This window comes from Aegilops tauschii, chromosome 4 (assembly GCF_002575655.3).
Source record: "Aegilops tauschii subsp. strangulata cultivar AL8/78 chromosome 4, Aet v6.0, whole genome shotgun sequence".
In the NCBI taxonomy this organism is placed as follows: domain Eukaryota; kingdom Viridiplantae; phylum Streptophyta; class Magnoliopsida; order Poales; family Poaceae; genus Aegilops; species Aegilops tauschii.
Window position 1 is genome coordinate 358,034,507 of NC_053038.3, and position 71,603 is coordinate 358,106,109.

General features: G+C 46.6%; 3 protein-coding genes across 3 annotated transcripts; 1 reads left to right on the top strand and 2 right to left on the bottom strand.

Annotated features, from left to right (window-relative positions):
• The first annotated feature begins 11,039 nt into the window (after positions 1 to 11,039).
• On the top strand, positions 11,040 to 20,274 carry LOC109787569 (ABC transporter B family member 6). The gene is made up of 11 exons (XM_020346114.4): positions 11,040 to 11,941; positions 13,849 to 13,903; positions 13,982 to 14,157; positions 14,251 to 14,451; positions 14,663 to 14,922; positions 15,002 to 15,312; positions 15,392 to 15,612; positions 15,689 to 16,029; positions 16,341 to 17,128; positions 17,243 to 17,484; positions 18,651 to 20,274. Exons 1-11 carry the CDS (start codon positions 11,537 to 11,539, stop codon positions 19,878 to 19,880), a joined length of 4,230 nt encoding a protein of 1,409 aa, XP_020201703.1. The 5' UTR covers positions 11,040 to 11,536; the 3' UTR covers positions 19,881 to 20,274.
• A 108-nt stretch (positions 20,275 to 20,382) lies between these two features.
• On the bottom strand, positions 20,383 to 22,149 carry LOC109787577 (photosynthetic NDH subunit of lumenal location 1, chloroplastic). The gene is made up of 8 exons (XM_020346121.3): positions 21,985 to 22,149; positions 21,811 to 21,907; positions 21,635 to 21,718; positions 21,422 to 21,495; positions 21,170 to 21,292; positions 21,012 to 21,083; positions 20,776 to 20,872; positions 20,383 to 20,698 (listed from the first exon to the last, which is right to left on the bottom strand). The coding sequence occupies exons 1-8, from the start codon at positions 22,015 to 22,017 to the stop codon at positions 20,589 to 20,591; spliced, it is 690 nt and encodes a 229-aa protein (XP_020201710.1). The 5' UTR covers positions 22,018 to 22,149; the 3' UTR covers positions 20,383 to 20,588.
• A 526-nt stretch (positions 22,150 to 22,675) lies between these two features.
• On the bottom strand, positions 22,676 to 24,699 carry LOC109787560 (E3 ubiquitin-protein ligase CSU1). The gene is made up of 2 exons (XM_020346106.4): positions 24,244 to 24,699; positions 22,676 to 23,461 (listed from the first exon to the last, which is right to left on the bottom strand). Exons 1-2 carry the CDS (start codon positions 24,480 to 24,482, stop codon positions 22,786 to 22,788), a joined length of 915 nt encoding a protein of 304 aa, XP_020201695.1. The 5' UTR covers positions 24,483 to 24,699; the 3' UTR covers positions 22,676 to 22,785.
• Positions 24,700 to 71,603: the final 46,904 nt, after the last annotated feature.

The window sequence follows — 71,603 nt, forward strand, 5'->3', positions numbered from 1 at the left end:
AAGTTGATCCTCGACTACATTGATCTCTGGCACAAGGACCCAAATACTCCTACGCCTGACTTCAAGCTGACTCCTGGCCAAAGTCATATGCTGACTGCCTTCATCCAAGAAGAAAAATGGAAATATGAGAAGGCCAGGCAGATCAAGAAAGTGCAGTACAGGAAGGAAAAATTCCTGAAGAACAACGTTGTCTCTATGACAACTGATGATCTTGTGAAATTCCAGTCTAAAATCAAAGTCCTCAGTGATGACTTCAATGCTTACTATGCTGATTGGCAAGGAGCCAAGGTCAGGTTTGTAAAACTGACTGAGAAGTTCACCTCCAATGTTGCAGCCCCATCGCAACAAGAAATTCCTCAGGCTGAAGCATCTACTCAGCCGACTGAAGAACATGCCAGCACTGCTGATGACATTCAGGCTGCTGAAGAAAATGTGAGTTCCAGGGCTGATGACTGCATTCCAGCCGCTCATGAAATTGCCAGGGCATCTTAGACTAGTGGTGCGCCTGAAGAAACTGAAGACGTCAGGGCAACTGCATCAGGTGCGCCTGAAGAAACTGAAGAGGTCAGGGCAACTGCATCAGTTGTGCCTGAAGAAAATCAACCACATTCCTTTGCTCCTCCTGCGCCTACTCCAACTCCAATCCTTCCATCTGCATCAGATGTGAACAAGACCAAGGCTGCAGAGCGTGCAGCAGTGAAGAAAAGGAAAGCATCAGCTTCTTTAGATTCTTCAGCTCCGAAGAAAATGAAGTCTATGACCAGCTCATTTGCAAACCCTATTGATGTTGTTCCTATCTCAACCATGCCATCAAAGGAAATTGTCCCTTTTGATGAAGAATATGTGATCCCTAGCGGATCTGACGAAGAAAATCCTTCTGTTGCTACGTCAGAGCAGATGGATGAAGAAATTGAAGTGGATGAAATCCCTTCAACTCCAGCTGTTTCCTCGCATATGCCTCAGTTTACTGCTGAAGAGGCCGGCGTTGAAGAAATGGAAGATGAAGATGTGGACATTGGCTGTACCACACCTATGCTGAATGATGACTTTTGGGAAAGTCAGCACCCCAACTCTTCACACCATTGCAACAAATTTCTCAGTCCCCAGCAACTACAGTTCAAATGGGATCTGATGAACCTCATGCTACACAGTCTGTCCATGAAGAAATTCCAGCCACTAGTGCTAAAGAAAATTTAAATGAAGAACTGAAGACCCAGGCTGTCACTGGAGTAGAAGCTGAAATTCCTCAGTCTGAAGAACCTGAGATTGCGACTCCTGAGGTGATCATGCAATTGACTGACACTCCCCAGCCCAAGTCAAAGGATCCATTCTCAAAGAAGCAAAAATTCAAGGCTGATGATTTCTTTGGCGAGCACGTGTTCTTCACTGACTACAATCCCTATGATTCTGCTCGTCTTAGAAGGAAGCGCTTCTGGACCGCCAGCCAGGCCAACTTCTATTCTTCACTGCTTTTCAATAAGGACAAAGTCTTCGACCACGAGCATATTCCTCATGTGGACATGGAATCACTGCCATGCTTCACACCTGTCCTCAGTGTGCTTCATGACACAGGCCTCCTCAACTTTTGCACAGACATAGTTGATTGGAATGAAGAACTCATTCTTCAATTCTACGCAACTTTGCACATCACAGGAGATGTTGACGATGTGAACTCCTGGGTTTTGGACTGGATGACCGAAAACACTCACCACTGAATTACTTCACGCCCTGCCCATCAGTCCTCCACCTGAAGGAGCTCGTTGCATGCACCAAGAGCCTGAGCTTACAGATCACTATATGCAAGTGCTGATGAAGCCATTGAAGCCTGGTCAAGCCTCAAGGACAAAATTCTTTGTGAAGGAATTGCAGTATGTACCAAGGACAGTCTATCGCATTCTGACGAAGACTATGAGTCCAATCAAAGGCCACGACTCATCTGATGAGGAAATTCTTGGCATCATGAAGAATCTGGTATTCAACATCATTCATGGCATTCCTGTCAATTATCACGATTTCTTCATGAGGACTCTGGCAAATGTTGCACTTTCATCGTTTGAGCTGAAGCCTTATGCACCCTGGATCATGAGATTCCTCAGGACAAGGTCTTCACTAAACTACAAAGCTGATTTTCAGAACCACCTCAGCTACTTGCCCCCGATTGAAGTCCTCAAGCGGACCTATTCCTCAGCTGATGAAAAGGGCAAGGCACCAGCTGTTATTGATGAAGGCATTCGTCCATTGGATGGTCAGTTTCGCAAGGCTGCATCTTATTCCACCAATGATGACTCTGCCACTCATGATTCTGCTGCCCATGCCTCCAAGCCAAATCCTCAAGCTACTACTCCTCGTGTGATGACTGATCGTGAACTTCTGCTAAGTGTTCACCAGAAGGTGGATCAAAACCACAAATGGGTTAAGCGTCAGTTTGGTTCAATTCTTCACAACATGACTGCTACACATAATGCAGTGAAGAAAAACCATTACTACCTCCATGAAGTCTTCGATCGCACCTGGGCTATTCTGTCACATGTATATGGTGAAGAAGAACTGAAGAACATGGGTCTCAAGGAAGATTTTGACTGGTCTGCACCTCTACCAAAGAAATACAAGAAAGTCAAGGTTCCTTCCTTGGTGGCCAGCTCCTATTCTTCATCGCGCGACACCGATGAGCATGAAGACATGGACGACACTGCGGCAGGCCCTACATCAACAAACGACCCCAACAACGCTGGCGCTCCTTCATCAACTTGATATTCTTCAGGGGCGTTAGTCCTCATTTTCGATCCTTTTGGTCATTCAATGACAAAGGGGGAGAAATTTGAGTTAGTCTTCAAGCGGGTCTATCTTATATGTGCGTTTTTTTCTAAGTTGCAACTCTCGTTCTTTTGAAGACTTTGCTGGATCGAGTTGTAAACTTAGACTCTATGGTGGCCTGATACTTTTTCTGTGATTTTGCTGCATGCTTATTCCTCGTTAATGTTATTGCACGCATGCTGAATTACATCAGTCACCATATTTCATCATGCATTTCAAATTCTTCATATTATATGTCAAATGCGTGTATGAATTACAAGATATAGGGGGAGATCTCCATGATTCAACTCTTCAAGTGTGCATTGCTTCAAAAGCAAATTCCTCACTATGCACATCTTCAGGGGGAGTTCTTCTATATCTTGCAATCAAATTCCTCAATATCAGTATTTACACTTCATATGCTTATCCCCGTTGAAAACTTAACCTATATTGTCATCAATCACCAAAAAGGGGGAGATTGTAAGTGCATCTAGTGCCCCTTAGTGATTTTGGTGTATTGAAGACTTATAGGTTAAGGGACTAATGCGTTTGTGAGTGTACACATGACTATAAGTCTATGAGGAGTTTGATATTTACAGAGAAAGTCGACCCCTAAAAATGAAGTTCTTCGACTGAGGACTTTGGATTTCTGCAGACTTTCTGAAGACTTTGAAAGTGAAGAAATTGGTGTGACCTTGAAGACTTGGTATTCATTCGAGGAACATGAAGCGTGAAGACTTTTGTTTTCGTAGTTTCATTTTCTCTTTCTCGAGTCATAGGAAACACCGTACTGTTAAAGGGGGTCAAGGAAATACTAAGGAAAAATTTCCATGTGATGCTCAACTCAAAATCCTACACCTACCAATCCCTTCGAGTGAAACCATTGGAAATCTCATACAGTTCAGTCATATTCTTCAGTGACAGAGACGAAGTTCTTCTGGTCTCTGAGGAATTTGTTCTGACTGAGGAGTTAGGAATTCGCCAGTGCGGATTGCCTACACGGTGAGGAACATGATAGCACTGAGGAATTTGAGCCTCAAATATCCGACCGTTGCTGTGCTATGCGCCAGGTGTCCCAAAATATCTACCCACCTAACGGTCATATCATTGAAGGGCATTTATGTCTTATCATGTCGGGCTGCTCCCTAGGCTATAAATAGCCGCCCCCTACAACCACTAGCTGGTTGGCTGCTCCGAGAGAAACTGACACTTGTCATTTGAGAGCATCCCATCCTCCGAGGACTTTGAGCGAAAATCATCGAGTGAGGAAAACCCAAACCCAAACCCAAACACCTACAAACCCAAAGTGATTGAGCATCACTGAAGAGATTGATCCTGCGTGGATCCGACGCTTGTTACCTTTGAAGACTGTGCTTCTTCCAGACGGTTAGGCGTCATGGTCTAGAGCATCCAAGAGGAATTGTGGATCGCCGAGTGACCGAGTTTGTGAAGGTTCGGAAGTCACCTGAAGACTTACCACGAGTGATTGGACGAGGTCTGTGTGACCTTAGTTCAAGGAGAATACGGTGAGGACTGTGTGTCCGGGACTGTGTGTCCTCAGGTTTAAATACCTAGCCGCTCCAACCAGATGTACAACTGAGACAGCAGTTGGAACTGGTCTACCAAATCATTGTCTTCACCAAGCCTACTGGTTCTATTTCCTCAACTCTTTCATTTCCTCATTACTGTGTTGTGTGCTTGTCATATCTGTGTTTGAAGACTTTGACTGAAGACTTTCTCAATTTCCTTAGTTCAATTTCTTCAGTCTGTTTGTCTTCATCCTGTGTTATCCTGTGATTACGCTTTCTGTACTCTGTGCTTGTCTTTATTTCATCATGATGACTATGCTTGTCTTCTGTTATGTTTACTTCTTAGTACTTATTCCGCTGCAAGTAGTTCTTCGCTAAGGAATTTCCTCACTAGCAAATTCCTCAGTGAAGAATTCATAAAAATCGCCTATTCACCCCTCCTCTAGTCGATATAACGCACTTCCACAAAACCGTAAAAAATAATAATAATTAAAAGGCCCCCCCTCCACTGGGCCAAATGGCCCAGCTGGCCAAAGCCGGCCCAGTCCCCCTGGCCTATATGGCCCTCCCCAACACGAAACCTTAACCCCCCGAACCACGCCCACTTCCCCCACTCCTCCCGCACGATTCCCTCCCCACTCCCTCTCGTTTCTCCAGCGCCGCCACGCTCCCTGCGCCGGACCCCACCCCCGCCGGCGCGCCCGCCCCCGAGGAACCGTCGCCTCTGCCCCGCAACTCCTCCCCCCGTCCTTGCGTCGCCGTCCTTGTCCAAGACTTGGTTGGATTCGCACCTCCACGTCCTTCGGCCCAGACCTCCGCCGCCCCTTCCCGTTCCCGGATGGATCCGGCTGCATCCACATCGTCCCCGACGCCCTGTCCCTCGCCTCAACGGGCACGACGCCATCGCCGCCGTCCTCTCCGTCACCGAACCTCCCTCGACCTAGTCGCCTCATCCCCGTCGTCGCTCACCGTCGTCCCCGTCCTCCTCCCCGCGCCCACTGCCATTTCCCTACAACCGTCGGTGAGGCGCCGCACCTCCCCTTTTCCCCCTATGCCTCCACCGCCGCATCAGCCTTGCGCCGTTCGTGCCCGCGCCGCGTGCCCGTTGGCCGTCCATCGGGCACGCACGCACGCGCACCGCCCCACCGCGCTCGCTGTCGTTGCCCATCGCCTCCCCGTGCGCGCCCCGCTCGCCTGCCGCTGTTGTCGCTCCGTCCCCGCCTCGCCTGGCCGCATGCAGCCCGCACCCAACACCTTGCCAAGCTGAGGCCTCTCTGCCTCGCCCGCCCCTACTCACTCCCCGCGCGGCCTCGCCGCTACCGCTCCGTTGTGTTGCCATGCCTCCAGCACTACGGGCCACTACCGCGTCGGCGGCCACTTCCGGCGCCCGCGCCCACTTGGGCTTCGCTCGGGTCGGGTACCCGTGCGTCCATGTGCCCGTTAGGCCTTCTGGCCAATGACAGTCGGGGCTCACAGCCCAGAACGATTAAAAAAATGTTACCATAAAGAAATTAGTAATTAATTAATTAATCAATGAGTAATTAAGTTAATTAATCATGTTTAACTAATCTAATTAAAATGAATTAACCTAATCACTTAGCTAGTCTAATTAACATGATTAGTTAGTCTTAGACAATGACATGCGGGACCCACGTGTCAGTTTGACTGGTCAACGGTCAACTTTGACCGCCGACGTCATGCTGATGTCATGATGACATCATAATTGCTTTTGATTAAATTAATCTATTAATCCAGAAAATGAATTAAATCTTTACAAATTAATATAAAATAATCCATAACTCAGATGAAAATACTTTGTACATGAAAGTTGCTCAGAACGACGAGACCAATCCGGATACGTAGCCCGTTCGACCGCCACACATCCTAGCATAGCGAACACGCAACTTTCCCCTTCCGGTTCAACTGTCCGAAAACGCGAAACACCGGGGATACTTTCCCGAATGTTTTCCCCCTTCACCTATATCGCCTAGCATTGCGTTAGGTCACCCCTAGCGCTGTGTATTGCCATGTATTGCTTTGTGATGCTTTTGATTGCTCTGTTATTTATTGTGTTCCCCCTCCGTTACTTCTTTCCGGTAGATCCCGAGACTGCCGGCGACCCCCAGTTCAACTACGGTGTTGACGACCCCTCCTTGCCAGAGCAACAAGACAAGCCCCCTCCTTAATCACCAGATATCGCCCATTCCTTCTCTCTACTGCTTACATTATAGTAGTGTAGCATGTTACTGCTTTCGGTTAATCCTATTCTGTTGCATAGCCTGTAATTGTTCCTACAGTTGTTACCCTTACCTGCAATCCTAAATGCTTAGTATAGGATGCTAGTTTATCATCAGTGGCCCTACATTCTTGTCCGTCTGCCATGCTATACTATCGGGCCGTGATCACTCGGGAGCTGATCACGGGTATATACTTACATACACATTATACATGATACATGATGTGACCAAAGTGGGGTCGGCTCGTAGAGTACCCGCAAGTGATTCCGATGTGGGGGCTGAAAGGACAGGTCGTTCCATCTCGGTAGTGGTGGGCCTGGGTTCCCGACGGCCCCCGACTGTTACTTTGTGGCGGAGCGACAGGGCAGGTTGAGACCACCTAGGTGAGAGGTGGGCCTGGCCCTTGGTCGGCGTCCGCGATTGCTTCAAAATAACACGCATAACAAGATCTTGGTATTTGATCTGAGTCTGGCCACTGGCCTATACGCACTAACCAACTACGGGGGATCAGTTATGGGTACTCGACGTCGTGGTATCAGCCGAAGCCTTCTTGACATCAGCGACTGAGCGGCGCGCGCCGGATTGGACTGGAATGCCTGCTCTTGTATTAGGGAGGCTAGGTCTGCTTCCGGCCGCCCTCGCAACATGCAGGTGAGCAATGGGCGATGGGCCCAGACCCCTGCGCGCATAGGATTTAGACCGGCGTGCTGACCTCTCTGTTGTGCCTAGGTAGGGCTGCGACGTGTTGATATTTCGAGGCCGGGCATGACCCAGGAAAGTGTGTCCGGCCAGAGGGATCGAGCGTGTTGGGTAATGTGGTGCACCCCTGCAGGGAAGTTTATCTATTCGAATAGCCGTGATCCTCGGTAACAGGACGACCCAGAGTTGTACCTTGACCTTATGACAACTAGAATCAGATACTTAATAAAACACACCCTTCCAAGTGCCAGATATAACCCGGTGATCGCTCTCACACAGGGCGTCGAGGGGAGGATCGCCGGGTAGGTTTATGCTATGCGATGATACTTGGTGAACTTACCATCTACTCTCTTCTACATGCTGCAAGATGGAGGCTGCCAGAAGCGTAGTCTTCGACAGGACTAGCTATCCCCCGCTTATTCTGGCATTCTGCAGTTCAGTCCATCGATATTGCCCCTTTACACCGATACCCATGCATATGTAATGTAGATCCTTGCTTGCGACTACTTTGGATGAGTACTCACGGTTGCTTTCCTCCCCCTTTTTCTCCCTTTATATACCTGGTTGTCGCAACCAGATGCTGGAGCCCAGGAGCCAGACGCCACCGTCGACGACGACTCCTACTACACCGGAGGTGCCTACTGCTACGTGCAGGCCACTGACGACGATCAGGAGTAGTTTAGGAGGATCCCAGGCAGAAGGCCTGCGCCTCTTTCGATCTGTATCCCAGTTTGTGCTAGCCATCTTATGACAACTTGTTTAACTTATGTCTGTACTCAGATATTGTTGCTTCCACTGACTCGTCTATGATTGAGCACTTGTATTCGAGCCCTCGAGGCCCCTAGCTTGTATTATGATGCTTGTATGACTTATTTTATTTTTAGAGTTGTGTTGTGATATCTTACCGTGAGTCCCTGATCTTGATCGTACATATTTGCGTGTATGATTAGTGTACGATTGAAACCGGGGCGTCACATTTAACTCCCATTCAGTATTCATGAGTATCCTATCGAGCTTCTCGTATGTCGGCACGAAACAACTATTGGCCTAGGTGAATTGTCGGTGTAAAAACATCTTACATTTTAATCCCCCGCCCCAAGATAAGTGTCTGAACTTTGTACTACCTGAAAGATACTTATTTTAGGAGAGAGGGAGGGAGTATTACACAGGGAATAGCTACCAGATATTAAAACCATTAAGCTACGCGTGAAGGGCGGCCATCAGCTATGCCACGTGGCGCAAGCTGGTTGGCCGCGGTGAGAAATCTTTTACAATTTTTTTAGATGAAGGTGTGAATTATTTTTAAAATCTATTTTTTTAGATAGAGATGAGGACCTCTGATATTTTTTAAATGAATGATTATGCAAAGTGGCACTCGCCGGTAGGCTGTTGTGGTATTTTTTTTCTTTTTTTTTTACATTTTTTTAGATGAAGGTGAGGATTTTTTTTGAGATGTTTTTTGGACGGAGGCGGGACTCAAGGACTCTATGTATTTTTTTAAATGAAAATGTGCGCACAGCTTCCTCTCAAGCGGCGCCACAGGATGGCGCCCCAATCACTAGTGTGCTACTACTCTATTGCATGTCCGATGTCGGAGGGCTAATCGCGGCATATTTGGCCTAATAAAAAACCTTGGCATTTAGCTTGCCAAATGTCCGCTCTAGCTTCATCTGGAGTTAAAATATCCGAGCGATAGACTGTGTTCGTGCGACACGCATACCCGAAAGGTGAGATCCAGAAGCATCCGTAGCAGGAGTGCTCGTAGCACACTTCCAGAAGGATGGTCCAAGATGGGTTCCAGAATCTAGAAAGGAAACCACACCAAACAATGGAATCATTAGCTACCAAACCATGCATTGCCTGAGTTGTCAATGACCGTTGCTATTTGGCGCTGCCTGCAGTCAGCAGAGAGCTGGCTACACGACGTGGAGTGCCAATAATACTAGGGCCACTCAACAAATTAACCAGAGTACTATACTATGCCACCCTGTGTTGTGGAGTACGGGTGGTTTTAACTAGATTGTGATGCTGTTTTATGTATTGTGTAGGTACTGATGTTAGTATAGTTGGATAGTTTAATTCTCATGTATCGCCAAGGGCAACAAAAATGAGAGAAAATCACAAAAAGAAAGTGAGCGAAGGACATCACGGCTGTTGCACATTATCTAGAACCAAATAGCTCTCCCACTAAAAAGATGAATCAAATAGCTCTAAATAACTCACTAAGTTATATACTATCTCCGTCCTGATTTATTGGTCCCTTTTGTAATTTGTGTTAAATTTTGACCAAAGATTTAACTGATAAAATGTTAGTGCATGTTAACAAAAATTATATCGTCGAATTCGTATTTGAATATAGATTTCAATGATGTAATTTTTATGACACGCAGGAACATTTGGTTAGTTAAATTTATGATCAAAATTTGGCATTAATTACCATGGAGACCAATAAATCAGGACGGAGGTAGTACAACAAAGTATCAATACCAACAAGCTTTGTGAAACTAATGATTGAAAATATCACATGTATACATGCTACACACCAACTTACATCAATGCAACATTTTTGCAGAATTAAATCTACATATAACACAACTAAAAATTCCTAATAAATGCAATTACGTGACCCGGCTAATAGTTGAAGAAAAAAAATATTTAGATCCTGAAATATTGTAAAAACTATTCACCATAAATTACCAAACACATTCGAATTACCAGCACCATTACATTATGTTGGTGATAATTTGCAATAAGTCACCACCATGTTAATAAACATTTGTGTTGAAAAATGCCAATGATAACAATGGAGTATATAAACGATCATTTCTCTTGAAATAAATAGAAAAGCACTTACTCTCTCTGCTTTTCATAGTACGCACATAACTTTTCTCCTAATAATAGTTCGTGCACTAGCATTTCCCCAGTTCTGATTATCAGATTTTAGTGCAATGATGGATTAACTATTCCATCTATTATGTGTGCATTTTCCTCTCTTTTCAACTTGCCTTCTTGGTATCTTGTCGATCTGCTCGTCCCCAAACCGACCCCCCCCCCCCCCCCCCACACCCCCGTGCGCACTCATCCTCCGCTTGTCCCCGTACCCGTGGAAGATGGCGACCATATGTGTTTGCAAGAAAGAGCCAGTCAGTTGAAGAAGATGAAGTAAGCTAAGAAGACGAAACCCAAAAGTGCAGGCAGAGATGACCACGGCGGCAACCATGGCCATGAGCTTGCGGTCGACATCGCCGGTCACACACGGAGGAAGGGGACGGCTCCGCACGGACCCTCGTGGCGGACATCTACTAGGGGAGTAGTACTATTTGGTGCACATAAGAGCATTCATGGGAACATTGTCCCATCCTAACACATCTCACACGCGGTACAAGACATTTACTAGGAAAAGGGACATGAAGCAATTTCCATGAGCAACAAGCCAGTCCGTAGCGGCGCATGAAGCAGCCACGGCGCGTCCAGCTGTGCACTGGCGTGTCCCTAGCAAAGCCAAAGGAAAGCCGAGGCTGAAACAGCACAGCTCATTCCGCCGGTCCCACGGGCCCCGCCAGCTTCGGTGCCCACGAGACCTTTCCGCACCAATCCCCGCCCGCCTAGTTTTAACACCCCCGAGAAATTCTAGCCACCTCCACCGCTGTCGCTGCAGCGCGTCCCCACCCCCCGCCGTACGCGTGAGACCCGGGGGCCCGGCCCGGCTCCCCACGCCGCCATCTGGGCCCGGCGGTCCTCGCCGCCAGCTTGCTTTGCACCTACCCCCGGTGCCAAGGCCACCGACACGTGGGCCCCCGCCCATCACACCGCAATCAGTCAAGCGCACACGCCTCCCTCCCTCCCTCCTTCCGCTCTCCTGCCCGCACTGACTCCGCGCACCAGAATAATCCCACCACACGACCGCGACCGCGACCGCCTCCTCGCCGGCGACGGGCAGCCGCTGGCCGGAGTGGGAGGGTTTTGCTCGTTGCGTCGTGGGCTCTTGCGTGGGAGGCGCGGCCGAATTCCTCTGACCGGGTCTCCTCGACGCCTTCTCTCGCGTTGCCGTGTGCCACCGAGTAGATTTTAAAAGGAAAGCCCCCTTCCTTTTCTTGTGCGGTAGTATCGGTCTCTGGGAGGTTAATCTAATCGGAGGCGGCTGCTTCCGAGGAGACCTTGTCGCCGCCGCCGACGCCCGCCGTCCCCCCTCGCCGAGCTAAGCTGCTGTTATGAGCTCACCCCAATCCTAGGGCTCTGCACGGCGTCGTCGGCTTCTCCAGGGGTTCCGCGGCGGAGATGGTGCCCAGCGGGCTCTTCGGCTGGGCTTCGCCGCACGTGCAGCCGCTCACGCCGGTGTCCGAGGTCTCGGAGCCGCCGGAGTCCCCGTCGCCGTACGGGGACGGGCCGTCGGGGGATGCTGGCGTCGGGGTCAGGGAGGGGGAAGGCGCCGACGACGAAGATGTGGAGGAGGACGAGGTCGAGCCCCCTCCCGCCGCGGTCTCCTTCTGGAGGCTGTTCGAGTTCGCCGACGGCCTCGACTGGGCGCTCATGGCCGCTGGCGCGCTCGCCGCCGCCGCCCACGGCGCCGCACTCGTCGTCTACCTGCACTACTTTGGGAGGTCCTTGAATTTGCTCGACTCTGAACGGATTCAGTCTGCTCTCCACGGCCGTAGCGACGAGCTGCTCAACCAATTCAAGCAGGTAAGCTGATGCTTCGGATGCTCGTCTCTTAATTGCACGCATGACAGGATCTGCTACCTGATATTTATTGCCGGAGCCAAATTTGTTATTCTTTAATTTTGCTATTATTGGGACTGGGAAGTTTTTTTTTGTAACTTTTTGCGCTTACTATACTTATGGGGGCTGGTATACTCTACATTTCTTATTTATTTGTGTGCTATTCTCAGTACATGTAAACCCTAAACCAGCTCATACTTAGTTTTGTCGTGTGCTGTTAGGTCACTTACACAATATTGATAACTAGGGCTCGGAAGATTTACCAGCTGAAAATTGTTCGTCGCACTGCAAAATTTTGTGCATAGCAGTTATATTTATGACTCAGATTACATATCATCTAGAATCAGTGCATTTGGAACTTTTGGATGTGAATTTTGCCATGAAATTATGCACATTCTAAGTTTGCGGGTTTGCTTGACGATGTGATATGTCTCCTTGGCTTCTAGCTGTGGCCTTGTGGGTGATTGGCTGATTGCGGCTGGAGGGCAGGTTCGGTTTTTGTGCACTTGTGCCTATGGTGTTAGGTATTGATACCAGCCAAGGGAAAAAGAAGCGCTAGGCGTTAATTGTGTGTTTTGCCACCGCCTTGCGCTTTTCTGACCAAAGCGCACATTAAGCGCTAGGAGTTTTGCGATTGCCTGGCACCTGCCTTTTTTTTTGTCATGGCAGGTATATGTTGGTGGTGTATTCTGGAATTCGGGTGTTGCAATTTCTTAGGCAGCGTTGATTTATTGTGCTGTTTGTCTAGCAGACTTAGAGGATTGCAGCATGGCAGGGCCTGAGGTTGTCTATTGGATTGAGTTGTATTGTTTTAGCTTTGCTGACAAGCCGGGATACACAAAACTTAACACATTGTGGCTGGTCCTGTTAGGTCTCATATTGGTGAATTGGTGCCTGTACATAGTGCTAATGGGATGCCATTAGTTTAGTTCTGTATACTTCAAGATGTGCATCTGGTGAAGATTTATCACATTTATACCAATTTTGGCTTTCCTTGATTGGGCAGGATGCCCGCAAAAAAATGGCTCTTATTGTTTACTCTTTTAATTGGTGACTGATGAAAATAGTGGGAACATGTGAAGAAGTGTCGATCACAACCACAGAAGAAGATGACATGAAGTTTTTTCCTGCTGGCCACTGGGGATCCCTATGTGAGAAGCAAGTGAGCAGGGTGAGGTGGTGGCTTGTAGTCTCACCTCAATATCTGTATTGGAGTCAGTTTTGTTGAGTTTCACTGTTGGCCTATGTCCTTTTAGCTAGTTCAACGTGTTTTCATTAGTCCTTTAAACAAGTGAGCCAGTCGTGGTGGGTCTTGTTAGGCTTTAAGCAGTAGTCCTGTTTGAAAGATTAAGCAGTGGTCCTGTTTGAAAGATAGTTATCATTGTGAAATGAGTTTTTCCAGTGAGTCTGGTTTCTTGAAGTCCAGGCAGTCAACCAAGAAAGGAGTTTATGATGTGAAAGTCTTCTTGTCTGTGTTCCCCTTCAAGCTCTCGGGTATGCTAGAGGAGAGGTGCCGAAAGTAAAAGTTTGAAAAAGACGACTAAACAAGTTTGCTCAAGATTTATTCATTATTAAATTTCCACCTCAGCGAATGGCTTGAGTTGAGAAGAGAAGGATGATTCTTTTCCAATAAATGAACTCAACCTCCAAAATTCAATTAATTAATTACTATACTAGATTAGCAATATACTCAGTGCTTCTAAACAATCTATTAACTAAAACAATCAACTATTAACTAAATAATCTATTTTAATCTAAAGGAGTGCAAGTATATGCACATGTTTTAGCACTTCTATTCAATGCATTCTACTGCCCAATCCATATACTTTTTTCTCTTACAATCTTCACATCTTATGCTGTTTCATTTGCAGCATGCTCTGTATATCATCTACATAGCTGCTGGTGTTTTTGTCGCGGGATGGATAGGTAAGTTATAAGAACCTTCGTTTAAATATTTTCTCGCTCAGCATGTGTATATACCTAATGTAATTTGTGATTCTCCAGAGGTATCATGCTGGATTCTCACCGGGGAAAGACAAACTGCTGTCATCAGATCAAGATATGTCCAGGTCTTGCTAAATCAAGACATGAGCTTCTTTGATACATATGGAAACAACGGTGATATAGTTAGTCAAGTTCTTAGTGACGTATTGCTGATTCAGTCAGCAATTAGTGAGAAAGTAAGTTCAGAGTGAATATGCTTTGACTGCTGTATGAGTATGTTCGCAGCATGAACTTCGATGGTCTGTTCTAACAACTCAGTGCTTTTGTAGGTAGGCAACTACATACACAATATGGCCACATTCGTCGGTGGTCTCATTGTTGGCCTGCTCAATTGTTGGCAAATAGCACTTCTAACTCTTGCCACTGGACCCTTGATTGTCGCTGCAGGAGGAATATCTAACATATTTCTCCATAGACTGGCTGAAAACATTCAAGATGCATATGCCGAAGCGGCTAGTATTGCTGAACAGGTTTCGTCCTGTGAACTTCTCCATGCTGTCCATTTCTTGCGCATTTGTTTACAAATATCCACCTTTTAACATTGAGAACACCATTTGCCAGATCAGATATTTCTCCACTCTTTGTATTGTGCATTGCACTATATTCTTGTAGCATGCACAAATAATATGTCCAAATATAATCGGTTCCGATTTTACTTGATAAAAACATGTGGATGTGCAGGCTACCTCATACATCAGGACACTATATGCTTTTACGAATGAAACTCTTGCAAAGTACTCCTATGCTACCTCACTTCAAGCAACTCTAAGATATGGAATTTTGATAAGTCTTGTCCAAGGAATTGGCCTTGGGTTTACCTACGGACTGGCCATCTGTTCCTGTGCTTTGCAACTCTGGGTTGGAAGACACCTAATTTCTCGTGGGAAAGCTGATGGTGGTCAAGTTGTGGTAGCTTTATTTGCAGTAATTTTGAGTGGCCTGTAAGTAACATAATCCTATACATTCCCCTGTTTCCCCCATCAAGAGTGTCTTTACCTAATACATTTTCCTGATTTTTAGTGGTCTGAACCAAGCAGCTACAAACTTCTATTCATTTGAGCAAGGGCGAATTGCTGCTTATAGACTATATGAGATGATAAGTCGTTCAACTTCAAGCACCAACCTGGAAGGGACCACTATATCCCAAGTGCAGGGGAACATCGAATTCAGAAACGTGTACTTCAGTTATCTCTCACGTCCTGAAATTCCAATTTTAAGCGGTTTCTTTCTCAGTGTACCAGCCAGAAAAACTGTTGCACTTGTTGGTAGAAATGGCTCAGGGAAAAGCAGCATAATTCCTTTAATGGAGAGGTTCTACGATCCAACGTTAGGTAACATCATTGAGAAGCATCTTTGATTTTCATCTCCAAGTTTCCCCATTTGCTAAGACAGCTCTTTTTATGTTTTCAGGGGAAGTCCTGCTGGATGGGGAAAATATCAAGAATTTGAAAGTAGAATGGTTAAGAAGCCAAATTGGTCTGGTTACACAAGAACCTGCACTGCTGAGTTTGAGCATCCGCGAAAACATTGCTTATGGAAGATTTGCTACCTTTGATCAGATAGAAGAAGCAGCCAAGACAGCACATGCTCATGGGTTCATCAGTTCACTCGAAAAGGGATATGAAACACAGGTAATGGCAGTGCCAAATAATTAGGCATGGATGCTCCAGTCCATTTTGTTCATTCTGATTTTATTTACCTCCCTAGGTTGGTCGAGCTGGTATGGCGTTGACTGATGAACAGAAGATCAAAATTTCCATCGCTCGTGCTGTGCTTTCGAGTCCATCAATTCTCTTACTTGACGAAGTCACGGGAGGACTTGATTTTGAAGCTGAAAAGGCTGTGCAAGGAGCATTAGATGTTCTCATGCTGGGAAGGTCGACCATTATAATAGCTAGGCGCCTTAGCCTCATTAAACACGCTGATTACATAGCTGTAATGGAGGAGGGACATCTTGTTGAAATGGGGACACATGATGAATTGCTAAACTTGGATGGCCTTTATGCTGAGCTTTTGAGATGCGAGGAAGCAACAAAACTTCCTAAGAGGTAAGCTGTTTTTTCTGGACAATTTCCTGGTAAGAGTGAGTTTGCATTGGTTTAGATTTAGTATTACATTGTTTTTCAGTCTAGACTAGCCAAGTAGCTGGCACAAATATAAGAAATAAAACTCTGTCCAGTCCTGGATAATTAGATACTTGTTTATATGCTAATTTCTAAAATATACCTTAATGCTGTGAGCATCCAGCTACTTGCTGAAGAAATAGCGATTAACCTGGTTGTTCTTACTTTGTTCCAGCTGTGCTAGATTTGCACTATTTAACCAGAGCTACTATATTTACTCTGTCAATCTTTCTCAGGATGCCCACCAAGAATAGCAGGGAACGCAAGTCACTCCAATTTGAGGATCCACCGATCAGCCAAAATTTTCAAGAATCATCCTCTCCTAAGATGGCAAAATCACCTTCTCTTCAAAGAACACATGGCATGCTTCAATTTTGGCGATCAGACACCACCAGAAATTCCCATGATTCACCAAAGGATCGAAGCCCACCTCCAGAACAAACTACAGATAATGGAATACCTTTAGTTGCAACTGAAAGAGCACCATCCATCAAGAGACATGACAGTTTTGAAATGGAATTGCCCAACCTTCCGAAAGTTGACATCCATCCCATACAACGGCAATCTTCAAAGAATGCAGGACCTGACTCGCCTATATCTCCTCTTTTGACTTCTGATCCAAAAAATGAGCGTTCACATTCACAAACTTTTAGTAGACCACAGAGTGAACGGGATGATACAAGTTCTGAACAAAGTGAACCTGATGAATTGCAACATCACAAGCCACCATCATTTTGGAGACTGGCAGCACTTAGCATTGCTGAATGGCCTTATGCTCTCTTAGGCACAATTGGTGCTGCTATATTTGGCTCATTTAATCCACTGCTTGCTTACACAATAGCACTTACAGTGTCGGCATATTATCAAATAGAAGTTAGTGACATGCGCCATGAAGTGAACAGGTGGTGTTTATTCATAGTAGGAATGGGTGTTATTACAGTGCTGGTCAACTGGTTGCAACATTTCTATTTTGGAATTATGGGGGAGAAGATGACTGAACGTATAAGAAGAATGATGTTCTCCGGTATGCTATCTGTGCCTTTATACATATGAGCTGCTTTTTTTTTTTGTAGTCTGCTGCAATCATGAAGTTAGATTGGATCTTCTAGAATTCCACACTAATTTAGTTCTTTCACAGCAATGCTGCGCAATGAGGCTGGATGGTTTGACAAAGAGGAGAACAGTGCTGATACACTATCCATGCGCCTGGCAAACGATGCTACATTTGTCCGTGCTGCATTCAGTAACCGTCTTTCCATATTCATACAAGACACTGCTGCGATTTCTGTAGCTCTTCTCATTGGAATGTTGTTGGGATGGCGTGTGGCGCTTGTTGCACTTGCAACTTTACCTGTTCTTGTTATCTCTGCCATTGCACAGGTAATACAGCCTGAAGGTTTTTTGGTCTGTTCTATTATCAGTTTATCACCTCAAAAGTCTGATACGGAGTAGCATATTTTGGCATGTTAACAGAAGTTGTGGTGTCTGTTGGCGAGACCATTGAGCATTTTTGTGTATACTGAGAGTTCGGATCCGAAAACCCTTAAATATATCACACAGGGCCTTTTCGGAAACAAAATACTGGGGTTGATTCAAGTGTTGCCTAGGTTATTTTTATATTACCTTGTGGATGTTAAAACTTAAAAAGGGACCCATACAAGTCAAGTCTAAGAAAGCATACTCACTGGGCCCTGGATGGTTTGGAAATTGTTACTTGAACATGTGGCTCTAGTATATACCACCTTGCAAATATGATCTTTATTATCTGTTAAGGGTCAGTGACATTTCAAACTTTAGAATTATTTTTGATCCTGTTACAAATGGCCTTTCCTGTCAATAATCTACACGATCTGCACTCTCTTTCTATAGCCACATATTTGGTATTCCCTAATAATACAGTGTCCGTATAATTATTTAATTGCCTGATCTGTTAAACACTGAAATTTGCAACACTAATCTTGAACTGCATGCATATCTTTCACAGTTTGGCATTCAGTAACTTGAGACTACCCACAGTGGGAGTAACATAGGTAGTAACATCACACATATCTAGATAAAATAGATGACGTGGCAAGTAATAAATGAAGAAAGAGAGGGAAGTAGTAACATAGCTAGTTACTAGTAGTATGAGTAGAGGACGGGGCGTCGACCCGTTGGCTGGGTAGCTGAGGTTGCTGCCAGCCCACCCGAGTTCGAGTCCCGGCACGGACGCGCGGTGCACACGGAGTTTCTCCTATAAAGAAAAGCCAACGAGGGTTAGCCCTTGGGTTGGTCTCATTTTTTTTTATTTTTTTTAATTCTTTTTAGTAGTATGAGTAACATCACACATATCAAGGCAAGATGTGTCTATAGCCTAATAAATGAAGTGTTGCATGTTACCATACTTATGTTACTTCCCACTATAGAGGTAGTAACATAGACTAGTAACATACGCATGTTACTAGTCTATGTTACTACCCATTGTGGCTAGTCTGATACTGGGTATTTTATGTTAGAACTGGTGCAAATAGGCATGTTCTAAATTGATATGATAAACCATTTTACAGAAATTATGGCTTGCTGGCTTCTCAAAAGGAATCCAGGAGATGCATAGAAAGGCTTCATTAGTACTTGAAGATGCAGTCCGTAACATTTACACCGTTGTTGCTTTTTGTGCTGGAGACAAGATAATGGAACTCTACAAATTACACCTTTGTAAGATACTGAAGCAAAGTCTTGTGCACGGGTTGGCTATAGGCTTCGGTTTTGGTTTCTCGCAGTTTCTTCTTTTTGCCTGCAACGCCCTCCTTCTGTGGTACATTGCCACCTCAGTGGACAAGCAGCGCCTGACAATAGCCACTGGGCTAAAACAGTACATTCTGTTCTCATTTGCATCATTTGCATTGGTGGAGCCCTTTGGACTTGCTCCATACATACTTAAGCGGCGGAAGTCTCTCACTTCAGTGTTTGAAATTATTGACCGAGAGCCAAAGATTGATCCTGATGACAACACTGGCCTGAAACCACCCAATGTCTATGGGAGCATTGAATTCAAGAATGTTGATTTCTCCTATCCAGTTCGCCCAGAAATCTTTGTGCTGAGCAATTTTAATCTTAAGGTGAGTGGTGGGCAAACAGTTGCAGTGGTAGGTGTTTCAGGATCCGGGAAGAGCACTATCATTTCGTTAATTGAGAGATTTTATGACCCAATGTCTGGCCAAGTTCTGCTGGATGGCCGAGATCTGAAATCGTTCAACCTGAGATGGTTACGAAGCCACATGGGCCTAATTCAGCAAGAGCCCGTCATTTTCTCGACAACAATAAGGGAGAACATTATATATGCAAGGCACAACGCAACGGAGGCTGAGATGAAGGAAGCTGCAAGGATAGCAAATGCTCATCATTTCATTAGTAGCTTGCCACATGGCTATGACACTCATGTGGGAATGCGAGGGGTTGATCTGACACCTGGGCAGAAGCAACGTATTGCCATTGCTAGAGTGGTTTTGAAGAATGCGCCGATATTGCTGTTGGACGAGGCCAGCTCTGCGATCGAGTCTGAATCAAGTAGAGTGGTACAGGAAGCTCTTGACACATTGGTCATGGGGAACAAGACGACGGTCCTGATAGCGCACAGGGCAGCGATGATGAAGCATGTGGATAACATTGTTGTCCTAAATGGTGGTAGGATAGTTGAGCAGGGCACACATGACTCTCTGATGGACCTGAACGGTCTCTATGTTAGATTGATGCAGCCCCATTTTGGCAAGGGCCTTCGCCAGCATCGGCTAGGCTAGGCTAATGTAATTAATGTTGGGTTTGTTAGGTGTAAATTATGTTAGGGCATGACCAAGTTCCCCTGTCGCTCTCTGTCCAGCCACGTAGCTCCATGGTTGGAGTTGCTGGCGATGTTCCGAATGCGCAGAAGGGTAGCTTGGTCTTGACAAAATTTTCGACTGGAGATTGAGATGACTAGTTGTGTTGAATCTGTAGGGAACTTTTATCCTGGAAATAGGTAGCAAGTTTGGTGGGAGGGCATTGTAATTGTTGTAATATATGAGTTGCAAACATTCTTTGGGAGGCTCTGCGCACTCGATTCATTTCACCTTTGTAATGCACCGATTTGATGATTCAGGTGTGTGTAAAGAGAATTGTTCTTATAATAGGTTAAATTCTTGGTGATTTCATGAATATGCCTGTTTGGCGATGATTGTATGAATTGTCGTTTGTTCGTGTGTGGATTACCCCGTGGAAACAAGAACAGCCCTGACGAACTGTCCTAGGATCATACTCCCTCTGGATCCTCAATATGGTTTTAAAGAAGTAAATTTTGACCACTAATTCATGCATACTGGTTCTACTAGATTCGTACAAGCTTGAATAGCTCGATGTATGAGCAATGCAGATTCGTTGAGTTGGGTTCCTCCGGCCTCAGGCCGTGACACCAGGTTTCGCCCGCGTTGCAACGGTCGGATGGTGCCGACGGACATCAAGAGCTTGCGCAATCAGGCGTTCAAGTCGTAGATCTTGAAGGAGTCGGCGACGACTTTGAGCCTGTTGCGCAGCCTGCTCCACCGCCGCTCGTTCGCCGTCACGATCAGCGTGTAGTACCTCCCTGCCAAAACCAACACCAACTCAGCTTCGTGTCCACCGGAGGGGAAACATATGATCAGAATCCCCATGAACGTGTACCGTTTCCGATGGCGACCGTCGCAAACGCCGACACGCCGTAGCCCGGCGCCTCCAGATCGTACTCAAATGTCCAGTAGTTCCTGCCATCCACCGTACGCTGCCAATTTACAGCACAACAAAGTAAGAAACTGCTCGTTTTTCCAATCTTTGCAGCGTAGCAAATCGGGAATTCTATGGCTGTCGATGAGATTCGGCAACTAAAAATTGCAATGCAAGCAGTGGATGAAACGGCAAACCTCTTGCATTTCATAGATCGTTGGTATCTGGTTCGGGGCAGCGTACACTTCGGTTACCAAATTGAAGATCGCCTGAGGGAAGATGAAGCAGTGGTCAGAAGAAAGGGAAGACAAGATCTGGTCCAAAGTCGAGAAAATCCAGGCGAAAGGCTACCTACCTCATCCATTGGGCCTAGGTCACGAATGTCTGTTTTCTGAGTAGGAATGAAGGCCACACGGACAGACTGCAGCTGCACATTACGGTCCTTGAACGCTGAATCATGGCCCAAGAAGTCGAAATCCTGACATGAAGCACCCGGGGGAACAAAAGCTTTATGTGAAATCCAAGAGCCAAGCAAAAAAACTTATTTGGCATCTGACTTGTCCTTCTTGCACACTAATTTACTATACTAGTAAACATGACAAATTACCCTCCAATCAGCTGGGTAGAGGTACGAATATCCGTCGTTTGCATCGACGTAGGAGCGGTAGTTCTTTGGTACTTCTGAAATCTAGGAACAACTCCAGTTAGCATTAGCTCACACAATCCTACATGCTACTCCAATATTTAACAAGTTGATAACTTGCATGGTTGCATATCGGCTGCCATGGAAGTGAAACTGAACAATTAACAATGGGCATACCTTCAGCATATGCAGAGCTGCTGTTTAACAGGACAGTGGATAATGCCCCAGCACCAAGCAGTGCCAATCTCCTTTTTGTGACCTCTACAATAAGGTCGGGAAGAGAGATTCTATCAACAAATTTTCCTGTGCCAACCTTTTAAAACACATTGAGATAAACAGCAGACGAGAATTACTCTTCTCATCCGAGGATGCTTCGCTCGAGCTCGCGTTCACCACCGACGGAGGAGCCCCATTCAGCCTTGCAGTAGCTGTACAGTTCGGCGCAATCAACTGAAGACAACACCGAGTTCTAAGTCCAGGAACGAAATCAAGAGAAGGATGATAACAGGGTTCATTCAAGCACACACCTGTTTGGAAATCAAGCTCTGCAGGCTTGCCATTTCACCTTCAGTGGAGCTCTGATCCTAGCCTGCCCCAGGTTGGTTGGCTATCTGCTGGACTGTGGTCCGTAAGCTTCTCCATGTGTTGCGTGCGTGGGTGGAAGCCAAGGCTGCCAGCTCAGCGTTTCCATTATCCTTTTCAAAACCTTTTGTTTCATTGTTTTGTACTGGCCACCGGCTGACAAAAGGGGACCATTCATTCCCTTCTGATGGATAGTACTACCTCTTTCCTGTGGTGATTTTCTTCGTTTCCTGTGGTTTAACGACATAGATGGAGACATAATCTGTAGAGATGCAAAAGTCATCTCACCACAGAATTTGCAGAAATGCAAAAGCCATCTCACTGCAAAGGGATATGTTACAGACTTGTAGTACTGCTTACCACTAGGGACTCTTTGGATTGCCGTATTTTTTTATCCCTCCAGAAGTTCCAAAGAGGCCCCGAGTTCTGAATTTGATCAAAGCATGGTGGTACGAGGAAAACGAATATCTGCTCTTACAGCGAGGTTTGCTCATGCAGAATCTCCAGTGTGACAACATAGAAAACTGGCAAGACATGTCAAGCGCCAAAGAAATCCGTAGATACTGCATCGGAGCAAAACTGCAAGCACATTATCACTTGGATGAAAACCTGAGTATCGTTTGTTCCAGATCATACTTATCAAAAAGATATCAAAACATTTAAAAAATCCAGGTTACATATATTCGTGCCACAACGATAAGTCGATAACTGACAGCATTATACAACAACAGTTACATAATTGAAGGCTATTCCTTAGGAGCAGGCTTCACCAATCCTAGCCCAGAACCACTCCCTAAATACTTGAAGTTCTTAGCCTCTAGGTGGTCATCGTGCGCGGCAAAACCCGTTCCTCCTTTCTCTAAATTAATCAAATTCCTCTCTTTGCACGGTTTGTTGCACATTAAGCAGACCTTATCTGTTGCTACGAACTTGTCCGAGCACTTCTTGCAGAAAACATGGCCACATGTGCTGATCGCCACGAGGGACATTGTGTTTGTGAGATTGGACTTGCAACTGGGGCAGATGTAGCTTTTCTCCACTGACTTACTGCTCTTCTGACGAGCGTTCTCCTCGGTGAAAGAAATAGGGAAGAGTGATTTCAGCTTGAGCTTCTCCTGCCCCTCGGGACAGATTGTGTCAGTACAAGGAGCATCTACCTTGACAGTAGCTTCGGGTGTAGCTGACGGAAGCCAGAACGCCTTCATGGTGCGTAGGGCTTCCTCTTCAAAGGAGGTAGTCTTCACACTGTTGGCTCCATGAAAACCATTCTTGTCTTGGGAACCACTGCGATCATAGTATTGGGGAACTGCTCCATGATTCTGCTGATCAAAAGCATCCAACTCCTTAGACTTTTGCAGCACCAGCTTCTCCTCCTCCTCTTCCTTCTCTTGCTTTTTCTGGGAATCATGAGCTATAAGCTTGCTGGAAGAAGGAAAAACGCTCAGAAATCCATACAATTTGGTTGAACAAGGAGGTAACTTAAGGGCAACTATAGCAATTTTGCATGTCCACTAAGAACAGGAACATAGATTCAAACTACTTCAGTGATCAATTGCTGAAATGTTGATGACAAATGATATGGGGAAGGTCGTAGTCTTTTGGATACCGAAACTATACTGATTTACTACCTCCTCCGTTCACAAATATATGATGTTCTAACTTTTTTTTTCTGAATCGAAGCTTTAGTGTGTTTGTTCACTCATTTCAGTCCGTATGTAGTCCATATTAATAAGATATCCAAAACAACTTATATTTGTGAACCGAAGGAGTTCATACTACTAGTAGAAATCCAATGATGAAGCAAGACCGTTTAATCTTGAAATTCAGGGATAAGCTCGTACAATACTAAGTAGTACTGGTAACATAACACCACCGATCCAAACACTGTACCCATGACAAACACCCATCCCAGGATCGAATTTGATTGTCACCTCAGATTCTTTCATCGCGCGACCTCCAGTGCCACAAAACTAAAACGCCGTGCTAAAAGGAGTTCTCATCGTACCAAGGAAAATGGCAAGCTACGGTAACCCCAACAAGCCGAGGAACCCTACAATCCTAGGAGCAGGAATGCGCATTTAAGCCCGCACTGCATCTGAGCGAAAACATACCAATTTCACAATCCTTGCTAACAAAATGCAAATTCCCTGGAATTAACCGGTCCTTGGATGACCAAGCAAAGAATAAAAAAGACATGCTGGTACCGCTTGATGTCCTTCTTCTGCGCGAGGAGGCACTCGAGGATGCACTCCTTGCAGAAGGTGTGGCCCTTGGGGCAGGCGAGCGGGTCGATGAGCGGCTTGAGGCAGAGGCAGCAGGCGTCGAAGGGCTTGATGGAGTCCTTGCCGAGCCGCTCCCGCTGGGTGCCGTACCCGAGCTTCCGCTTCTCCTCGTAGGTGAAGAAGGCGAGGTCGTTGTTGTTCTTCGAGTGCCGCTGCGGCATCTTCGCTGCGCTTCGCCTTCGTCCCCCCTTCCGGCCGGCGAGTGGAAGGCGATGCGGTCCTGCTCTGAGGTGGGTCGTCGAAGTGCTAACCCTAGATTTGACGGGGAGGAGAAGTCGGCGAGGTGATGGTTTGATCGGGTGGAGTGGAGACGAAGGACGGATCGGGCTGGGACTTGGGCAGTTGGGCTCAGTTCGGTTCCGTGTCTGGACTCTGGATTGGGCTGGGACTTGTGCGAGCCTCTCAGGCAGGGTTCTCTGACCGGCCCGTGTCATTTGACTTATGGGCAGGTGCGAGTTTCAGAAGGGCCACATAGTTTTTCCCCTCTTGTTAGGGTTTTTTCTTCTCCCGGGACGACTCCACCACGCCGCCGTCGAGATCGTCTTCCCCTACCTCTGTTTTGCCTTCCTTGACCCGTGCGCACGCACTAAAGAGGCTAGGACGGCGGAGGGTTAGGGTTCCATCAGTAGGGTCCGATCGGTTTTCATCGGAATAGGGTTCAGGATGTCATCCAACAAGGCTTCGGGGTCTGCTACGACGGATCAAGCAGATGCAGAGGATGTGGAAAAGCTGATGCAAGAGCTGGGACTGAAAGAGGAGGATCTGGACGATGTTGTTTTTGATGAGAAGGAGGTCCCGCCGGAGGCCGCGCGATGGGTTGCCCTGATTAGGGTTCACTCAAGCAAAACATATAGTCAATTTTGGTTCTTTAAGAACATGCGGGCGGCATGGGATCTTGCGCAGGAAGTAAAATTCAAGCCATTGGAAGACAACCTTTACACCGCCCAATTCTCGTGCTTGGGAGATTGAGAGAGAGTCACCCAGGACGGCCCCTGTCACTTTAGGGGCGATGCGGTGATCATCAAGCTATATAATGGACTTGTGAAACCCTCCACAGTTCAGCTTGACAGTATTGAAATCTGGGCTCAAATCCACGACGTTCCAGATCTGTGTGCACATCTAGTGCCGGCACTTGCGGCAAAGATTGGAGAGGTTCTCTTTGCTGAACCACCATCGCAGGATTTCAGAGGAAACTTTTATCGAGTCTGGGTAAGAATCAACGTGATGAATCCTTTGAAGAATGCAGTATCAATGATACGCGATGGGAAGCGCCAGATCTACCGGGCCAAGTATGAGAAGCTGCCTGATTGGTGTGTGGTGTGTGGTATGTTGGGGCCCCTTTTCAAGGAACACGGTACGGGTATTCATCCACCGTCAGCTTTGATCTTCAAGGACCTGCGTGCATCATGGACAATGAGGGCCGAGCGTGGACCTGGGAACGGGCGCGGCCGAAGAGGAGGACGTGGCGGAGGCCGCGGAAGGGAAGCACCAGAAAGCTCGCGCTATGATGGCTATGAGGATGATCTGAGGCATGGAGAAGATCTTGATGCTGATATGCAGGATGCTGAGAATAACAGAAAGAGAGCGTCCGAACTTGCTGCTAGAACAAGGCTGCCAGCGATAGAATCAGTTAGCACTGAACGGACTAGTCACTTGGCACTACCTCCTCCTGAGGTTCCTCCTAGCCCGAGTGGCAAACAGGATCCGAAGAGGGCGAAGGTGATACTGGAAGCAGAGAAGAACATGTTAAACATAGTTCTGTAGCGTGTCAGGGTTACATTACTTGCGCATATACATTAGGTAGTTAGGAAGGACATTTATCTTAACCATAGTCCTTATCTCTTCCTCTTTCTTCTTTCTCAAGATTGTAATCCGAACTACTGTATGCGCTATCCCAGGGAGGTGCGCCCCTGGTCTTTATAACACGCAGCAGCGCTCCCACGATGGGTAAGACGCTTTCGCCTATTCGCACATGGTAATCAGAGCCTCCTCTTCGAAACCCTAGCTTCTTCATAGTCCCAAGCCATGTCTTCCTCCAGCGCCGTCCAAAGCAATCTCTGCCAGGTCACGGAGAAGCTCTCCTGGACGAACTACGTCATGTGGCGAACTCAAGTTACGCCGCAGTTGAGGGGAGCTGGTCTCTTCGGCTACGTCGATGGAACGATGCCGGAACCCACCCGCCTCCTCGTCACCAAGGACAAGCACGGCAAGGAGTCGTACGAGCTCAATCCTCTCCACCCCATCTGGGTGAGGGAGGATCAGCAGGTGCTCGGCTACCTCCTCAACAACCTCTCCAAAGAAGTGCTGATCGCGGTGACCACGGTCACCACCGCGCATGCCCTCTGGGCGGCGCTTGCAGGCATGTTTTCTTCTCAATCCTTGAGTCGTGTCAACAATATTCGCACTGCCTTGAACAGAAGGGCACCCAATCGGTTGCTGCATACTACGCTCATATGCGTGGCCTTGCCGATGAACTCGCCGCGGCCGGCAAGCCCATCCAGGACGATGAGCTCATCTCCTACCTGCTGCATGGGCTGGATATGGACTACCAGCCCCTCGTCTCCGCCCTCGACGCTCGTGTCACGCCGGTCTCCCTCGACGAGTTGTATTCCATGCTGAGCAACTTCGATCAGCGCGTGGCTCAGTTTCACAGCACCGGCGGTGGCTTAAAGTCCTCGGCCAACGCCGCCATTCGCGAGCGCGGCTGGTACTCATCGCGCCCTCGCGGTCCTCCTCGACACAAGGGCAAGCAAGGCGGTGGCGGCTCCAGAAACTCCTCTCACGGTGGACGCCCCAACTTCACCAACAACAGGGGCCGTCGCGGCGGGGGTGGCAGCGGTGGCGGCTCGGGCAGATCACGTCCTGATGCTGTACATTGCCAGATCTGCGGCAAGCCTGGCCACACAGCCAAGGACTGCTGGTATCGTTTCGATGAAGACGAAGCCTCCTCTGATGAAGATGACAAGGTTGTTGCCGTCGCTGATGGGTCCTATGGCGTCGATACTAACTGGTATCTCGACAGTGGCGCCACCAACCACCTCACGGGGGAGCTTGAGAAGGTGACTCTTCGTGAGATATATCATGGCAAAGATCAAATCCACACGGCAAGTGGTGCAGGTATGAGGATAAGTCATATAGGTCATTCGGTTATACGTACCCCTGATAACCGACAAGTATAGGGGATCGTAACAGTTTTCGATAAGTAAGAGTGTCGAACCCAACGAGGAGCTAAAGGTAGAACAAATATTCCCTCAAGTTCTATCGACCACCGATACAACTCTACGCACGCTTGACGTTCGCTTTACCTAGAACAAGTATGAAACTAGAAGTACTTTATAGGTGTTTTTGGATAGGTTTGCAAGATAATAAAGAGCGTAAATAAAAGCTAGGGGCTGTTGTAAGTAGAGAAGCAATAAAGTAAATATAGCGAGTGTGGAAAAGTGGTGGTAGGAGTTGCGAAATTTTCCCTTAAGCAATTGACTACTTTACTAGACCGATAGCAAGCATTATGTGGGAGAGGCCACTGCTAGCATGTCATCCCTTACTTGAAATTCTATGCACTTATGATTGGAACTATTAGCAAGCATCCGCAACTACTAACGTTCATTAAGGTAAAACCTAACCATAGCATTAAGATATATTGGTCCCCCTTCAATCCCGTATGCATCAATTTCTATGCTAGGCTGAAGCTTCTGTCACCCTTGCCCTCCAATACATAGTCCTATCAACATACAACTAACCCTATGGTGTGATCCACGCGCGCGCTCATATGATGGGCACCAAAGGACAGCAACATAACCACAAGCAAATTAAATCAATCATAGCAATTCATCAACCACCGATAGGACAACGAAAATCTACTCAGACATCATAGGATGGCAACACATCATTGGATAATAATATGAAGCATAAAGCACCATGTTCAAGTAGAGGGTACATCGGGTTCCGGGAGAGTGGACCGCTGTGGATAGAGAGGGGAAGGTGATGGAGATGTTGGTGAAGATGGCGGAGGTGTTGGTGTAGATCGCGGTGATGATGATGGCCCCCGGCGGCGTTCCGGCGCCACCGGAAGCGAGGGGGAGAGAGCCCCCCTCCTTCTTCTTCTTCCTTGACCTTCTCCCTAGATGGGAGAAGGGTTTCCCCTCTGGTCCATGGTCTCCATGGCGTGGGAGGGGCGAGAGCCCCTCTGAGATTGAATCTGTCTCTCTGTCTCTCTTTGTTTCTGCGTTCTGTCCTGCTGCCTTTTCACCGTTTCGTATATATATGGAGATCCGTAACTCTGATTGGATTGAAACCTTCGCCGTGAATTTTTACCAAAAATTAGCTTTCTTGCGGCCGAAGAAGGGCATCAACTGCCTTACGGGTGGCCCACGAGGGTCAGGGGCGCGCCCCCCTGCCTCGTGGCCATCTCGGGCACCGTCTCGCGTGGATTTTTCTTTTGGAATTTTCCAAATATTTCAAAAATAAGCTCCGTCCGTTTTTATCCCGTTTGGATTCCGTTTGATATGGATATTCTGCGAAACATAAAACATGCAACAAACAGGAACTGGCACTGGGCACTGGATCAATATGTTAGTCCCAAAAATAATATAAAAAGTTGCCAAAAGTATATGAAAGTTGTATAATATTGGCATGGAACAATAAAAAATTATAGATACGATGGAGACGTATCAGCATCCCCAAGCTTAATTCCTGCTCGTCCTCGAGTAGGTAAATGATAAAAAAGATAATTTTTGATGTGGAATGCTACCTAGCATAATCTTGATCATGTATCTAATCATGGCATGAATATTAAGACACGAGTGATTCAAAGCAATAGTCTATCATTTGACATAAAAACAATAATACTTCAAGCATACCAACCAAGCAATTATGTCTTATCGAAATAACATAGCCAAAGAAAGCTCATCCCTACAAAATCATATAGTCTGGCTATGCTCCATCTTCACCACACAAAGCATTCAAATCATGCACAACCCCGATGACAAGCCGAGCATTGGTTCATACTTTTTAACGCGCTTCAGCCTTTTCAACCCTCACGCAATACATGAGCGCAAGCCATGGATACAGCACTATAGGTGGAATAGCATATGATGATGGGGGTTATGTGGAGAAGACAAAAAAGGAGAAAGTCTCATATCGACGCGGCTAATCAACGGGCTATGGAGATGCCCATCAATTGATGTCAATGTGAGGAGTAGGGATTGCCATGCAACGAATGCACTAAGAGCTATAAGTATATGAAAGCTCAAACTGAAACTAAGTGGGTGTGCATCCAACTTGCTTGCTCATGAAGACCTAGGGCATTTGAGGAAGCCCATAGTTGGAATATACAAGCCAAGTTCTATAATGAAAATTCCCACTAGTATATGAAAGTGATAACTCAAGAGACTCTCTATATGAACAACATGGTGCTACTTTGAAGCACAAGTGTGGTAAAAGGATAGTAACATTGCCCCTTCTCTCTTTTTCTCTCTCTCTTTTTTATTTTTTTATTTTCCTTTTTTTGGGCCTTCTCTCTTTTTTTTGGCCTTTCTCTTTTTTTTTTTCGTCCGGAGTCTCATCCCGACTTGTGGGGAATCATAGTATCCATCATCCTTTCCTCACCGGGGAAATGCTCTAATAATGATGATCATCACACTTTTATTTACTTACAACTCAATATTACAACTCGATACTAGAACAAAGATATGACTCTATATGAATGCTTCCGGCGGTGTACCAGGATGTGCAATGATCTAGCGTAGCAATGACATCAAAAAACGGACAAGCCATGAAAACATCATGCTAGCTATCTTACGATCATGCAAAGCAATATGAAAATAAATGCTCAAGTCATGTATATGATGATGATGGAAGTTGCATGGCAATACATCTCGGAATGGCTATGGAAATGCCATGATAGGTAGGTATGGTGGCTGTTTTGAGGAAGATATAATGAGGCTTATGTGTGATAGAGCGTATCGTATCACGGGGTTTGGATGCACCGGCGAAGTTTGCACCAACTCTCGAGGTGAGAAAGGGCAATGCACGGTACCGAAGAGGCTAGCAATGATGGAAGGGTGAGAGTGCGTATAATCCATGGACTCACATTAGTCATAAAGAACTCATATACTTATTGCAAAAGTTTATTAGCCCTCGAAGCAAAGTACTACTACGCATGCCCCTAGGGGGATAGATTGGTAGGAAAAGACCATCGCTCGTCCCCGACCGCCACTCATAAGGAAAGCAATCAAAGAACACCTCATGCTCTGACTTCGTTACATAACGGTTCACCATACGTGCATGCTACGGGACTTGCAAACCTCAACACAAGTATTTCTCAATTTCACAATTACTCAACTAGCACGACTCTAATATCACCACCTTTATATCGCAAAACTATTGCAAGGAATCAAACATATCATATTCGGTGATCTACAAGTTTTATGTAGGATTTTATGACTAACCATGTGAATGACCAATTCCTGTCATCTCTCTAAATAGATATAAGTGAAGCAAGAGAGTTTAATTCTTTCTACAAAAGATATGCCCATGATCTAACAAGTATAAGTGAAGCAAAAGAGCATTCTACAAATGGCGGTTGTCTATGTAAAGAGAAACAGGCAATCCAAACTTCAAATGATATAAGTGAGGCACATGAAGCATTCTATAAAGCCATACTCAAAGAATATAAGTGAAGTGCAAAGAGCATTCTATAAATAAACCAAGGACTATCTCATACCAGCATGGTGCATAAAAGAAAAATAAAAACTAAATGCAAAAGACGCTCCAAGATTGCACATATCACATGAATGAAACGGATCCGAAAACATACCGATACTTGTTGAAGAAAGAGGGGATGCCTTCCGGGGCATCCCCAAGCTTAGACGCTTGAGTCTCCTTGAATATTTACTTGGGGGTGCCTTGGGCATCCCCAAGCTTGAGCTCTTGCCTCTCTTCCTTCTTCTCACATCGAGACCTTCTCGATCATCGAACACTTCATCCACACAAAACTTCAACAGAAAACTCGGTAAGATCCGTTAGTATAATAAAGCAAATCACTACTCTAAGTAATGTTGCGAACCAATTCATATTTTGTTTTTGCATTGTGTCTACTGTAGTATAACTTTTTCATGGCTTAATCCACTGATATAAATCGATAGTTTCATCAAAACAAGTAAAGTATGCATCAAAAACAGAATCTGTCCAAAACAGAACAGTCTGTAATAATCTGAACATTCACCATACTTACGATACTTGAAAAATTCTGACAAAATTAGGAAAAATAAACAATTTGTATAGAAAGACAGTGAAAAAAGAATCAGAACCGTTTGACATTCCAGTAAACAATTAAAAATCGCGCACTACAGCCAAAGTTTCTGTCCAGCATCACACAAACCAACAAGCATCGTAAACATCCTAAAGGCAAACCTTGGCACATTATTTTTATTTATAAACTTTATAAAAGCACACAACAGAAACAAATGACTCTCTAAAACTTTCGGGTTGTCTCCCTGGCAGCGCTTTCTTTAAAGCCATTAAGCTAGGCATATAGTGCTCAAGTAATGGATCCACCCGGATCCCAAGGTATATCAAAGCCAATTTTAATTAACAATGATTTGTGATTTAGTAGTGAGCACAAAGTAACATATATCAAGCAATGACGAAGTCTAACTCTCTTCCTATGCATCGGCATGTCATAAAAGAACAATTCATGCACACATAGTAAAGGCCAATGCATAGTATAAACAATTTCTTGCAATTTTATCGTGTTGGAAACATAGAGAGGTGGAGATATAATTACTCTCTCATAATAATTGCAAGTAGGAGCAGCAAGCACATGCATATTATATTCATTAAAATCATCATGTGCAACGGTATAAGGCAACCCATCAATATAGGGCAAACTTCTCCAATATAGTGTAGTTGGGAGAATTCAAAAAGATAATAGGACTATCATGCGTGGGTGCAATAGCAACAATTTCATGTTTAACATAAGGAACTATAGCAAGTTCATCTCCATAAGCGTAATTCATATTGGCATCTTGGCCACAAGCATAGCAAGCATCATCAAAAAGGGATATTTCAAGAGAATCAATGGGATCATAACAATCATCATAGCAATCATCCTTCGGTAAGCATGAAGGGAAATTAAACAATGTATGAGTTGAAGAGTTACTCTCATTAGAAGGTGGGCACGGGTGATCAATCCGCTCTTCCTCCTTTTGTTCTTCGCTCTCCTCCTCATCTTTTTCATCCAATGAGCTCACAGTTTCATCAACTTCTTCTTCCATAGATTCCTGCAAAATATTAGTCTCTTCTTGGACAGCGGGGTAGTCCTCAATATATGGTTCAACATAGGCATTAGAAGCATAATTATCATAGCAATATTTAAGTATGGCAAAATTTTCAGATATGTAAAGAGTAGCATCATACGTTTCAATCAAAGAAGCAATTTCATAAGCACCCTTAAAAGCAACAAATTCTTCAATTTGTTGAACATCATAGTAATTATAAACACCTTTAGCATAAGAAGATAAGATTCCATTGTCAATAAACTCACATTGGTAGGGAAGGTGTTTCTTAGGGTTTTCAGAACAACAAGTAACATCATATATATAACATAAATTCCAAGCATAGCATTGCAAACGATGAATTTGACCCAGTAAAATTTTCCCTTTTTCAGATATTTGGTGTCGCACATAACAAGCATGCTCATCTAAAGATTTGCCCTCAACTAAGGTAGTTGGGGTTTCAGCACGAGCACAAAGGGAATGAAGATGATCCAAGTAATAAGCTTCAGGAGTGTGATAGATTTTGAGTGCTTCTTCAACCATTGGTTCAGTAGGTACAACTATTTTTTTTGGTATTTTGCGTTTCCTACCCATAACTAAAGGTAGAAAACAACTAAGAACCGCAAATAAAAATTACTTAGTGATAAGCAAACAAGCACACACGAGAATATTCACCCCACGCTATTGCTCCCCGGCAACGGTGCCAGAAAAAGGTCTTGATAACCCACAAGTATAGGGGATTGCAACAGTTTTCGATAAGTAAGAGTGTCGAACCCAACGAGGAGCTAAATGTAGAACAAATATTCCCTCAGGTTCTATCGACCACTGATACAACTCTACACACGCTTGACGTTCGCTTTACCTAGAACAAGTATGAAACTAGAAGTACTTTGTAGGTGTTTTTGGATAGGTTTGCAAGATAATAAAGAGCGTAAATAAAAGCTAGGGGCTGTTGTAAGTAGAGAAGCAATAAAGTAAATATAGCGAGTGTGGAAAAGTGGTGGTAGGAGTTGCGAAATTGTCCCTTAAGCAATTGACTACTTTACTAGACCGATAGCAAGCATTATGTGGGAGAGGCCACTGCTAGCATGCCATCCCTTACTTGGAATTCTATGCACTTATGATTGGAACTATTAGCAAGCATCCGCAACTGCTAACGTTCATTAAGGTAAAACCCAACCATAGCATTAAGATATATTGGTCCCCGTTCAATCCTGTATGCATCAATTTCTATGCTAGGCTGAAGCTTCTGTCACCCTTGCCCTCCAATACATAGTCCTATCAACATACAACTAACCCTATGGTGTGATCCACGCGCGCGCTCATATGATGGGCACCAAAGGACAGCAACATAACCACAAGCAAATTAAATCAATCATAGCAATTCATCAACCACCAATAGGACAACGAAAATCTACTCAGACATCATAGGATGGCAACACACCATTGGATAATAATATGAAGCATAAAGCACCATGTTCAAGTAGAGGGTACAGCGGGTTGCGGGAGAGTGGACCGCTGTAGATAGAGAGGGGAAGGTGATGGAGATGTTGGTGAAGATGGCGGAGGTGTTGGTGTAGATCGCGGTGATGATGATGGCCCCCGGCGGCGTTCCGGCGCCACCGGAAGGGAGGGGGAGAGAGACCCCCTCCTTCTTCTTCTTCCTTGACCTTCTCCCTAGATGGGAGAAGGGTTTCCCCTCTGGTCCATGGTCTCCATGGCGTGGGAGGGGCGAGAGCCCCTCTGAGATTGAATCAGTCTCTCTGTTTCTGCATTCTGTCCTGCTGCCCTTTCACCGTTTCGTATATATATGGAGATCCGTAACTCCGATTGGATTGAAACCTTCGCCGTGATTTTTTTTACCAAAAATTAGCTTTCTTGCGGCCGAAGAAGGGCATCAACCGCCTTACGGGTGGCCCACGAGGGTCAGGGGCGCGCCCCCCTGCCTCGTGGCCACCTCGGGCACCGTCTCGCATGGATTTTTCTTCCGGAATTTTCCAAATATTCAAAAAATAAGCTCCGTCCGTTTTTATCCCGTTTGGATTCCGTTTGATATGGATATTCTGCGAAACATAAAACATACAACAAACAGGAACTGGCACTGGGCACCGGATCAATATGTTAGTCCCAACAATAATATAAAAAGTTGCCAAAAGTATATGAAAGTTGTATAATATTGGCATGGAACAATCAAAAATTATAGATACGACGGAGACGTATCAACCCCTTCTCGCAAGATTCACCTTATAATTTTTTTGCATGTTCCTAGTACCAACAAAATTCTTCTCTCTGTTCATCGTATTACTATTGATAATCATGTGTTCATTGAATTCCATCCTTTCTTCTTTTTGATCAAGGATCGGGCCACGAGGAAAGTTCTCTATCGAGGTAGATGTGTTCGAGGGCTTTACCCGTTGATTCCGGAGTTTAGAAGATCAAATAAACAAGCTTGTGGTGCTATCAAGCTTTCGTCCACACGACGGCACGATCGTTTAGGACATGCCTCTTTTTCTTTGGTTGAACGTTTGCTTAGGAAAAATAAGCTCCCGTTTGTTGGTGAGCGAAATATTGAAACTATTTGTGATTCTTGCCAAAGAGCAAAATGTCATCAATTACCTTATCCCATATCTACTAGTGTTTTCACTCAACCTTTGCAATTGATATTTTCTGATGTTTGGGGTCCTGCCCCCACCTCGGTTGGTAGATACACATACTATGTTAGCTTCATTGATGACTATAGCAAATTTTCTTGGATTTACCTTCTCAAGAAAAGATCCGATGTTTTTCAAGTGTTCAAAAATTTTCAAGCACTTGTAGAACACAAGTTTGACAACAAAATTATTGCTGTCCAATCCGACTGGGGGGGGAGTATGAGAAGCTCAACTCCTTCTTTCAAACACTTGGCATATCTCATCATGTGTCATGCCCCCATGCTCACCAACAAAACGGGTCTGCCGAACGCAAACATAGGCACAGAGTTGAGGTTGGTCTAGCCTTTCTTGCCGACGCTTCTATGCCCCTTAAATTTTGGGACGAAGCATTTCTCACGGCCGTTCACATTATCAACATGCTTCCTAGTCGAGTCATCAACAATGAAACACCCACCGAACGGCTCCTTCATGTCAAACCCGATTATACATCACTCCGTGTTTTTGGGTGTGCCTGTTGGCCTAATCTCCGACCATACAACTCTCGCAAACTCATGTTTCGCTCGAAACAATGTGTTTTTCTCGGGTATAGCTCTCAACACAAGGGGGTCAAATGCCTAGATGTCTCTACTGGTCGAGTTTACATATCCCGCGATGTTGTATTCGATGAAACTAAGTTTCCCTTTGCTGATCTACATCCAAATGCCGGTGCTTTACTTCGGAAAGAAATTCTCCTTTTGCCTCCAAATCTAACCGGCTTTGATAATGGGGAGTATAACTCTAATGATTCTACTGTGACTAACCCTCTCACCACCTTGCATGAGTTGTATGATGATACAGGAAGCCACGTTGAAGAAAACAGAATTGAAAACAGTGAAGAAAATCGCCCAACAGGGCCATATTTCATGTGCCAGGATTTGGGGAGCAAATCCCTCTCGGGATCGACGCCCGCAGGCGCAGCAGACCTGATAGCAGGATCCGCTCCGGGATCGCCGCCTGCAGATCGGTCAGGCCGATCCCCCTGGATTCCGCACCCTCCGCTTCTCCCCGTGCACCCGACCGCGTGTCAGCAGGCGGCCCCGCCTGCGCCACGCGGCAGCCAACGGCTGGAGGCGACGGCCCGCACTCGCCAGGGCCCACGGGCGGTCGCTTTTCTCCAGCCTGTCTGCTACAAGCGGCGGGATCTGCGTCGGCCAACTGGCGCGGGCCCCACGCCTGGCCCGGCAGACTCCACACCTGGCGCGCGCGAGGGACCAGCCCAATCATTGCCGCGTGATGAGCCTTGTCCGGCGGGATCTTCTGTGGCGCGTGTGACTCCGCCTCATGTCCCTGCTTCGTCCTCACGCATAGAGGATCCAACCTCTGTTTCTGATGCGGCTGCTGCGGACCCTCCTGAATCCACCCCAGGATCAGCAACTACAGCTCCCATGGGATCTTCTGCGCCAGAGCCAACCACGTCATGACGCACTCGTCTCCAACAAGGGGTAATACAACCAATAAATTACAAACGTATGACAAAATTTGGGATGATCTTCTCCACAGGTGAACCAGGCGAGCCATATTCACTTGAAGAAGCCCTTGGTGATGAAAATTGGAAACAAGCAATGAAAGAAGAGTACATGGCGTTAAAGAGGAACAACACATGGAACTTGGTTCCTCCACGGCAAGGTAACTCATTGACTGCAAGTGGGTCTTTAGGATTAAGAGAAAATCTGATGGAACCATTGATCGTTATAAAGCAAGACTTGTAGCAAAAGGTTTTAAACAACGGTATGGCATAGACTATGAGGATACCTTTAGTCCAGTTGTAAAAGCTGCCGCTATCCATCTTGTTTTGTCCATTGCTGTTTCCAGGGGCTGGAGTCTCAGGCAGCTAGACGTACAGAACGCGTTTTTGCATGGTGTTCTAGAAGAGGAAGTGTACATGAAACAACCTCCTGGGTTTGAAAACAAGAATGCACCTGCTCATGTATGTAAGCTTGACAAAGCTTTATATGGATTGAAACAGGCTCCTAGAGCATGGTACTCACGGTTGAGTCACAAAATGCAAGCACTTGGCTTCATTCCTTCAAAGTCTGACACCTCTTTGTTCATTTACAACAAATGCAACACTCACATATTTGTTCTCATCTATGTTGATGATATTATTGTCACAAGTTCATCTAATGAGGCTATCACAGGACTGTTGAAGGATCTAAGTGCAGAGTTTGCTCTCAAGGACCTTGGAGACTTGCATTATTTCCTAGGGATAGAAGTGAAGAAACATGAGGATGGCCTTCATTTCTCCCTGGAAAAGTATGCAATAGATCTGGTAAAAAAGGCTGGTTTGCAAGGGTGTAAACCCTCACCTACTCCACTATCCAGTTCAGAAAAATTGTCCCTTACAGAAGGGCAGCCCTTGGGTCAAGATGACAGTACAAGATATAGGTGTCTGGTAGGTGCACTTCAATATTTGACACTTACACGGCCTGATATCTCATTTGCTGTTAATAAGGTCTGTCAGTTTCTTCATGCACCCACCACAGTCCACTGGACTGCTGCAAAGCGTATAGTTCGATATGTCAAGAATACTCTCAATATTGGTTTGAATTTCAGTAAGTCATCATCTACACTTTTGAGTGCTTTCTCAGATTCTAACTGGGCAGGCTGCCTGGATGACAGGCGGTCCACTGGTGGCTTTGCAGTATTTTTTGGTCCCAATTTAATTTCATGGTGTGCAAGAAAACAGGCAACTGTCTCTCGATCCAGTACGGAGGCAGAATACAAAGCATTGGCAAATGCCACAGTTGAGATCATATGGGTGCAATCACTGCTGAAGGAACTTGGTGTAAAATGTACTCAAGCTCCATGTTTATGGTGTGATAATCTGGGTGCTACATACTTGTCTGCCAATCCAGTGTTTCATGCTAGGACTAAACACATCGAAATTGATTTTCACTTTGTCGGAGAACGAGTGGCTCAGAAGAAACCTGACATACATTTTGTGCATTCCAAGGATCAGATAGTATATGGATTCACAAAACCTCTTCCCACAAGAAGCTTTGAAGACTTCAAACATAATCTCAACTTGATGAAGTTGTGATTAAGGGAGGGTGTTAAACATAGTTCTGTAGCGTGTCAGGGTTACATTACTTGCGCATATACATTAGGTAGTTAGGAAGGACATTTATCTTAACCATAGTCCTTATCTCTACCTCTTTCTTCTTTCTCAAGATTGTAATCCCAACTACTGTATGCGCTATCCCAGGGAGGTGCGCCCCTGGTCTTTATAACACGCAACAGCGCTCCCATGATGGGTAAGACGCTTTCGCCTATTCGCACAGAACACCCTGGCAAAAAACAGCGTACAAGCAAAAGGAGACCTAAAGTTGGTGGGCCCGAACGACGGGCGCTGTCGAGGCCAATGAGTGCCTTCTGCTGGAATTGTCGCGGTGCGGGCAAAGCAACGACAGTCCGAGAGCTTCGCGATTTCGCAAAGAAATTTGTCCCTACCCCACTATGCATAGTTGAAACACAGATAGAGGGGTCTAGGGTAGAAGCATTGGCAGGTACTTTAGGTTTTGATAATTCATATGCTGTTAGTAGTCAAGGTCGAAGTGGTGGTATCGGTCTTTTTTGGAATAATTCGATAAAAGTTGAGATTCTTGGGTACTCTTGTTATCATCTTGATGTTTCGGTGGAGGAAGGTAACAATGATAAATGGAGGTTAACATGTGTTTATGGTGAGGCACAGACGCATTTGAGGCATCACACTTGGACAATATTGAAGAACATTAGCACTTTGAGTACTCTCCCATGGCTGTGCATGGGCGATTTAAGTGTTACGTCCGGAAGAGCATGAGGGAGTGGGGAAACGTACTAACGCCCAAATACAGGCTTTTCGAGACACCACAGATATTTGCATGTTGCTAGACTTGGGCTTTAAGGGCAATTTTTGGGCGTTTGAGAAGAAAGTTTCAGGGGGGAGTGCTACCTCTTGAGCACTGCGTTGGTTTTCCCTTGAAGAGGAAAGGGTGATGCAGTAAAGTAGCGTAAGTATTTCCCTCAGTTTTTGAGAACCAAGGTATCAATCTAGTAGTAGACCACGCTCGAGTCCCACGCACCTACACAAACAAATAAGAACCTCACAACCAACACGATAAAGGGGTTGTCAATCCCTTCACAGTCACTTACGAGAGTGAGATCTATTAGAGATGATAAGATAATATTTTTGGTATTTTTATGGTAAAGATAAAAAGTAAAGAAGGCAAAATAAACGGTAATAGAAATAGCTTGTTGTTGGAAGATTAATATGATGGAAAATAGACCCGGGGGCCATAGGTTTCACTAGTGGCTTCTCTCAAGATAGCATAAGTATTACGGTGGGTAAACGAATTACTGTCGAGCAATTGATAGAATTGAGCATAGTTATGAGAATATCTAGGTATGATCATGTATATAGGCATCACGTCCGTGACAAGTAGACCGACTCCTACCTGCATCTACTACTATTACTCCACACATCGACCGCTATCCAGCATGCATCTAGAGTATTAAGTTCATAAGAACAGAGTAACGCTTTAAGCAAGATGACATGATGTAGAGGGATAAACTCATGCAATATGATATAAACATCATCTTTTTATCCTCGATGGCAACAATACAATACGTGTCGTTTCCCCTACTGTCACTGGGATCGAGCACCGCAAGATTGAACCCAAAGCTAAGCACTTCTCCCATTGCAAGAAAGATCAATCTAGTAGGCCAAACCAAACTGATAATTCGAAGAGACTTGCAAAGATAACCAATCATACATAAAAGAATTCAGAGGAGATTCAAATATTGTTCATAGATAATCTTGATCATAAACCCACAATTCATCAGATCTCGACAAACACACCGCGAAAAAGAAGAGTTACATCAAATAGATCTCCAAGAGAATCGAGGAGAACTTTGTATTGAGATCCCAAGAGAGAGAAGAAGCCATCTAGCTAATAACTATGGACCCGAAGGTCTGAGGTAAACTACTCACACATCATCGGAGAGGCTATGGTGTTGATGCAGAAGCCCTCCGTGATCAATGCCCCCTCCGGCGGAGCGCCGGAAAAGGCCCCAAGATGGGATCTCACGGGTACAGAAGGTTGCGGTGGTGGAAATAGGGTTTTGGCTCCTCTGCGGATGGTTTGGGGTACGTAGGTATATATAGGAGGAAGAAGTAGGTCGGTGGAGCTACTGTGACGCCCCCGATTCAATCGTACACTAATCATGCACGCAAACGTGTACGATCAAGATCAGGGACTCACGGGAAGATATCACAACACAACTCTAAAACATAAATAAGTCATACAAGCATCATAATACAAGCCAGGGGCCTCGAGGGCTCGAATACAAGTGCTCGATCATAGACGAGTCAGCGGAAGCAACAATATCTGAGTACGGACATAAGTTAAACAAGTTTGCCTTAAGAAGGCTAGCACAAACTGGGATACAGATCGAAAGAGGCGCAGGCCTCCTGCCTGGGATCCTCCTAAACTACTCCTGGTCGTCGTCAGCGGCCTGCACGTAGTAGTAGGCACCTCTGGTGTACTAAGAGTCATCGTCGACGGTGGCATCTAGCTCCTGGGCTCCAGCATCTGGTTGTGACAACCAGGTAGAAGGGAAAGGGGGAAAAGAGGGAGAAAAGCAACCGTGAGTACTCATCCAAAGTACTCGCAAGCAAGGATCTACACTACATATGCATGGGTATATGTGTAAAGGGCCATATCGGTGGACTGAACTGCAGAATGCCAGAATAAGGGGGGGATAGCTAATCCTATCGAAGACTACGCTTCTGGCCACCTCCATCTTGCAGCATGTAGAAGAGAGTAGATGGTAAGTTCACCAAGTAGCATCGCATAGCATAATCCTACCCGGCGATCCCCTCCTGGTCGCCCTGTTAGAGAGCGATCACCAGGTTGTATCTGGCACTTGGAAGGGTGTGTTTTATTAAGTATCCGGTTCTAGTTGTCATAAGGTCAAGGTACAACTCCGGGTCGTACTTTTACCGAGGGACACGGCTATTCGAATAGATAAACTTCCCTGCAGGGGTGCACCACATAACCCAACACGCTCGATCACATTTGGCCGGACACACTTTCCTGGGTCATGCCCGGCCTCGGAAGATCAACACGTCGCAGCCCCACCTAGGCTCAACACAGAGGTCAGCACGCCGGTCTAAATCCTATGCGTGCAGGGGTCTGGGCCCATCGCCCATTGCACACCTGCACGTTGCATTCGCGGCCAGAAGCAGACCTAGCCCCCTTAATACAAGCGCGAGCTTACGGTCCAATGCGGCGCGCCACTCAGTCGCTGACGTCAAAAAGAGCTTCGGCTGATACCACGACGTCGAGTGCCCATAACTGTTCCGGCGTAGTTGGTTAGTGCGTATAGACCAAATGGCCAGACTCAGATCAAATACCAAGATCTCGTTAAGCGTGTTAAGTATCCGCGAACGCCGACCAGGGCCAGGCCCACCTCTCTCCTAGGTGGTCTCAACCTGCCCTGTCGCTCCACCACGAAGTAACAGTCGGGGGCCGTCAGGAACCCAGGCCCACCTCTACCGTGATGGAGCCACCTGTCCTTTTAGCCCCCTCATCAGAATCACTTGCGGGTACTCAACGAGCTGACCCGACTTTAGTCACCACATGTGTCATGTATATAAAGTATATAGTATATACCCGTGATCACCTCCCGAAGTGATCACGACCCAGTAGTATAGCATGGCAGACGGACAAGAGTGTAGGGCCAATGATGGAACACTAGCATCCTATACTAAGCAGTAGGATAGCAGGTAAGGGTAACAACTGTAGCAACAATGACAGGCTATGCAGCAGAATAGGATTAACCGAAAGCAGTAACATGCTACACTACTCTAATGCAAGCTGTATAGAGAAGAATAGGCGATATCTGGTGATCAAGGGGGGGGGGGGCTTGCCTGATTGCTCTGGCAAGAAGGAGGGGTCGTCAACAGCGTAGTCGGTCGGGGCACCAGTAGCGGCGTCGGTCTCGTAGTCTACCAGAGAGAAGAGGGGGAAGAAACAATGAATACAATGCAAACAGATGCATAACGATGCATGACATGACAAAGCGTGATGCTAGGTGTGCCCAAACGCGGTCGGAGGTGAATCCGACGAAGGGGGGAAACATCCGGGAAAGTATTCCCGGTGTTTCGCGTTTTCGGACAGATGATCCGGAGGAGAAAGGTTGCGTGTTTGCTATGCTAGGGATGTGTGGCAGACGAACGGGCTGCGTATCCGGATTCGTCTCGTCGTTCTGAGCAACTTTCATGTACAAAGTATTTTCATTCGAGTTACAGATTATTTTATATGATTTTTCAAAGATTTAAATAAATTCTAGAATTTCTGCATTTAACTTAATTCAAAATAATAAACAGTGGAATATTCTTTTATACCTAGCAGCAGCTAGCTACTAAGTATGACAGGAGGGGTCCAGAGGCTGAGTCAACATGCACAGTCAGCAAGTCAAAGGTCAATGCTGACCAGTCAAACAGAGGGTGGGGCCCAGGTGTCATTGGTTGTTTTAATAACAACAATTTTAATTAGCTAGTTTATCAAAAAGGGCCCACTAGTCAGTGGGGTATTAGGTGGGGGTTAGGTTAGTGCCTAATTAACACGGTCGGGCCCACCAACTGGTTTTAACCAGCGCGCGCCGGCGGAGGCATACAGAGGCAACGGGGGCTCGCCGGACTCGCGGCTCCGGCGGCCATTTGGTCAAGCCGAGCGCGGCTATGGGGAGAGGGCGACATCGCGAGTCGAGTAGAGGGGTCAGTGGGTGCGGGTGGTGCCCGGAGCGGCGGCAGCGAGGTCTACGGGCGTGGCCGGGCGCAGCTGCGGCCGAACAAGGCGCAAGCAAGCAGCACCGGCGTGGGGAGCGAGCAGCGCTCGGCAGAGCAGCAGGAAAGGCAGGGGGAGCGGGGGGAAGTGAAGGGAGGCGCGGGGTGGGCAGCAGCTGCAGGCCGCAGCGCAGTCAGTAGGAGTGGGCGGCTGTAGGTCGGGGCGCGTCCATGGCCTACAAGCAGCGTGAGCAGCGGGCACAACACAGGAGCGCTTCCGGAGAGCGGGGCGAGCGAGGCGCGGGCAGCGCGAGGGAGCAGCAGCAGGTCCACGACGACGCGTGGTCGCGGCCCGTGACGTGCGCGCGCGGACGACGGGAAGGGCGCGGGGAGCGCGGTCGGGGACGGCGCCCTAGCGTGCGCGGGACAGGGGAGAGAGGGGAGTGCGTGGCCCTCACCGTACGATGCAGGGGTACGGGCGGCGAGGCTCGTTGATGCGAGTCGGAGAGGAGGCTGAGGACGACTTTCCGGCGACGGCAGGCGATGGCGATCCGGGGAAGGGAACGGCTCGATCCGCGCGAGGCAGGGGTCCCGAGCTTCGATGCGTCCACGTAGTCGACTAAGACGGCGGAGGCGGGGCTCCCAGCGCAGTCTGAGATGGCGGGGAGGGTAGTGGCCACGAGGATGAGGTCGGCCATGGCGACGTGGTTCGGCTGCGGGCGAGGTGGAAGAAGCGGCGCAAGGGAAGGGGAAATGGCGCTAGGGCTTCGCCTGGGGCTCGGGGCGATGCCCTTATCCCCTCCGCGACGCCCTGTAGCATCGCCGTGGCGAGCATCGTGCAGTCGCAGCGGCGATGATAGCATGCGGTGGTGACACGCACGGGGAGAGAGAGGGGGTTAAGGATGAGGGGGGTTTAGGTGGGCTGGGCGCACTGTGTAACTTAGGCTCAGTTGCATAATAGCTTGTAGGTATTTTCTATTTCTCCTTTTATTTCTTTTATGTTTATTTATTTCTCCTCTATTTTGTCTTTATTTTAGGTAGCAAATGAAATTTTGGTGAACAAGAAATTTGCCACATAAATCTTGGGTCATATAATTGAGTTGCACACGAAGCTTCAAGTTATTTTGAAAAGGATTAATATTTGTTTACTTTTAAAAGGTTAATTTAAATGTTGTTTGTTCCAGTTTTAATTATCTTAGAGGCATATAAACATTCCCAAAATGTTGTTTGATGTTAGTTAATTTGTTAGTGAATATTTACAACCTTTTGAACATTTTAGTTTTGACTTTTGTAAACTTTAATTGTTTTAAATTTAATTCAAATTTTGAATTTGAATCCGTTTCGAACTAACGCGAGATTATCAGCAGTAACCGAGGTGATGTGGCATCATTAACGCGGGATTACTGTAGCCTAATTATCCAGGCGTCACAAATCTCCTCCACTACATGAAATCTCGTCTCGAGATTTAGGAGCGGGAGTAAGGGGGAATGGATTTGGTTACGAAATTTTGACGAGTGTCCTCGGTCTTGGTTGCTCTTCTGGAAGAGGTCGATCCATTATGTTGATGTCTTCATTTCTCTGCTTCAGGTCATCATGATGAAGTCGACATCCTTTCTTCGCGAACTCCATCGTACTTACGAAAGAATAAAGGGGTGGGTATTCCAGGAGAATGGACCTCCACAAGGTTGACTATCTGATCGATAACATCGGGGAAGGTGGCAGAAAGTAACTCTCGAATTGGAACTTAAGAAAACACCGAGAGCAAGTAGGACGGTGCACTAAGAAGTTTCGAGAGGATAGGCAATAGTTCATTGCCTGAAGCAAAACGTGATAGGGTTCATAGCAATGGGAGTAAGTATTGTGTCTGATACCAGAATTGGTGATCTTTCGGATGGTGGCTCATGAATTACGTACGAGGCCATGCGCGAGGAATAACCTTAAGAACAGGGGGTGTATAGGAGAGTCAGGTTTTGATCCTGTGGAATTGTGGGTTATGGGCCCACCATGTGGGTTAAAAGTAGGAAGGCGATGACGTCTTACACGATCATGTAAGCAAGGCATGTCAGAGGATAGCCTGTCAGTTATGTCGGCAACAACATCGGTACTAAGGGCGAGGGACGAAGAGAACCATTATCCTGCTCGTTGAACGAGGCGGACCAATAGGCAAAGTTCTCGTCCATCGGTGGCTACCGGAATGTCATCAACAATAGTAACAGAGTCTTGCTGACAGAATTGTACACCGTGGTGTTTACATAAGCAGGAGAATAATACTGCTTGGATCATATAGATCACAAGAAAGGTTAAACCAAACAATGGAAAGGAAAATATGATTACCAGGTTTAAGCAGAACAATGGAAAGGAAAACGTGTTTAAACACATATATCAAGGGTATCCTTCCCAAGGACAAGCAGAGCATGATATCCATGACAGGATATAATGTAGAAAACTCTTTAGGTAAGGGGAGAGAAATTTCACGACATTACCCCTACAACGGTGTTAGGATAATTGAGCAAGAAAACATTTAGCATTGGGCTTCAAATGTTCTTATCGAAAATCGGAGTACCAAAGACATGCTTCGAGATAGCATTGACATGGTCTTCGAGCATGGTCGGACTTTGGATACTCAAAGGATTCATCAGGAACAACTTATAGAATAAGTCTTACAATTTCCTCATGGAAGAATGGCTAACCTTGCTAAAAAGGAAACTATAACAATAGGTCCTCTAGCTAGGGGTGCTAAGCAAAGGCACCTTCTTACCGGGTTATGTAGAGACCAATGTTATAACTCTTGGAAATATGTCCCAACCATCATATCTGACCAAGATTCAGATCCGATTGGTGTCAGGATACCTCAGACTCAGGATGCCTGAGAAGAGAAGGTGCAACACGATTTGACGAGATGACATTGTGAGATTCTCGTAAACGATCTATGGAAGCGAGTTTCAAAACAAGAGTTCATCATTAAACCAAGGAGAGGATGAGAGTGTGGCTGATGAACTAAACGACAATTCATCGAGATTTCCAAAAGATGGATTTCCACAATCATGTGAACAAAGAGATAACATTTGTCAACCAAATGATATAAGGAGATATGCTCGAGGAAAACATACCCAATTTAAACATTGGTTGAAAGGTGCACCCGAAATATGGGCTTAGGTAGCATGACCGATGTTATAATGGTGATTCGATAACCAATGGTCTAAGAATGAAATGTCGACCATTAACTTCAAAGCAATAGGGTTGCTATAAGGAAAGAATCCGAACAACAACGTTCACTTGTTGGAATCAACACGGGGACCAAGAAAGAATGGTGATGGTGAGAAGTATCACTATACCAAGAATTCTTAAGAGGTGGAGTAATCCTCACGACATTCTTGACATAAAAGATGGTAATACTCCAAGGTAAAGAAGAACAAATGCTGGATAGCAAGGAACTCAAGGTATAACACAGAACACGAACAAGTTTATGTCGGAGGGAAGGCAATAAAGTGGTCAATGACAACACAAATCATCGAGGGCAAGGATGGTATTTCTCATCATGAATTCAATTGATATCCTGGAAGAGCTCAGAATGTTGATGATGATCATGACACATTTGTCGAGAGGTTTCATGAAGATATAATCGCTCATCGAGGACATCAAACAAAAGGAAGGATGGAGCGAAAAGTTATTGAAACTACGGATACGACACATACTCGGAATCAAGCTTGTTGTTTGAGGTGAAACGGTAAGACAAGGAAGATCGACGTAAGCTTAGCTCATCATCGAAAGTTGTGCTCTGGGATTAAGGACCAGGTAGCACAGCTTAAGCTTTAACATGACGATGATGATGTAGCCAATCGGTTGGGAATGACATCAGCGAGTACAACTCGCAGGTAATAAGGATTACAAAGAGTAGTTGAACCGTAGAACAGACTCGATTCGGTTATCGGTGTTTCGAGTGACAAACAACTCAAAACCCGGAGAAAATTGGAATCATCGAGAAATAATAGTTGATGAAGAACTCACAAGAAGTTATGTAGCTCGGTGATATTCTCAAGATACCATAGTGTAATACTCGACGGTGGAGCAGAGTAGACGGTGGACACGTGAAATGATCTGCAGAAGACAAGTACTTCATCTTGTCTGAGAAATGGAATCAAAGGAGAACAATCATGGTCGGAACCACGGTTGCAAAGGACCAAACATGGATACTAGATGAACCTATATCAAGGAAATAGTTATTATTACAAGAAGTTTCCATGATAGGATCTACATCGTGCCCATGGGCATGAACACAAGTTCAAGGTCGACTCCCACTTCTTCAATGTATAACCTTCCATTCACCTCTCGCTTTTTGAAAATGTCATTAGTTGTTGAAAGTTTTACCTGGTGCAATACCAGATAAGTATGACCCATGAAATCTTTCGGGTTCACACAGATTAAGGAAGGCATACGTTCAACCCATCAGGGCATCATAGAAACATATCTCCACGAGTAAATAATACAAGCTCTAAAGTAGAGCATGGTTGTCAAGGCAAATGATACAATTTACCAAAGGCATTACGTATCAGGGGAAGAACTCAAGGTTTGAGAATATGCAGGAACGGTTGGATAATAATCCACCAAACGATCTGGTGGACCGCCAAGAATCTGATGTGAGCATATATGTTCAACCAGAAGAAGAAATAATGCAAAAGGCATCGGATTATAGAAATATCTTGATAATTCGAGAGCTTAAATACAAGGAATTATGATTTCCAAGTTGGGGGATCAGAAGCAGATGCTCTGATCAAAAGATAAGTCAGTCGAATAGACTTAGAGGCACAAACGGCGGCAATTCGATTGGTCGACAACCAGCTCATGTTCAAAATGACGTCCGAGCCGGAAGGATAATTTTCAAGGAATACTGATGATTTGTGCATTCACACACATGCTGAACCAACAGGATCAGAATGTCGATCACAAAGTATTTTAATGAATATTGCTTGACATATGGAAGTAACCATTATGCAAGCAGGTAAAGAAGATCAAGAGCAATAGGCTACTGAGGATTTCGAAAGATCGAATGGCATTTCAAAGAATTTTGCCAAACACCTGAACAACTGGGGATGAACGAATCCCCAATAAGGGTGAGAAATTATTCATACATGTATTCATTAGGAAAAGGAGCTGCAAGGCAGTAAGCACAAAGGATTCTTGGAACAACGGGAAGTAGTTCAGGGTATCTTGTACTAAAAAGAGTAATCGAGAATGAAGGTATGGATGGCAAGTATAAGTAGCTATCCATAGGGATGTCTCGGTGGTAGTGAATTCACAAAGGCGGTGGGCACAAGTGTCTCGGTAAAACATCGAATAGCATCTTCGGAAACTTCTGGTGCAGCAGGCGATCATCTGTAATAAGGGGTTCACCGGGTGGAAGTAGTTGCGAGAACCTAGAGTCAGAGTAAGTAAAATCGTTTAACCCGAATAGAAGAGATGCCAGAGTCCCAGAGTATAGGTCGAGAATAAAAGATCCTAATACCAGCCAATGGCGACGTGGGCCCGTAAGACACACAACCATGTTAGTAAAAAGTTTTGCAATGTCTAGACTCGACTTCGGCCAAGGAGTGTGGAAGGGGGATTCCTACAGGCAGTCGGCTCTGATACCAACTTGTGATGCCCCCGATTCAATCGTACACTAATCATGCACGCAAACGTGTACGATCAAGATCAGGGACTCACGGGAAGATATCACAACACAACTCTAAAACATAAATAAGTCATACAAGCATCATAATACAAGCCAGGGGCCTTGAGGGCTCGAATACAAGTGCTCGATCATAGACGAGTCAGCGGAAGCAACAATATCTGAGTACAGACATAAGTTAAACAAGTTTGCCTTAAGAGGGCTAGCACAAACTGGGATACAGATCGAAAGAGGCGCAGGCCTCCTGCCTGGGATCCTCCTAAACTACTCCTGGTCGTCGTCAGCGGCCTGCACGTAGTAGTAGGCACCTGCGGTGTAGTAAGAGTCGTCGTCGACGGTGGCGTCTGGCTCCTGGGCTCCAGCATCTGGTTGCGACAACCAGGTAGAAGGGAAAGGGGGAAAAGAGGGAGAAAAGCAACCGTGAGTACTCATCCAAAGTACTCGCAAGCAAGGATCTACACTACATATGCATGGGTATATGTGTAAAGGGCCATATCGGTGGACTGAACTGCAGAATGACAGAATAAGGGGGGGATAGCTAATCCTATCGAAGACTACGCTTCTGGCCACCTCCATCTTGCAGCATGTAGAAGAGAGTAGATGGTAAGTTCACCAAGTAGCATCGCATAGCATAATCCTACCCGGCGATCCCCTCCTGGTCGCCCTGTTAGAGAGTGATCACCGGGTTGTATCTGGCACTTGGAAGGGTGTGTTTTATTAAGTATCCGGTTCTAGTTGTCATAAGGTCAAGGTACAACTCCGTGTCGTCCTTTTACTGAGGGACACGACTATTTGAATAGATAAACTTCCCTGCAGGGGTGCACCACATAACCCAACACGCTTGACCCCATTTGGCCGGACACACTTTCCTGGGTCATGCCCGGCCTCGGAAGATCAACACATCGCAGCCCCACCTAGGCTCAACACAGAGGTCAGCACGCCGGTCTAAATCCTATGCGCGCATGGGTCTGGGCCCATCGCCCATTGCACACCTGCACGTTGCATACGCGGCCGGAAGCAGACCTAGCCCCCTTAATACAAGCGCGAGCTTACGGTCCAATGCGGCGCGCGCCACTCAGTCCCTGACGTCAAAAAGAGCTTCGGCTGATACCACGACGCCGAGTGCCCATAACTGTTCCCGCATAGTTGGTTAGTGCGTATAGACCAAATGGCCAGACTCAGATCAAATACCAAGATCTCGTTAAGCGTGTTAAGTATCTGCGAACGCCGACCAGGGCCAGGCCCACCTCTCTCCTAGGTGGTCTCAACCTGCCCTGTCGCTCCGCCACAAAGTAACAGTCGGGGGCCGTCAGGAACCCAGACCCACCTCTACCGGGATGGAGCCACCTGTCCTTTCAGCCCCCTCATCATAATCATTTGCGGGTACTCAATGAGCTGACCCGACTTTAGTCACCACATGTGTCATGTATATAAAGTATATAGTATATACCCGTGATCACCTCCCGAAGTGATCACGGCCCAGTAGTATAGCATGGCAGACGGACAAGAGTGTAGGGCCAATGATGGAACACTAGCATCCTATACTAAGCAGTAGGATAGCAGGTAAGGGTAACAACTGTAGCAACAATGACAGGCTATGCAGCAGAATAGGATTAACCGAAAGCAGTAACATGCTACACTACTCTAATGCAAGCTGTATAGAGAAGAATAGGCGATATCTGGTGATCAGGGGGGGGGGCTTGCCTGATTGCTCTGGCAAGAAGGAGGGGCCGTCAACAACATAGTCGGTCGGGGCACTAGCAGCGGCGTCGGTCTCGTAGTCTACCGGAGAGAAGAGGGGGAAGAAACAATGAATACACTGCAAACAGATGCATGACATGACAAAGCGTGATGCTAGGTGTGCCCAAACGCGGTCGGAGGTGAAACCGGCGAAGGGGGGAAACATCCGGGAAAGTATTCCCGGTGTTTCGCGTTTTCGGACAGATGATCCGGAGGAGAAAGGTTGCGTGTTTGCTATGCTAGGGATGTGTGGCGGACGAACGGGCTGCGTATCTGGATTCGTCTCGTCATTCTGAGCAACTTTCATGTACAAAGTATTTTCATTCGAGTTACAAATTATTTTATATGATTTTTCAAAGAGTTAAATAAATTCTAGAATTTCTGCATTTAATTTAATTCAAAATAATAAACAGTGGAATATTCTTTTATACCTAGCAGCAGCTAGCTATTGAGTATGACATGTGGGGTCCAGAGGCTGAGTCAACAGGCATAGTCAGCAAGTCAAAGGTCAATGCTGACCAGTCAAACAAGGGGCGGGGCCCAGGTGTCATTGGTTGTTTTAATAACAACAATTTTAATTAGCTAGTTTATCAAAAAGGGCCCACTAGTCAGTGGGGTATTAGGTGGGGGTTAGGTTAGTGCCTAATTAACACGGTCGGGCCCACCAGCTGTTTTAACCAGCGCGCGCCGGCGGAGGCGTACAGAGGCGACGGGGGCTCGCCGGACTCGCAGCTCCGGCGGCCATTTGGTCAAGCCGAGAGCGGTTACGGGGAGAGGGCGATGGCGCGAGTCGAGTAGAGGGGTCAGTGGGTGCGGGTGGTGCCCGGAGCGGCGGCAGCGAGGTCTACGGGCATGGCCGGGCGCAGCTACGGCCGAACAAGGCGCAAGCGAGCAGCACCGGCGCGGGGAGCGAGCAGCGCTCGGCTGAGCAGCAGGAAAGGCAGGGGGAGCGGGGGGAAGCGAAGGGAGGCGCGGGGTGGGCAGCAGCTGCAGGCCGCAGCGCAGTCAGTAGGAGTGGGCGGCTGTAGGTCGGGGCGCGTCCATGGCCTACAAGTAGCGTGAGCAGCGGGCACAGCACAGGAGCGCTTCCGGAGAGCGGGGCGAGCGAGGCGCGGGCGCGGGCAGCGCGAGGGAGTAGCAGCAGGTCCACGACGGCGCGTGGTCGCGGCCCGTGACGTGCGCGAGCGGACGACGGGAGGGGCGCGGGGAGCGCGGTCGGGGACGGCGCCCTAGCGTGCGATGCAGGGGTACGGGCGGTGAGGCTCGTTGATGCGAGTCGGAGAGGAGGATGAGGACGACTTTCCGGCGACGGCAGGCGATGGCGATCCGGGGAAGGGAACAACTCGATCCACGCGAGACAGGGGTCCCGAGCTCCGATGCATCCACGTAGTCGACTAAGACGGCGGAGGCGGTGCTCCCGGCGCAGTCTGAGACGGCGGGGAGGGCAGTGGCCACGAGGATGACGTCGGCCATGGCGACGTGGTTCGGCTGCGGGCGAGGTGGAAGAAGCGGCGCAAGGGAAGGGGGAATGGCGCTAGGGCTTCGCGTGGGGCCCGGGGCGACGCCCTTATCCCCTCCGCGACGCCCTGTAGCATCGCCGTGGCGAGCATCGCGCGGTCGCAGCGGCGATGATAGCATGCGATGCGGTGGTGACACGCACAGGGAGAGAGAGGGGGTTAAGGATGAGGGGGGTTTAGGTGGGCTGGGCGCACTGTGTAACTTAGGCTCAGTTGCATAGTAGCTTGTAGGTATTTTCTATTTCTCCTTTTATTTCTTTTATGTTTATTTATTTCTCCTCTGTTTTGTCTTTAGTTTAGGTAGCAAATGAAATTTTGGTGAACATGAAATTTGCCACATAAATCTTGGGTCATATAATTGAGTTGCACACGAAGCTTCAAGTTATTTTGAAAAGGATTAATATTTGTTTACTTTTAAAAGGTTAATTTAAATGTTGTTTGTTCCAGTTTTAATTATCTTAGAGGCATATAAACATTCCCAAAATGTTGTTTGATGTTAGTTAATTTGTTAGTGAATATTTACAACCTTTTGAACATTTTAGTTTTGACTTTTGAAAACTTTAATTGTTTTAAATTTAATTCAAATTTTGAATTTGAATCCATTTCGAACTAACGCGAGATTATCAGCAGTAACCGAGGTGACGTGGCATCATAACGCGGGATTACTGTAGCCTAATTATCCGGGCGTCACAACTATGAGGGGCCCATGAGGGTGGAGGGCGCGCCCAGGGGGTAGGCGTGCCCCCTGCCTCGTGGCCTCCTCGGTGATTTCTTGACGTCCACTCCAAGTCCTCTGGATCACGTTTGTTCCAAAAATAACTCTCCCGAAGGTTTCATTCCGTTTGGACTCCGTTTGATATTCCTTTTCTGCGGAACACTGAAATAGGCAAAAAACATCAATTTGGGCTGGGTCTCCGGTTAATAGGTTAGTCCCAAAAATAATATAAAAGTGTATAATAAATCCCATTAAACATCCAAAACAGAATAAATAATACCATGGAACAATCAAAAATTATAGATACGTTGGAGACGTATCAGGAAGCTATACAAGATGCAGACTAGACAGAGCATTGGTTAACGCTGCATGGATGGCCAAGTTTCCTTCGGCATCTATTACACACCTTACAGGGTCTACTTCAGACCACTCGCCCTTGTTAATTGATTTTGGAGGTGTGGAGGAGGCGCATACACAGCGACCCTTCAAATACGAACTGATGTGGGAATCACATGAAGGGTTCGAAGACCGGCTCACAACTGGCTGGTGCTCAGGTCAGCCGTGCTCATCCGTAGAAGAGATGCGCCAAAAATTATACAACTTATCTAAGGGTTTGAATACTTGGAGCAGGGATACATTCGGCAGTGTTCGGAAAGAAATAAAGCATCTGAAGAGTTTGCTAGAAGAACTCCGTAGCGATCCAGCAAGGACAGGGCCAACCCATGTGGAACTAAAAGTCAATGAAAGGTTGATTGAGATGTACCACCGGGAGGAAATCATGTGGCAACAACGGGCCAGAGTTGAGTGGCTTTCGGCCGGGAACAGGAACACTAGATTTTTTCATCTGCGAGCTAGTATACTGTAACACCCCGCATGTAACTTGCCATATTTGTAACTCCGACTCTTGCCATTTTCGGCTATGTGTTATGATATTCCCTCCGTGGTCGGGTTTTGTTTTTCGTTTTTGCATTTTGTTCATGTCATGCATTTCATATCATGTCATCATGTGCATTGCATTTGCATACGTGTTCGTCTCATGCATCCGAGCTTTTCCCCATTGTCCGTTTTGCAATCCGGCGCTCCTATCTCCCCCGGTGCACCCCTTTCGTTTTCTTTCGTGTGCGGGTGTCAAACTTTCTCGGAATGGACCGAGGCTTGTCAAGTGGCCCTAGTATACCACCCGGAGACCACCGGTCAAGTTTCGTTCAATTTGGAGGTTGTTTGGTACGCCAACGGTTAACCGGGCATCCGCAAAGTCCATTTGAGGGTCCAGCAAAACCCCCCCTCAAAACCAGCCCAAAACCCACCAAACTCTCTTTCATGCTCTAGGTCATTCGATCACGATCGTGTGGGCGAAAATCGCACCTCATTTGGAGCCTCCTAGCTCCCTCTACCTATAAATATGTGAGACCCCCGTATTTTTTCGCGCAGTCCAAACCCTAGTTCGTTCCCCTCGCGCCGCCGGACGTGTCCGCCTCCGGCCGGACGCGTCCACTCCCACCGCCGTCACCACGTGTCACCGCCGCCTTCGCCGTCGCCGCCGGCCCGCCCGAGCCCGCGGGGAGCCCTCCCCGGCCCGCGCGCCCGCCGCCGCCCGCCTCCCGGCCCATCGCCGCGCCCCCGCGGGCCCTCCTCCTCCTCGCCGCCTGTCCCATCGCCAGCCGGCCGCCTCGCCGTCGAGCTCCGGCGAGCTCGCCCACTGCCGCCGCCGGATCTCCTCCGCCGCCCGTGCCAGGGCGCGCCGCCGGCCGTGCCCCTCGCCGCCGCCACGCCCCGGCCTCCTCCTTCCCCTCTCCGGCCGCTCCTCCTCCTCACCGCGGCCTCCCGCCAGCGAGCGCGCCCGGGCGACCCCGGCCTCGATCCAGATCCGGTTCGCCCGTACGGTTGACTTTCCTCCCGACCACCCAAATATTTTTCAAAGTGTTGGAATTTTTACAGCAAGTGCCTCTGTTCATAGTTGCATAACTCCTTGCATGTAGCTCCGATTCGCACGTATAATATGTCAAATTGTTAGTCTCGTGATGCTCTTCATTTTGTTCAATTGCACTATGTTCATTAGAGGTCATCTTGATGCCCAAATCTCTGTTGGAAGAGGCCTAGTTGCTGTTATCTTCTGGTTCTTAACAGAACTTGGAGATTTGTCATTTTTGTATCTTTAAATCTGTGCATCTTATGAGCATGAGCTCTACATGTATTTTGTCGTATGCCATGCCATCGTTCCAGTGGTGCAGCCCTGTATTTTTGTGATCTCTGTGGTGACTAGCACAAGCATGCAAAGTAGACTCCGTAATGTTTCTGATTTCAGGGACTTAGCGTTTTCTCCAAGTCCTTGTCTGCTGTTATTTTGTTGCCATGTAAACTTGATGCTACAGAGAGATCCATGCATATTTTGGAGATGTTCAGTAAGGATGTTTTGTAGCTATATTTGTAATTGATCCCTTCCTTCCCTTTTTTGCAATTATGGAGTGCCATAGCATGACTCAATATTGCTCTACTTTTGCTATAAAATATTTCTGGCAGATTCTTAACATGATATTCATTTTTGCCAAGCTTATTGTAGTTGATCCATACATGCTATGCAATTGTTCTTGCGATGGTTAGCTTCATAAACATGCCATCTTGCTTCAGGTGTGCTTGGTTTGTCATGCATGGCTCTGTAGTGAGTGCATCAAGCTCACAAAGAGGCCTACATATTATTGTTTCTGCCATGCTCTGTTTTCTGCAAAGTCTGAAACCTGATAACGAAACTTGCTATGTTTACATGCTTGCCACCATATCTTCTGGTCCTTTTGGCTTATGGTAAGTAAGGGACTTTTGTCATCTGCATTTAGTAGAACACTGTCATGCCTTGTTTTGCTATGTTATGTTCCTGTAGCATGTTGATTTCGCGCTCTGAACATTGCTACCTGATACTGTTTTCTGCCATGTCCAGTTTTTCACCAAGTCTGTGATCCTGTTATCTTTTGCACTCTTACCATGCTTGTTTGAGCTTGTTATGTTGTGAACTAGCCGTAGCTCAGTGTTCATCTTTTGTCAAGCATCTCCTGTAGATTACTGCCATATGCTTTGTTGCTATGTTGGGGTGCTGTAGCATTGTTGCTTGTTGCATTTTAAGTGCTATCATGCTGTTAATCGCAGATTCGTGTCATTCTTGTTTTGCTTGCCATTTGCAAACCGTGCACCCGTTTCCGGTGATCTTTATATCGATTTCGACCAAAATCATCCCATCTTTCCAGTGGCATGCTTGGTTTGCCAAGTTACTTCCTTGTTCATCATTTTCCTTCCGGAGCACGCATATGCATCGCATATCATATCTTGCATATCATACATGTTTTGCATCATGTTGCTTGTGCATTCCTCGTGATTGATTGTGGTTCCGTTTGTTTGTGTTCTTGTCTTGGGTAGAGCCGGGAGACGAGTTCGTGAACGAGGAACCTGTTGAGTACGCTTACGAGGATCAAGCTCTCGACAACTCTGAGAACCAGGCAGGCAAGATGACCACCCCTCGAAATCACTTCTATCTTTGCTTTGCTAGTTGTTCGCTCTATTGCCATGCTACGCTACCTATCACTTGCTATATCATTTCTCCCATATTGCCATGTCAGCCTCTAACCATCCTTTCCTAGCAAACCATTGTTTGGCTAAGTTACCGCTTTTGCTCAGCCCCTCTTATAGCGTTGCTAGTTGCAGGTGAAGTTGAAGTTTGTTCCATGTCGGAACATGGATATGTTGGGATATCACAATTTCTCTTATTTAATTAATGCATCTATATATTTGGTAAAGGGTGGAAGGCTCGGCCTTATGCCTGGTGTTTTGTTCCACTCTTGCCGCCCTAGTTATTGATATACCGGGATTATGTTCCTTGAGTTTGCGTTCCTTACGCGGTCGGGTGATTTATGGGACCCCCTTGACAGTTCGCCTTGAATAAAACTCCTCCAGCAAGGCCCAACTTTCGTTTTACCATTTGCCGCCTAAGCCTTTTTCCCCCGGGTTTTCGCGAGCCCGAGGGTCATCTTATTTTAACCCCCGGGCCAGTGTTCCTCTGAGTGCTGGTCCAAACTAGAGCACCGTGCGGGACCGTCCCTTGGCAACTTGGGTTATGTTGGTACCAGTACGCTTCGCTTATCCGGTGTGCCCTGAGAACGAGATATGTGCAGCTCCTATCGGGATTTGTCGGCACATTCGGGCGGCTTTGCTGGTCTTGTTTTACCATTGTCGAAATGTCTTGTAAACCGGGATTCCGAGACTGATCGGGTCTTTCCGGGAGAAGGTTTATCCTTTGTTGACCGTGAGAGCTTATGATGGGCTAAGTTGGGACACCCCTGCAAGGTATTATCTTTCGAAAGCCGTGCCCGCGGTTATGAGGCAGATGGGAGTTTGTTAATGTCCGGTTGTAGAGAACTTGTCGCTTGACCCCAATTAAAATACATCAACTGCGTGTGTAGCCGTGATGGTCTCTTCTCGGCGGAGTCCGGGGAATGAAGACGGTCTGAGTTATGTATGACGTAAGTAGGTGTTCAGGATCACTTCTTGGTCATTGCTAGATGACGACCATTCCGTTGCTTCTCTTCTCGCTCTCTTTGCGTATGTTAGCCACCATATATGCTTATTGCCGCTGCAGCTCCACCTCTTTACACCATCCTTTCCTGTAAGCTTAAATAGTCTTGATCTCGCGGGTGTGAGATTGCTGAGTCCCCGTGACTCACAGATTCTACCAAAACAGTTGCAGGTGCCGACGATGCCAGTGCAGATGATGGGGTCGATCTCAAGTGGGAGTTCGACGAGGAACGTGGTCGTTACTATGTGTCTTTTCCTGATGATCAGTGGTGGAGCCCAGTTGGGACGATCGGGGATCTAGCATTTGGGGTTGTCTTATTTTCATCTGGATTTTGACCGTAGTCGGTCTATATGTTTGTATTCTGGATGATGTATGATATATTTTCATGTATTGTGTGAAGTGGCAATTGTAAGCCAACTCTTTATCCCATTCTTGTTCATTACATGGGATTGTGTGAAGATGACCCTTCTTGCGACAAAACCACTATGCGGTTATGCCTTTAAGTCGTGCCTCGACACGTGGGAGATATAGCCGCATCGTGGGCGTTACAAGTTGGTAATCAGAGCCATCCCCGACTTAGGAGCCCCCTGCATGATCGAATCGCTGGCGTTGTTGAGTATAGAACAAAAATGTTTTGAGTCTTAGGATTATATATATCGGAGAGTAGGATTCTTTTTACTCCTCAGTCCCTTCGTCGCTCTGGTGAGGTCTCCTGACGTAGAAGTTTTGACTATTCTCTCCTCAAATTTCACTAATTTTTTTTAGGATCACGCGGGTATCTTGGAATCGTTCCGATGGTTTTGTGACGAGAACATTGTTCTTGGTGCCTCCTGTCATTTAGGGGTTGTGGCAGTGTCCCGGGGAGTTGAGCTCCGAGGTGTTGTCGTCACAATTTTATCATTGCAGTTCTGGAATACCCGAGTTTCGCCGACATCGAAATCTCTTTTATGCAGTTGTTGGTGAGATCACCTCGACGCCACCCAGTACTGGGGCGGGAGTTCGGGAGTATTGCCATAACTTGTATAACGGATGTTTTTCGAAGGTTGAGGTAAACGATTTCCGAAGGTTTCTTGATTATGTGTTGACGGATGGATACAGCTGGATCTAGGGATTGTTAGTTTGGGTGATATATTTTGTGTCCCCTGTATCCCCAACACCAGATTGCATAACCAGAAAGTTTCGGGAGTTTATAAGTGGGAATTCAAGTAGCCTTAGGATATCTTTCCGACAGACGCATGATATGAGATTGGGGTTCGACGTCTAGTGGTCCGCCTGTACATGGTTGGTTTTACAGTGGTCTCGTAGTGTCTTAAAGAGTCCATGGCTATGCCGACTCGGGGACGCTTCGTATGTCATGTGCACAGCCTTGTACATGATGGTGCTATACGATTGAGCCCGTGTGGGCCCCACCACGAAAACTTCGGACGAAATCTCTATCATATGTTTGTTCCGGCTTATTCTGCAAGCCAATACTTTGTTTTGTTTGAATTGTGGTATTCGAGTTGCTTCGAAATCATATGTTGATTCCATATCTTTTTCAAGTGGCTTCTCAACTTATGGAAGTGTGATGATTTACTACGGAATTCATTCGTTCATCTTCGTTCGAATGTTTATTGTGAAGACTACATGTTGCAATTTCTATCCGTTGATTCTACTTATCTATTTGTCTATCAAGATGCTAACGGATGTCACCCTCTTCAGGATGGCTCCGCCAACGCGCCAGAATCCGGATCGCAATGAAGGGAGTCAAGCGAACCCTCCGCCACCACCTCCACCTCCGGAGGCATGGCAAGCTATCATGGCAGCCACCAACGCCAATGCTCAGATGATTCTGCAACTCTTGCAAGAACGTACTCAAGGGCAAGGCAATCAAGGCAATCAAGGTCAAGGCAACAATCAGTTTCACTTTGCTACTCTCAACCAGTTTCTCGCAAATCAGCCCAAGTCTTTCAGCTACTGTGCCGAGGCCACGGATGCCGATGATTGGCTCGTGGACATCAACAAGCATTTTGAATGTAGCAATGTCAGGCCTGAGGACTATGTCAAGTTCGCTTCTTTCCAGCTCAAGGACCAAGCTGCTGATTGGTATCAACAATACAAAGATTCCAGAGGAGGTCGTGTGATCACTTGGACTGACTTTTATCGGGACTTCAAAGCGCACCACATTCCATAGTGTTGTTGAGAGCAAGAGTGAGGAGTTCCGCAATATCAAGCAAGGCAACATGTCTGTGTATTAATACAACATCCAGTTTCAGAAACTTGCTCGCTTCGCTAAACAAGACGTTCCTGATGAGAGAAGCATGATCTATCACTTCAGAGGTGGCCTTAAAGAGGATCTGCAGTTAGCTCTCGTTCTTGTTGAGCCTACTCAGTTTGATCAATTCTACAATATGGCACTGAAACAAGAGGCTGCTCAGCTCAAGTGTGAGGCTTCTAAGAAAAGAGTCAGAGATGCAGTTCAGTCTTCTTCTTCCTCACTTGTGACAGCTAAGCAACAGAAGTTCTGGTTGCCTCCTCCTCCTCCGTTTCGTCAGCCTTACCAGCAGAAGAACAAAGGTGGCCATGGTTCTTCCAACTCTGGCTATCAGAACAAGTCTCAGAATCAAGCTCCAAAGTCCAATGCTCCTTATCACCGTCCACTCTCAGAGGTGACTTGCAACAATTGTCAGCAGAAAGGTCACTATGCTAACAAGTGCTTCAACCAAAGGCGTCTTCCTCCTCCTCCTCCTGTCAGATCTTCCAGCAATGCAGTGGTCAAGCATAATCCAAAGTCTGCAAAGGTGAACATGATGAATGCAGCTCAAGCGGAGGAATCTACTGATGTGATAATGGGTAATCTTCCTGTTAACGATATTCCTGCAAAAGTTCTTTTTGATACTGGTGCATCGCTTTGTTTCATGTCAAGACCGTTTTTTGCCAAGCATGAGTTTTCCTGGTCTTATCTGGATAAACCTTTGGGTGTTATTTCTCCGGGGAAGTCAATGAGAGCCAACTCGATGGTCCAAATGTTTCCATCAAGATAGGCGACTATAAATTTCAGTCTTCTCCAGTTGTTCTTGGTGACTGGGATATTGATCTTATTCTCGGGATGGACTGGCTTTCTAAGCACAAAGCTCAACTTGATTGTCCTGCCAGGGAAATTCAATTGACACACTCTTCTAAGGATGTGATTATTTATGCCGCTCGTGATGAAACCATTCGGTTCTTCTCTCTCAATGAGAAGGGCGAATTGAATGCCATCTCTCAAATTCCAGTCGTTTGTGAGTATCAAGATGTCTTTCCAGAAGAGCTTCCGGGTATGCCTCCTCACCGGCCAGTTGAGTTTGTTATCGAACTAGAGCCTGGCACTGAACCCGTTTGCAAGCGTCCATACAAGCTTGGACCCAACGAGCTGAAGGAATTGAAGAAACAACTCAATGAACAAGAGCGTCTGGGTTTGATCAGACCGAGTTCTTCTGCATGGGGTTGTGGTGTTCTTTTTGTCAAGAAGAAGGATGGCACGGACCGACTTTGTGTCGACTACCGTCCATTGAACAAGAAGACAATCAAGAACAAGTATCCACTTCCCAACATCAATGAGCTATTTGAGCAACTCAAAGGGGCTAAAGTATTCTTGAAGCTTGACCTTCGTATGGGTTATCATCAGATTCGCATTCGTGAAGAAGATATTCCCAAGACAGCATTCAGAACAAGCTTTGGTTCTTATGAATATACTATCGTGTCTTTCGGCCTTGTCAATGCTCCTCCAGTGTTCTCTCGGATGATGAATTTCATCTTCAACCCCTATACCAATGAATTCGTTCTGGTGTATCTCGATGATATCTTGGTCTTCTCCAAGAATAAGCAGGATCATGCCAAACATTTGCGATTGGTGCTCGACAAGCTCAGAGAGTATCAATTCTATGCGAAGTTCTCCAAATGTGAGTTTTGGCTCGATGAAGTTCTTTTCCTTGGTCACATCATCTCTGCCAAGGGCATCGCTGTTAACCCCGAGAAGGTGTCCACAATTGTGAATTGGGAACCTCCTCAAAATGTCAAGCAGCTCCGCAGTTTTCTCGGTCTTGCAAGCTATTGCCGAAGATTCGTTGAGAATTTCTCCAAGATTGCAAAGCCTCTTTCCAACCTCCTCCAGAAGCATGTGAAGTATGTCTGGTCTCCTGAGTGTGACGTTGCTTTCAACACTCTCAAAGAGAAACTAGTCACAGCTCCTGTCTTGACTCCTCCTGATGAATCCAAGCCATATGAAGTTTTCTGTGATGCTTCTCTCCAAGGTCTCGGTGCTGTGTTAATGCAAGAGAAGAAAGTTGTGGCCTATACCTCTCGTCAGTTGAAGCCCAACGAGAAGAACTACCCCACTCACGATCTTGAGTTGGCGGCAGTTGTCCATGCATTAATAACGTGGAGACATCTCTTGTTGGGAAGACAAGTGGACATTTTCACTGATCACAAGAGTCTCAAGTACATCTTCACTCAGCCCAACCTCAACCTCAGGCAGACTCGATGGGTCGAAATGATTCAAGAGTACAATCCGAGTATTGAATATACTCCAGGCAAGGCTAATGTTATTGCAGATGCTTTAAGCAGGAAGGCTTATTGCAACAGCTTAATTCTCAAGCCTTTCCAACCGGATCTTTGTGAAGCTTTCCGTAAGCTGAACCTCCAAGTTGTTCCTCAAGGCCTTCTTGCCAACCTCATAGTCTCTCCTACTTTGGAATATCAAATTCGTGAGGCACAACTCCTTGATGCCATGGTGAAGAAGGTGAAACGTGGTATCGACAAGGGTCTTTCCAAATACAAGTGCTATCGCATTGATGACAGAGACACTTTATTCTTCGAGGACCGGATTGTGGTTCCTAAAGGTGATCTAAGGAAAGTCATAATGAATGAGGCGCACAATTCTCTCCTTTCCATTAATCCTGGAAGTACGAAGATGTACCATGACCTCAAGCAGTCGTATTGGTGGACTCGAATGAAGCGGGAAATTGCTCAATTCGTGAATGAATGTGATGTCTGTCGAAGAGTGAAAGCAGAACACCAACGACCAGCTGGTCTCCTCCAACCTCTTGCTATCCCAGAATGGAAGTTTGATCACATCGAAATGGACTTCGTGACTGGTTTTCCAAAGTCCAAGCGTGGAAATGATGCTATCTATGTTGTCATTGACAAGCTTTCTAAAGTGGCTCATTTCCTTCCAATCAAAGAATCCATCACAGCAACTCAGCTTGCAGAGCTTTACACCTCCAGAATTGTCTCCTTGCACGGCATTCCACAATTGATTTCTTCAGATCGTGGAAGCATCTTCACCTCTAAGTTCTGGGACTCCTTCCAGAAGGCCATGGGCACAAACATTCACTTCAGCACAGCTTTCCATCCTCAAACTAGTGGCCAAGTCGAGCGAGTCAATCAAATTCTTGAAGATATGCTCAGGGCTTGTGTCATTTCCTTTGGCATGAAATGGGAAGATTGCCTTCCATATGCTGAATTCTCCTACAACAACAGCTTCCAAGCGAGTTCGGGCAAGGCCCCATTCGAGATTCTGTATGGCAGAAAGTGCCGTACTCCTCTCAATTGGTCAGAGACTGGTGAACGCCAACTTCTTGGCAATGACTTAATCACTGAAGCTGAAGAAATGTGTAAAGTCATCCGTGATAATCTCAAAGCCGCGCAATCGCGTCAGAAGAGTTACTATGATAGTAAGCATCGTGATGTGGCTTTCGAGATCGGAGACCATGTCTACCTCCGCGTCTCTCCAATGAAAGGCACTCGTCACTTCGGTATCAAAGGGAAGCTTGCCCTTAGATACGTGGGTCCTTTGAAGATCGTTGGCAAAAGAGGCGACCTCGCCTATCAACTTGAGCTTCCTTCCAACTTCGCGAACGTGCACGATGTGTTCCACGTGTCACAGCTCTGCAAGTGCTTCAAGACGCCTGAGCGCACTATCAACTTCGAAGAGATTGACCTCCAAGAAGATTTGTCTTATCATGAGCACCCCGTTGCTATTCTTGAAGAAACTGAGCGCAAGACTCGCAACAAGTCAATCAAATTTCTGAAAGTGAAGTGGTCGCACCATTCCGACCGGGAAGCCACCTGGGAACGCGAGGACCATCTCCGTTCCGAATATCCGGAGTTCTTTCAGTCCTAGATCTCGGGACGAGATCCTCTCGTAGTGGTGGAGTGTTGTAACACCCCGCATGTAACTTGCCATATTTGTAACTCTGACTCTTGCCATTTTCGGCTATGTGTTATGATATTCCCTCCGTGGTCGGGTTTTGTTTTTCGTTTTTGCATTTTGTTCATGTCATGCATTTCATATCATGTCATCATGTGCATTGCATTTGCATACGTGTTCGTCTCATGCATCCGAGCTTTTTCCCCGTTGTCCGTTTTGCAATCCGACGCTTCTATCTCCCCCGGTGCACCCCTTTCGTTTTCTTTTGTGTGCGGGTGTCAAACTTTCTCGGAATGGACCAAGGCTTGTCAAGTGGCCCTAGTATACCACCCGGAGACCACCGGTCAAGTTTCGTTCCATTTGGAGGTCGTTTGGTACACCAACGGTTAACCGGGCATCCGCAAAGTCCATTTGAGTGTCCAGCAAAACACCCCCTCAAAACCAGCCCAAAACCCACCAAACTCTCTTCCATGCTCTAGGTCGTTCGATCACGATCGTGTGAGCGAAAACCGCACCTCATTTGGAGCCTCCTAGCTCCCTCTACCTATAAATATGTGAGACCCCCGTATTTTTCGCGCAGTCCAAACCCTAGTTCGTTCCCCTCACGCCGCCAGACGTGTCCGCCTCCGGCCGGACGCGTCCACTCCCACGCCGTCGCCACGTGTCACCGCCGCCTTCGCCGTCGCCGCCGGCTCGCCCGAGCCCGCGGGGAGCCCTCCTCGGCCCGCGCGCCCGCCGCCGCCCGCCTCCCGGCCCATCGCCGCGCCCCCGCGCGCCCTCCTCCTCCTCGCCGCCTGTCCCGTCACCGGCCGGCCGCCTCGCCGTCGAGCTCCGGCGAGCTCGCCCACTGCCGCCGCCGGATCTCCTCCGCCGCTCATGCCAGGGCGCGCCGCCGGCCGTGCACCTCGCCGCCGCCGCGCCCCGGCCTCCTCCTTCCCCTCTCCGGCCGCTCCTCCTCCTCACCGCGGCCTCCCGCCGGCGAGCGCGCCCGGGCGACCCCGGCCTCGATCCAGATCCGGTTCGCCCGTACGGTTGACTTCCCTCCCGACCCCCCAAATATTTTTCCAAGTGTTGGAATTTTTACAGCAAGTGCCTCTGTTCATAGTTGCATAACTCCTTGCATGTAGCTCTGATTCGCGCGTGTAATATGTCAAATTGTTAGTCTCGTGATGCTCTTCATTTTGTTCAATTGCACCATGTTCATTAGAGGTCATCTTGATGCCCAAATCTCTGTTGGAAGAGGGCTAGTTGCTGTTATCTTCTGGTTCTTAACAGAACTTGGAGATTTGTCATTTTTGTATCTTTAAATCTGTGCATCTTATGAGCATGAGCTCTACATGTATTTTGTCGTATGCCATGCCATCGTTCCAGTGGTGCAGCCCTGTATTTTTGTGATCTCTGTGGTGACTAGCACAAGCATGCAAAGTAGACTCCGTAATGTTTCTGATTTCAGGGACTTAGCGTTTTCTCCAAGTCCTTGTCTGCTGTTATTTTGTTGCCATGTAAACTTGATGCTACAGAGAGATCCATGCATATTTTGGAGATGTTCAGTAAGGATGTTTTGTAGCTATATTTGTAATTGATCCATTCCTTCCCTTTTTTGCAATTATGGAGTGCCATAGCATGACTCAATATTGCTCTACTTTTGCTATAAAATATTTCTGGCAGATTCTTAACATGATATTCATTTTTGCCAAGCTTATTGTAGTTGATCCATACATGCTATGCAATTGTTCTTGCCATGGTTAGCTTCATAAACATGCCATCTTGCTGCAGGTGTGCTTGGTTTGTCATGCATGGCTCTGTAGTGAGTGCATCAAGCTCACAAAGAGGCCTACATATTATTGTTTCTGCCATGCTCTGTTTTCTGCAAAGTCTGAAACCTGATAACGAAACTTGCTATGTTTACATGCTTGCCACCATATCTTCTGGTCCTTTTGGCTTATGGTAAGTAATGGACTTTTTTCATCTGCATTTAGTAGAACACTGTCATGCCTTGTTTTGCTATGTTAAGTTCCTGTAGCATGTTGATTTCGTGCTCTGAACATTGCTACCTGATGCTGTTTTCTGCCATGTCCAGTTTTTCACCAAGTCTGTGATCCTGTTATCTTTTGCACTCTTGCCATGCTTGTTTGAGCTTGTTATGTTGTGAACTAGCCGTAGCTCAGTGTTCATCTTTTGTCAAGCATCTCCTGTAGATTACGGCCATATGCTTTGTTGCTATGTTGGGGTGCTGTAGCATTGTTGCTTGTTGCATTTTAAGTGCTATCATGCTGTTAATCGCAGATTCGTGTCATTCTTGTTTTGCTTGCCATTTGCAAACCGTGCATCCGTTTCCGGTGATCTTTATATCGATTTCGACCGAAATCATCCCATCTTTCCAGTGGCATGCTTGGTTTGCCAAGTTACTTCCTTGTTCATCGTTATCCTTCCGGAGCACGCATATGCATCGCATATCATATCTTGCATATCATACATGTTTTGCATCATGTTGCTTGTGCATTCCTCGTGATTGATTGTGGTTCCGTTTGTTTGTGTTCTTGTCTTGGGTAGAGCCGGGAGACGAGTTCGTGAACGAGGAACCTGTTGAGTACGCTTACGAGGATCAAGCTCTCGACAACTCTGAGAACCTTGCAGGCAAGATGACCACCCCTCGAAATCACTTCTATCTTTGCTTTGCTAGTTGTTCGCTCTATTGCCATGCTACGCTACCTATCACTTGCTATATCATTTCTCCCATATTGCCATGTCAGCCTCTAACCATCCTTTCCTAGCAAACCGTTGTTTGGCTAAGTTACCGCTTTTGCTCAGCCCCTCTTATAGCGTTGCTAGTTGTAGGTGAAGTTGAAGTTTGTTCCATGTCGGAACATGGATATGTTGGGATATCACAATTTCTCTTATTTAATTAATGCATCTATATATTTGGTAAAGGGCGGAAGGCTCGGCCTTATGCCTGGTGTTTTGTTCCACTCTTGCCGCCCTAGTTACTGATATACTGGGATTATGTTCCTTGAGTTTGCGTTCCTTACGCGGTTGGGTGATTTATGGGACCCCCTTGACAGTTCGCCTTGAATAAAACTCCTCCAGCAAGGCCCAACTTTCGTTTTACCATTTGCCGCCTAAGCCTTTTTCCCCCGGGTTTTCGCGAGCCCGAGGGTCATCTTATTTTAACCCCCGGGCCAGTGTTCCTCTGAGTGCTGGTCCAAACTAGAGCACCGTGCGGGACCGTCCCTTGGCAACTTGGGTTATGTTGGTACCAGTACGCTTCGCTTATCCGGTGTGCCCTGAGAACGAGATATGTGCAGCTCCTATCGGGATTTGTCGGCACATTCAGGCGGCTTTGCTGGTCTTGTTTTACCATTGTCGAAATGTCTTGTAAACCGGGATTCCGAGACTGATCGGGTCTTTCCGGGAGAAGGTTTATCCTTCGTTGACCGTGAGAGCTTATGATGGGCTAAGTTGGGACACCCCTACAGGGTATTATCTTTTGAAAGCCGTGCTCGCGGTTATGAGGCAGATGGGAGTTTGTTAATGTCCGGTTGTAGAGAACTTGTCGCTTGACCCCAATTAAAATACATCAACTGCGTGTGTAGCCGTGATGGTCTCTTCTCGGCGGAGTCTGGGAAGTGAAGACGGTCTGAGTTATGTATGACGTAAGTAGGTGTTCAGGATCACTTCTTGGTCATTGCTAGATGACGACCGTTCCGTTGCTTCTCTTCTCGCTCTCTTTGCGTATGTTAGTCACCATATATGCTTATTGCCGCTGCAGCTCCACCTCTTTACACCATCCTTTCCTGTAAGCTTAAATAGTCTTGATCTCGCGGGTGTGAGATTGCTGAGTCCCCGTGACTCACAGATTCTACCAAAACAGTTGCAGGTGCCGACGATGCCAGTGCAGATGATGGGGTCGATCTCAAGTGGGAGTTCGACGAGGAACGTGGTCGTTACTATGTGTCTTTTCCTGATGATCAGTAGTGGAGCCCAGTTGGGACGATCGGAGATCTAGCATTTGGGGTTGTCTTATTTTCATCTGGATTTTGACCGTAGTCGGTCTATATGTTTGTATTCTGGATGATGTATGATATATTTTCATGTATTGTGTGAAGTGGCGATTGTAAGCCAACTCTTTATCCCATTCTTGTTCATTACATGGGATTGTGTGAAGATGACCCTTCTTGCGACAAAACCACTATGCGGTTATGCCTCTAAGTCGTGCCTCGACACGTGGGAGATATAGCCGCATCGTGGGCGTTACATATACGTAGGAAGAAAAACATGATAAAGGCTCTCTAGAATTCCCTTGGCGCGGTGATAGCTGATCCTGCGGAGTTGAAGGCGATGGCCAATGATTTCTATCAAACCTTATACTCATCCGAGGGGGTACAAGATATGGGGGCTGTCTTACAACACGTACCCGGAAGGTGACTGATGAAATGAACACAGCTTTGTGCGCCCCATACACTAAGGATGAAGTAAAAAATGCCTTGTTCCAGATGTTTCCAACAAAAGCGTTGGGCCTTGACGGTTTTCCAGCTCATTTTTATTAGTGCCATTGGGACATATGCGGAAACGAAGTCACGTATATTGTTCTAAGGATTGTACGAGGAGAAGAAAGCCCAGAGTGCATCAATGACACTGTTTTGGTGTTAATCCCCAAGGTAACAAGCCCAACGGTATTATCCCAGTTCCGGCCAATAAGTCTTTGCAATGTCTTATACAAGATAGCCTCAAAGGTGACAGCAAACAGATTGAAAATCATTTTACCCGACATAATCTCGGAGGAACAGTCAGCTTTAGTCCCGGGAAGGTTGATAACTGACAACATCATATGTGCCTATGAGTGTCTACATTTCATGAAGAGATCTATGTCAAAAGCTAATTCCTTTTGTGCATTAAATCTCGACATGATGAAGGCCTATGACAGGTTGGAATGGTCATACTTGAGAGCCATCATGGAAATGTTGGGGAACGTAGTAATTTCAAAAAATTTCCTACGCACACGCAAGATCATGGTGATGCATAGCAACGAGAGGGGAGAGTGTTGTCCACGTACCCTCGTAGACCGACAGCGGAAGCGTTATCACAACGCGGTTGATGTAGTCGTACGTCTTCACGATCCGACCGATCAAGTACCGAACGTACGGCACCTCCGAGTTCTACACACGTTCAGCTCGATGACGTCCCTCGAACTCCGATCCAGCCGAGTGTTGAGGGAGAGTTTCGTCAGCACGACGGCGTGGTGACGATGATGATGTTCCACCGACGCAGGGCTTCGCCTAAGCTCCGCAACGGTATTATCGAGGTGTAATATGGTGGAGGGGGGCACCGCACACGGCTAAGAGATCTCAAGGATCAATTGTTGTGTCTCTGGGGTGCCCCCTGCCCCCGTATATAAAGGAGCAAGGGGGAGGCAGCCGGCCAAGAGGAGAGGCGTGCCATAGGGGGGAGTCCTACTCCCACCGGGAGTAGGACTCCTCCTTTCCTTGTGGGAGTAGGAGAAGGGAAGGGGGAAGGAGAACGAAGGAAGGGTGCGCCCCCTTCCCTAGTCCAATTCGGACCAGACCATGGGGAGGGGTGCGGTCACCTTTTGAGGCCTTTCTCTCCTTTCCCGTATGGCCCATTAAAGCCCAATACGAATTCCCGTAACTCTCCGGTACTCTGAAAAATACCCGAATCACTCGGAACCTTTTCGAAGTCCGAATATAGTCGTCCAATATATCGATTTTTACGTCTCGACCATTTCGAGACTCCTCGTAATATCCCCGATCTCATACGGGACTCCGAACTCCTTCGGTACATCAAAACTCAATAAAACTGTCATCGTAATGTTAAGCGTGCGGACCCTACGGGTTCGAGAACTATGTAGACATGACCGAGACACGTCTCCGGTCAATAACCAATAGCGGGACCTGGATGCCCATATTGACTCCCACATATTCTACGAAGATCTTTATCGGTCAGACCGCATAACAACATACGTTGTTCCCTTTGTCACCGGTATGTTACTTGCCCGAGATTTGATCGTCGGTATCTCGATACCTAGTTCAATCTCGTTACCGGCAAGTCTCTTTACTCGTTCCGTAACACATCATCCCGCAACTAACTCATTAGTCACAATGCTTGCAAGGCTTATAGTGATGTGCATTACCGAGTGGGCCCAGAGATACCTCTCTGACAATTGGAGTGACAAATCCTAATCTCGAAATACGCCAACCCAACAAGTACCTTTGGAGACACCTGTAGAGTACCTTTATAATCACCCATTTACGTTGTGACCTTTGGTAGCACACAAAGTGTTCCTCCGGTAAACGGGAGTTGCATAATCTCATAGTCATAGGAACATGTATAAGTCATGAAGAAAGCAATAGCAACATACTAAACGATCGAGTGCTAAGCTAACGGAATGGGTCAAGTCAACCACGTCATTCTCCTAATGAGGTGATCTCGTTAATCAAATGACAACTTATGTCTATGGCTAGGAAACATAACCATCTTTGATTAACGAGCTAGTCAAGTAGAGGCATACTAGTGACACTCTGTTTGTCTATATATTCACACATGTATTATGTTTCCGGTTAATACAATTCTAGCATGAATAATAAACATTTATCATGATACAAGGAAATAAATAATACTTTATTATTGCCTCTAGGGCATATTTCCTTCAGGAAAAGCTTGGTTTTGCAGGTCAATGGATAAATACTGTGATGAGCATGGTGTCATCAGTAAGTTTCTCAGTGCTTTTCAATGGTGAGAAACTTGAATCTTTCAGACCAACGAGAGGTATTCGGCAGGGAGACCCTATCTCCCCCTACTTATTCTTGATTGCAGCAGAGGGCCTTTCGTGCCTCCTCAAATCCAGTTCTTCGTCATCGCTTGTAGGCATGAAGGTGGCTCCGACGGTGCCCGCTGTTAACCACCTTCTGTTTGCAGATGACAGCCTGTTGCTTTTCAAGGCTAGTGCAGAGAGGTCTGGTGTGGTGTCAAACCTACTTGATACTTATTGTGGTGCATCAGGGCAGAGGATAAATGATGACAACTCATCCATATATTTCAGCAAGGGCTGCCCCGAGACACTGAGGGAGGCGGTCAAGAATACCTTGCATGTCCACAACGAATCTTTGAGTGAAAGGTATCTTGGCATGCCTACGGATGTGGGTCACTCGAAGAATGGCACTTTTAAATACTTGAGAGATCGTGTCTGGGAGAAAATAAAAGGATGGATGGAAAAGCTTTTATCTGCAGCAGGTAAAGAGGTTTTGATTAAATCAGTTGCCCAAGCAATCTCGGTTTTCTCTATGTCATGTTTCAGATTGCCAAGGGGACTTTGCGAGAGCATCACTTCCACAATTTGGCAGTTCTGGTGGGGGCAGTAAGCAGGGAAGGAGGAAACCAAGCTGGGTAGAATGGGATATCATGACCCAGCCAAAACATCTTGGAGGCCTGGGTTTTCGTGACATGGAAACTTTCAACTTAGCTCTACTTGCTCGTCAGGCTTGGAGGCTATTGACAGAGGAAAGGTCTTTGAGCGGCAAAATTTTGGAAGCTGTGTATTATCCGAGCAGTACATTGCTAGAGGCGGAGTTGGGGATGCATCCATCCCAGATATGGAGGGCGATACTAGATGGTCGGGACATTTTAACGCAGGGTGTTATCAGGAGAATTCGGAATGGTGAAACCACCAACATATGGCATCAAAATTGGATTCCCCGTGACAGTTTCAAGAGACCCATTACTTCTCTTGTTGAAAACCCACCTCAGATGGTCTCTCAGCTGATCGATGCAACTAGCTCATCGTGGAACGAGGAGCTAGTTCGGGCTACATTTACACATTTTGATGCAATAGATATTCTGAAGATACCGATTTGCATGCGCAGAGTAGACGACTTCTGGGCATGGCACGAGGGGAGCCGGAGATTGTTCTCAGTACGGTCGGCTTATCGCATGGTATTGAGTATAAAACATAGCCAGGAATCATGGCTGAATGAACAAGGCGGAACTTCCACACTGCAGAATGAAGGCGATCAGTGGAGCAAACTCTGGCACATCGAGGTCCCCTTGAAGTTGAAAAACTTTTTGTGGCGGCTTGCGAGACGATCCATGCCAACCGGGGAGCTATTGAAACATACAAATATGTCTACTGAAGATACTTGTCACCTTTGTGGAGCGAGGGATACCTGG

Excerpts from the sequence above, each read along its gene's own strand:
- LOC109787569 (XM_020346114.4), top strand. The coding sequence starts at position 11,537 with ATGGTGCCCAGCGGGCTCTTCGGCTGGGCTTCGCCGCACGTGCAGCCG. Across the intron at positions 15,613-15,688 it reads AAAAGGGATATGAAACACAG|GTTGGTCGAGCTGGTATGGC; the intron begins GTAATGGCAGTG and ends TTACCTCCCTAG. Across the intron at positions 16,030-16,340 it reads GCAACAAAACTTCCTAAGAG|GATGCCCACCAAGAATAGCA; the intron begins GTAAGCTGTTTT and ends AATCTTTCTCAG.
- LOC109787577 (XM_020346121.3), bottom strand. The coding sequence starts at position 22,017 with ATGGCAAGCCTGCAGAGCTTGATTTCCAAACAG. Across the intron at positions 21,084-21,169 it reads ACCTAGGCCCAATGGATGAG|GCGATCTTCAATTTGGTAAC; the intron begins GTAGGTAGCCTT and ends ATCTTCCCTCAG. Across the intron at positions 20,873-21,011 it reads CGATCTATGAAATGCAAGAG|CGTACGGTGGATGGCAGGAA; the intron begins GTTTGCCGTTTC and ends GTAAATTGGCAG.
- LOC109787560 (XM_020346106.4), bottom strand. The coding sequence starts at position 24,482 with ATGCCGCAGCGGCACTCGAAGAACAACAACGACCTCGCCTTCTTCACC. Across the intron at positions 23,462-24,243 it reads CAGAAGAAGGACATCAAGCG|CAAGCTTATAGCTCATGATT; the intron begins GTACCAGCATGT and ends TCCTTCTTCCAG.